Source organism: Octopus bimaculoides, chromosome 30 (genome assembly GCF_046866305.1).
Source record: "Octopus bimaculoides isolate indiv1 chromosome 30, ASM4686630v1, whole genome shotgun sequence".
Taxonomy (NCBI): domain Eukaryota; kingdom Metazoa; phylum Mollusca; class Cephalopoda; order Octopoda; family Octopodidae; genus Octopus; species Octopus bimaculoides.
The window spans coordinates 3,726,155-3,798,243 of NC_142957.1; the positions used below are offsets into that span (position 1 = coordinate 3,726,155).

Consider the following 72,089-nt stretch of genomic DNA (forward strand, 5'->3'; position numbering starts at 1 on the left):
AGTAGACATTCTAGTATGTCTCTTTATTCCAAAGTTATTAGAAGAATACATACACATGTAATAACCATTGTATTACATACACGTGTACTAATATTACAGAAAAGAGTAAAAGATCAGGTTGTTAGTAGGTACTAGTTCCTTATGGCCATTTCTGCCAAGAGACAACGAAATCCTCCATGCCATGTCCATCTTCTCAGTGTTCTGCAGGGATGGGCAGATAACGTTTGGATGATGAATGTGCCTCTAGGCTTCTTCAGAGGGTCTAAGTGGTTGAGAGGGTTAATACATATAAGAAAATGTTAACAACAAGTACAAAGTGCTTGTATTTTTGAAAGGGCAGTAAAAAGAATCGGAGCAAACATGAGGATGTTAGTGAAGCACAACTTATTAAAATTATTTGGGTATAAGAAGAGGAATAAGCCACTTGTGGATAGGTGAATATAGTCGTTCTCAGGAGGAGTTATTTCAGGAAGGATGAATTTAGGCAGTACTTCTTTCCCTAGACCTGAAATGAGTACCATTCTAATGCGGAATTAATTAGCTAGAAATACTCTCTATCTCCAGCCCCTTGTAAAATAGAAATGAAAGGGATCCATAGGTAAAATATGATTGCGAAACCCTGCTATAGTAGAAGACACATGCAGTGGGACTGAACCTCAAGACTTCATCATCATTTAGCGTCTGTTGTCCATGCTGGTGTGGGTTGGATGGTTTGACCAGAGCTGGGATGCTGAGGGGCTGCACCAAACTCTAGTTTGATTTGGCATGGTTTCTACAGCTGGATGCCCTCCCTGATGCCAACCACTCCAAGAGTGTAACGGGTGCTTTTACGTTCCACTGGCACGAATGCCAGTTGCATTACACCAGTATCTGCTACAGCTATGATTTCACTTGGCTTGATGGGTCTTCTTCTCAATCACAGCATATAACTAAAGGTCTCGCTCATTTGCCATTGTCTGTGTGACACCCAACACTCAATAGCTGCTTTTTTTACATACCACTGGCATCGGTCACATTGCCTCCAGAAGGCCCAATACTCAAAATGTGCTTTTTTACATGCCACTGGCACATGTGCCAGTTACGTGACACCAGCATCCGCTATGATTATGTTTACACCTGGCTTGACAGGTCCAAACAGCTTCACCTGTGTTATTATTTATATAATCATTACATCTGAGTCTACATCTAATTAATTCTTATGGTAGTTAAAGTCACTGTTTTATTAACAAAATCTGCTTGTCTCAACCTTGAGTTCTTATCTAAAACCCATTTTATTTATTAATTTTTTTTCTGCAGTCCTGCAATTATACACTGACCGAGAAAGATGATCCTCCGTCCATCCTACCAACTACTCTCTGCTCTACGTCACATACCCAGCTACCCAACAGTCTTACCCAGAGTGCTAGTTTCAACCCGCTGCCCAGTTTCGGTAACAGTGAATCCAGAAAATGGTTTGGTTGATGAGCAATTGTCTGTGAGTGTTTCTGGTTTGAAACCTGAAGAAAATGTCACAGTCAGTGCCACAATGGAACAGAGCTCAAAGAAAAGAGAATCCATTTTCAGGTCTTTCGGACATTTCAATGCTTCAGTTGACGAATGTGTTAATCTGGTCACTGATCCATGTTTAGCGGGAACTTACACTGGAATTGATCCCATGGGATTATTTTGGAGTATGACTCAAGTAGTTGGAAAACATGGTAGAATTAGGACTCATGACGCCACCAAAACTTTGGATTGCACTGTGATGGTCCACCCTGGTCATATCTCACAGCATTCTGAGTTTACTTCTGATATAAAACCATTAGCAACCAAGTTGGTTCGACGATCGTTTTTGAGATCTGGTGTCCGCAAAATCACAGTTAACCACGGAAGACTTCGGGGTAGTTTATTCATACCAAGTGATGAAACAACCAACAGACAACGACGACGATATCCTGCTGTGATAGATCTGTTTGGTAGCACTGGTTCTTTGATAGAATCCAGAGGTGCTTTGTTAGCATCCCATGGATTTATTACTTTAAGTTTGGCCTATTTTGCTTATAAAGACTTACCTTCAGTCGTCACTGAGGTTGATTTTGAATATTTCGAAGAGGCTATTGAGTGGCTTATTAACCATGAGCAAGTTTCCAGTGAGAATGGTATAGGTGTTTTAGGGACATCTCTAGGAGGAATAATAGCTCTATACATAGCGAAACAGTGTCCACAAGTAAGCGCTGTTATAAGTATTAACGCTTCGCCAGCCTTCTTTGTTTTTAGCATCCGCCATAATGGTAAACAGCTTCCAAGCTCTTCTCTGGACTATGGCAGTTTTAAAGTGAAAGATGATGGGAGTTTATTGGCATTGTGGAAAGTAGATGAATCTAAACTGTTTTATTTCGATGAGACTTGTCATAGCAAAGTATTGTTTCTTATTAGCGGTGATGACCAGGTGGTTTATACAAGTGACTATTACCTCTGGTTTGACAAGTTAACACCAACCAAGAGAAAAGATGTTGAATTTATTATGTATGAGGGTGCGGGTCACCTTTTGGAACCCCCATACACCCCTCTGTTTCACACTTGTTATACTGCTTTGTATGGCCGTCCAACTGTATTTGGGGGTTATCCTCGACCACATGCTGAAGCACAAGAAAAGTCCTGGTTAAAGATCAGGGAATTTTTTGCTGAAAATCTATAAAAATTTCAACAGTGATTTGATAGTGTAGTTTATATTTGTGATAACGAGATCAATAATGGTTATAAGGCAGCAAGCTGCCAGAACTGGTGGTGCTCGGGGCAAAATGCTTGACAGCATTTTGTCTGTCAGTATGTTCTGAGTTCAAATTCCATCAAGGTTGGCTTTACGTCTCTTCCTTTTGGGATTGCTAAAATAAGTACCAGTTGAACACGGATCAGTGTAATTGACTCATCCCCTCCTCTCATCGTCTGATATTGCTGGCCTTGTACCAAAGATTGAAATCGATATTAATGATTGCAATGAGGATGAGAATCAGATGATGACTATTTTACAACAATTATAATGTTTTTAATTATGAAATAAAGACACATTTATATTGTTGACTCTTTTCTTACCAAATTTTTTTTGTAATTAACTGCCTTTCATTTTATTTCTCTTTTTTTTTATTTTGAAAATGAAGAATTTAGTAAAATAACATTGTCATCATCAGACGGATGTTTGGAACTTTGTATTGTAGAAGTAGATGTGGTTTCTGACAGCTTGGCATCAAACTGGTTAGATGGAAAGTTCTGGAAATTAAAACATATGACTAAGATATTTCTATTGAAATATGCTGTCTTTGTTTCAATTAATTTTAAAAATAACGAAGAATTTAGTAAAATAGCCTTGTCATTATTAAGCTGGTGTTTGGAAGTTTGTATCATAGAATAATGACAAATTAGTTTGTCATTATTAATTAATCAGGTTCTTGGAACATAAATGAAGATGAAACTTTGATGGAAGATTTTAAATTTAGATAATTTTCAAATGGGAAATTTGTTTCATACAACCACAGGTGGTCCCGGGTGAGTTGGCATGAAAAGGGTTAAGGATATTTCTGTTGAAATGTTCCGAGTTTGTTTCAAGTGATTTTGAAGATATTGAAAAATATAGTAAAATAACTTTGTCATTAATTATTCTGGTACTTGGAACATAAATGAACATGAAATTTTAATGTAAGATTTTAATTTAGATCACTTTAAATCAAGAAGTTTGTATCACAGAACCAAGGGTGGTTTTAGGTAGGTTGCTATCAAAAGGGTTAGGACAGACATGATGGAAAGATCTGGGAGCTAAATCATATTCTTTTACTTGTTTCAGTCATTTTGTCTGTGGCCATGATGGAGCACTACCTTTAGCCGAACAATTTGACCCCAAGACTTATTGTTTGTGAGTCTAGCACTTATTCTATCAGTTCTTTTTTGCCAAACCACTAAGAAGTGGTACATTCTACACCAAAATGACTTTTCTTTTTTTTATAATCTTTGAGTTCTCATCTTTTATAACTCCTGGTACAAAAACTTTCTTCACCAGATTTTCTATCAGCATCAATTTCCTCGACAAAGACCCTTCAACACAGGATGATCCTGGTTACAAAAGTGGACATGAAAATCTTGAGAAGACAGTTGTTGTGAATGATGTTGCAGAAAGAGGTGTCAAACTCATTCAAGAGTACAATAAGATTCTCACATAAGAGGAAACTGAGAAACAATTTGTTTTACAGATCGTTAGCGAAAACTGTACAACATAACCAACTGCCACTAAATCCTCTCTTATGCAAAAATAAGGTTCAATATTCAGTGTTCACATTATGTTTTTGATTCTATAGAAATTATTGTTGTAAATATAACTCTCTTTTTCACTTGTTTCAGTCATTTGACTGTGGCCATGCTGGAGCACCGCCTTTAGTCGAGCAAATCGACCCCAGGATTTATTCTTTGTAAACCTAGTTACTTATTCTTTCGGTCTCTTTTGCCGAACCACTAAGTTATGGGGACGTAAACACACAAGCATCGGTTGTCAAGCGATGTTGGGGGGACAAACACTGACGCACAAATATATACACACACACATACATACATACATACATATATATACGTATATATATATATATATATATATATATATATATATATATATAGGACGGGCTTCTTTCATTTTCTGTCTACCAAATGTACTCACAAGGTTTTGGTCAGCCCGAGGCTATGGTAGAAGACACTTGCCCAAAGTGCCACGCAGTGGGACTGAACCAGGAACCATGTGGTTCGGAAGCAAGCTACTTTATTTCATAACGATTTGCCATGAAGGCATTACAAAGAGGGGACAAACAAGGACAGATAAACATAAAGGGTGTAGTAGCTGCTATTTAGCAATTAAATATAAAAATATCCGACCACTAGGGTAGACCCCTTGCTTGTTCCTCCCTTTTCTGGCTTTCACTTACCTGGTGTCAAACACTCCCAGCTTTAGACACTCCTTTGCATTTCTCTTATAGAAGTTGTGTGCTTTATTAAGAAAAGCTAAAATTTCTTAAGTTTAATATCTGATGGTTTTCAGTATCTTATTCAATTTATGAAGTTGAATAAACAGAGTTGTCCCCCCTTGGACTATTAGAATAATATTATAAAAATTAAAATTGTGAAATATAAACATTCTACTATTAGCTGGGACCCCCACTTAAATAAAATAGTAAAATTGAAATTAAATAACTAAATAAATGGATGGTCTTAAAAAATAAATGATTAGATGATTAATTGAACAACTGAACACTATTGCATAGTGCCTTGCACTTAATGTATTGTGTCTGATGAAATATATTATACTATAAACATATTTTAACGATGAATAACAACTTGGAAAAATAACTTATCCAGTCCTTTCTAATATCTTATCCGTTGATTTATATATGGCAAGAAGAAAATGGAGGGAATCCACAGGTAGTATTTACCAGCTGTTAGACATTATATCATGGCTATTTATTTAGTTTAAACAGTTCAGATAATATATAAATACATGTGTAATTTCTAGAATAGAGAAAGAAGAGCAGTTTCTTACAGCTGTTTCAGGCAAGAGGTCACTATTCCCCATATGTTATTTCCATCTTTTCAGTGTATTGTAAATCTGTAGATAAAATTAGGGTACTTGAGTATGCCTCTGGGCATCGTCAGAGTTTTATAAGATAGTCCAAGAAGTTTATAGGGTTAATTTATGCATATATTATTTCTCTACTTATATTTGAAAAGGTTCTAGCATGACTACGAACAGGTATAAAAACCATAACCCCGCCATTATGTTATACAAATGTTATATTTTCCCACGCTCATATTGATGATAATAATCATTATAATAAAATACACACAAACATGGTTAAAGCAATGGCATTAGTAACTCATCTATTAATATACCTTAAACAAATACGCATAGACGAACTCATCTTTAATAATAAAATTAAATAATCAAATTATAACCTACAAATATGCACAATAATAACATTATTTAGTACTATCCCCAAGGCTGAATCATAAATTTGTATGTGCATATATATCTGTATGTATATGTATGTGTGTATCATACGTATATTTGTATATATATATGTGTGTGTGTGTGTATATAGGGAAAAAAGCATATTTACACAACTAATTAATTGAGTAATTATTAAATTAAATTAATTAATTGATTCATTAACTAATTAGCTGATTAGTGTAATATCTGATGGTTTTCAGTAACTTATTCAATTTATAAAGTTGAATAAACAGAGTTGTCCCCCTTGGACTATTAAAATAACATTATTAACTAAAAATGGTGAAATATAAACATTCTACTATTTGCTGGTACCCCCACTCAAATAAAACAGTAAAATTGAAATTAAATAACTAAATAAATGGATGGTCTTAAAAAATAAATGATTAGATGATTAATTGAACAACTGAACACTATTGCATAGCGCCTTGCACTTAATGTATTGTGTCTGATGAAATATATTATACTATAAACATATTTTAACGATGAATAACAAGTTGGGAAAATAACTTATCCAGTCCTTTCTAATATCTTATCCATTGATAAAAAACATTTGTAATTATTATTTCCATCATAGAATTTCCCCCCCCCCCCCTGTATTGCTCATATATGTTGGTAAATGCACATTTAATCACCCTAATTAGACGGATACACATTTTAAATTTTTATAATAATATACGGTTTCATACATTTGTAATACCTTATTTCTCGTAAATGATCTAAAAACCACATCCCCTAGTCGTATCGCTATAACCTATTATATTATATCCACTAACATATACACTCTCATCAACTTTTTACTTATATAATCCTTAATTTAATCTAATCGAATCAAGTCTCAATATCAATTTTTTACTCTCATATTTGTTTCTATGTTTTCATCCATATATAGACGCAGGAGTGGCTCTGTGGTAAGTAGCTTACTTACAAACCGCATGGCTCCGGGTTCAGTCCCAATTTGGAAACGACATGTTGTACTGCTTAGTAATCAAACCGGAAGCTCCAATACGAACATTTCAGAGCGCTTAAGTATCAGCTTGAGGACAGTGCAGAGGACATAGAAAGAGATGGATGAGTCTAATGGCGATTACAAAGGTACGGCAGCTCAGAAAACCCACTCTGATTGTTCTGATAAGAAAAGAACTCCTGAATTTGTTGGTGAGATCCAGGCCATGATTAACAACGTTCCCTCCAAGTTAATCAGGTCCATCACCAGGGATATGGGAGTGTCTGAGTTTCTTATAAGGCAGACAGTGCATGAAGAGATTCGACATTCCTCATAGAAGTTGAGAAAGGGCCAATTTTTATCTCAAGCCATCAAGCACAAGAGGAAAGACCACTTGAACACACTCAAGCAACTTCTCCAACCGAATATGCTTTGGCATTTTTTCAGACGACAAAAATTTCTTCTAGGATCAGATGGTGAACACAGAGAACAACCGTTGGCTTGCCGTGTCCCCAAAACATGTATCGAGTGAGATAAAAATCAAACATCCAGTCAACATCATGGTGTCTGGAGTGATCACTAGTGATGGCGATGTTATGCCTCCATTCATCTTCCTACATGGCCTCAGATTTAATACGAAGGAGGAGGTAGTGCTGTGCTGGGTGAAGAGGTAACTTCTGGAATAACCTATGTCTGACAATAGGACTCTGTACCAGGCCACACAAGCAGAAGAACCCAGTCATGGCTGTCAGACAGTTGTGGTGACCACATCATCTCTAACATCTGCCACCTAACTCCCCAGACTACAACTTCCTTCGTTATCATGTGTGGGTGCAGCTGAGCGAGAGACAAATAAATCTCCTTGTAATACCAAAGATGAACTGAAGACAAGGATTATGGCAGCATTCTCTAATTTAAACTTGGAGATCATCCAGAACAGGGATCTTTTCAATCTGACCAACAGATTTTTAATTAATTTTTTTTAACTAAACTCTTTGAAACTTCGGATAGTGGTAGAATGTGTCATATAGAACAGGGTTTACTCTTAACGTTTTTGATAAAATTTTGTATTTTAGAAGTTATTTCGTGTTAAAGTTATCATATTTTGGTAATTTTAACCAATCAATGACGTGTATTCAGCTGAAGAAAATTACTGCTGCTGTTTGCGAACAACAACTTCCGGATCCACTCCCCTAACAAAACCCTTCTTTAATAAACAGAGATGTTTTTATAGCAACATAAATTTCAGGGTTGATTTGAGGTTAGAATAACAACAAAATTATTACTGAGGCAGACCAACGACGGAACCTGTATGTGGTTGCATGACCTGCTAGAAAAAGTAGCCAAACTTTCTTTTATATACAGAATAGAAAAGCCTCTATCCTGTGATATATACGTAGAGTCCATTATGTCTGGGAAAAAAGACGAGATGGTCACAGTTGGGACGTCATTGATCATATCTGTTCAATCAGATCCAAATCGGGACTAAACAACAAGTGACGAAGGGAACGAGAGAGCCTTTACCTGGTCGCTCGAGTTGCTAGAAAGAGCAACTAAATCTTCCTGACAAAAAGAAAAATGAAATTTCTGCCTTCAAGAAAATAATAATAATGCAAGTTTATATTATTTTATAATGTTCCCTTAGGAATTCATTACTTCTAGAAAAAAATATGACAAAATAGTCATGGCTGGAACGTCTTTTCTCACAGATCCATTACAATCAGAGCAATCCTATGGTAAAAACAATATTCTTCACTGGATGTTGAAGAGAGCAAGTATCCATATTCCAAATATTGGGATTCCCTTATAAAATAATATAATTAATTCACCACACCCGGTAAATAAATAAATATATATATATATGTGTGTGTGTATATATATATATATATATATATATATATATATATGTATATATATATATGTATATATATATATATATATATATATATATATATATATATATATATATATATATATATATATATATATATATATATGTATGTATATATATATAAGCAGTAAAGCCAGTCGCCACACCAGTGGCTCTTGAATGTCACTACTAGTTTAACCCCAGGCAGTTTCTCGTCAATTGGTTATCGATGCAACTTGCTGCACCTTTTATATGCGATATATCGCTGAGGTGGGGGTGGGGCGAAATTTTTCTACCCTCTAGCAGCTATCGGGATCGTGAGACTGACTCAGTTTCGAGCGATTTGGCTCATCTTCAGTTGCAAGCCCCAGCATGCCAAAGCAATAGCCAGAATCCGCTACCATTAACAATATATCATGAAGAAAGTGACCATCGGCCACTGATTTGCAACAAGCAAAATAGGTGGTTATAAAGTCTTCAGAAGAGATAGAGTAGTAACATATACTGCACTGTAAAGCCAGTCGCCACATCAGACTAGCTGTTGAATGTGACTACTAGTTTAACCTCTGGTCCCGAGTTTCTAAATGCCCTCTTAAGAAAGCTGTAGGCCCTTTTCCAAAATGTTGCACATAGCGCTGTCTCCACCCTTAATGATTGGTCTAAGGGATATGACTAAATAAAACTTCGAGGAAAACTTCAAACATCTACTATAATTTATTGAACTTAAGTATTATGTTGTGGAAGGATTCCACTCTCTCCATGTGACTAAAAATTGACTGACACATTTCTATTACATAGACAATTGTTGAGTCGTCAGCAATTGTAGTAAGCAGTTCACTGTGAGACATTGATTGAGAGCGTTGTAATTGACTCATCCCCTCCTCTCACCCCCTGATATTGCTGGCCTTGTACCAAAGATTGAAATCAATATTAATGATTGCAATGATAATGAGAATGAGATGATGACTATTTTACAACAATTATAATGTTTTTAATTATGAAATAAAGACACATTTATATTGTTGACTCTTTTCTTACCAAATTTTTTTTGTAATTAACTGCCTTTTATTTTATTTCTCTCTTTTTTTTTATTTTGAAAATGAAGAATTTAGTAAAATAACATTGTCATCATCAGACGGATGTTTGGAACTTTGTATTGTAGAAGTAGATGTGGTTTCTGACAGCTTGGCATCAAACTGGTTAGATGGAAAGTTCTGGAAATTAAAACATATGACTAAGATATTTCTATTGAAATATGCTGTCTTTGTTTCAATTAATTTTAAAAATAACGAAGAATTTAGTAAAATAGCCTTGTCATTATTAAGCTGGTGTTTGGAAGTTTGTATCATAGAATAATGACAAATAAGTTTGTCATTATTAATTAATCAGGTTCTTGGAACATAAATGAAGATGAAACTTTGATGGAAGATTTTAAATTTAGATAATTTTCAAATGGGAAATTTGTGTCATACAACCACAGGTGGTCTCGGGTGAGTTGGCATGAAAAGGGTTAAGGATATTTCTGTTGAAATGTTCCGAGTTTGTTTCAAGTGATTTTGAAGATATTGAAAAATATAGTAAAATAACTTTGTCATTAATTATTCTGGTATTTGGAACATAAATGAACATGAAATTTTAATGTAAGATTTTAATTTAGATCACTTTAAATCAAGAAGTTTGTATCACAGAACCAAGGGTGGTTTTAGGCAGGTTACTATCAAAAGGGTTAGGACAGACATGATGGAAAGATCTGGGAGCTAGATCATATTCTTTTACTTGTTTCAGTCATTTTGTCTGTGGCCATGATGGAGCACTACCTTTAGCCGAACAATTCAACCCCAGGAGTTATTGTTTGTGAGTCTAGTACTTATTCTATCAATTCTTTTTCGCCAAACCACTAAGTTACAGGGACATAAACACACCAACATCAGTTGTCAAGTGATGGAGGAGAGGAGAAACACAGACACACAAGCACACACATACATATATATGACTGGCTTCTTTCAGTTTCTGTCTCCCAAATCCACTCACAATGGCTCTTCTCAGCCCGAGGCCATAGTAGAAGACATTAGCCCAAGGTGCCATGCAGTGGGACTGAACCCGGATCCATGTCATTGGGAAGCAAGCTTCTTATCACACAGCCATGCCATATGACTAAGATATTTCTATTGAAATACACTGCCGTTGTTTCAATTAATTGTAAAAATGATAAAGAATTTAATAAAACAACTTTGTTATTATTCAGATGATGTTTAGAACATAAATTTTCAATGGAAGATTTTAAATTTTGATCGTTTTTAAAACAGGATGTTTTTATCGTAGGACCAGGAGTGGTCTCACTGGGTTAGTATCAAAAGGGTTGAGACGAATTCCATGGAAAGATCTGGAATCTAAAGCATACGACTAGGAGATTTCTGCTGAAATACACTGGTTTTGTTTGAATCAATTTTGAAAATTATGAAGAATTTAATAAAATAAATTTGTCATTATCAAGTTTGTGTTTGAAAGAGAAATTAACACGAGATTTTGATGGAAGATTTGAAATTCAGATCATTTAAAATGAGAAGTTTGTGTCATAGAACCAAATGACAGGCTCAGGTAGGTTGGTATCAAAAGGGTTAGGACAGACATGATGGAAAGTTCTAGAAATAAGTCATAGGGCTAGAATAATTCTGGTGAAATACATTGCTGCTGGTTTAATTCATTTTCAAAATGATGAAAAATTTAGTAAAATAACTTCATTATTATTAAACTGGTGTTCAGAACATGAAACTTTGATGGAAGATTTTAATTTAGATCATATAAAAATGCAAAGTTCATATCAAAGAAACAGAGGTGGTCATAGGTGGATTGGTATCAAAAGTATTTAATTTGATTGGTGTTTTATAGCACCCAGAGATCACTGACAATTTTTGTTTCTGATAAATATAATGCTTTCTACCATTGGTACAAGGCCTGAAATTTTGAGGGAGGTGGGGTAAGTTCATCTCATTGACCCCAGTATGCAGCTGGTACTTAATTTATCAACCCCGAAAAGATGAAAGGCAAAGTCAACTTCAGCATAATTTGAACTTAGATGAAATACAGCAGATGAAATACTGCCAAGCCTTTTGCCTGGCATGCTAATGGTTCTGCCAGCTCCTTGCATTAAATATAATGGTGCAGTTATTTTGGTGTTCCAGTGGTCCTGTCACCTCATCCAACACAACCAGGAAATACCTTCTAAACCCAGCAAAAAATCCCTGCTGTTTTGTTAGTCTCTCTTCTATTGACAATAGATACACTTAGGAAGTTTGGGTGTCTCTTGAGCTCGCCACATGCTTTGTAAGGGTCTTTTGTCTTTGTGGCCCTGATGAAAATTTTATACCTTTTCACGATTACAGATGCAGAAGTGACTGTGTGGTAAAAAATTTGCTTCCAAACCACATGGTTCTGGGTTCAGTCACACTGCAGGGCAAGTATCTTCTACTACAGCATTGTCTCGGGTCATAGTAATCATATTGCGTCCTGTAAATATTTCTTTCTTCCTGCTTCATTAAATTATACACCCAACACCAGGATATAAAATATTATAACAAAAATCCAAATAGCTTTTCTTAGATGAATACAGTATGATATTGGCAATATCAGTTCAAAGTTATAATTCATCCTGCAAATGTTAGTTTGTTGATATCATGTTAAAAACTTTCTTATAAACAACGTTTTACCAGGAGGGTAAAATAATGCTTGTGCAAAAGAGCAATCATAACACCAGTGAACATTAGTGTGAATAAGTTAAATGAAAAACTTGAAAAAGTTTTACCTGGAAATAACTATACTTACAAATCTATAAACTCTGTTGTGGATGACTCAGAAATAGTCTATTACCTGGCTGAGTTCTTAAACTCACTGGCAAGTTATGGTTGCTTAATAGGAGGCAAGGTTCTGGATATCGGTTGAATATCGCCTTTCTTCCATTAATTTCTTATTCTTCGTGTTGCTAACGCTCCAGCAGTCGAGTAAAGAAGTATTAGGCAAAACACAGGTTCTCCATTAGTTTTTATTTACAATATATACACAGGTGTGGTATGTTGGTCTTTTGCAGCCATCTCATGTGGTATAAATTCATCGTTCTCCATTACGCGGGCCATAGCCTCAGGAGATGCGACAAGCAGACTAGCCTAGAGTCTTAGCCAGTGAAGATGGCTCTCTGGTGGTCGCAGCAGGAAAAGTGAGGAAAAGAGCTCAAACCTCGAGGTTTCTTTCCTTTTGTAGTTTTGCCATCGCAAGCCTCATTGTGAGCTTGCGCATGGCAAATGGATGTAGGTGAGGTCTTGCTCCAGTCTCAGAGATGGCAATGGCTGCCACGAGAATTCATTCAATATGGCACTGACTGCTTGTGCCGCTACAGTTGCATAACAAAATACCACGTGCCTACAGATCATTGCTATTTGCGTACCAGTCCCAGGAAGGCATTTAATATGTAAATTGATATATCCGATAACTTAACACCGCTGTATGTGGTGGTTCTATAACCAATGGGTTAGATGGTTGTTGATGAAGGGGAAAATCCCCCGAAATATGGCACATACACCTGTTACCCATTTTTATCTTCGATCTCATTGTTAGTTTACATCTAACATCTCGATAGGCAACATTGTAGCAAAAATCATTGCTGGTTAAAATTTCTATAGAATATCTGTAAATATTATAATGTCAAAAGTGCTGCTAACACAGTAGAACGTCGTATTGACTTATAAAAACATTCAATATACTTTATAGTATATTATGGTTGCTTAACGAAATACCACATACTTCCAAAATTATTACTATATATATGTGTGTGTGTATTTCTTTAATTTCTTTTAATTGTTTCAGCTTTAAATCTACGGACATGCTGGGGCATCACTGTTGGCTATGCTACACCATCATTTGAAACCTCCTCTGATATGTGGCATTTGGTGAATGAGTGAGTTTGATGCTGCTGCCCTCATCTGTGTTTCCTGCTGTGGGACAGGCTCATCTGTAACCCTTGACAGGAGGAGATCCAGTTTTGTTTTGAAGACACCTACATCCAAACCGTGCAGGTCTCTCATGTATTTTGGAAGGTTATTGAAAATATCTGTCATCCACATGAAAGTTGACAGTCATTTGTTATATGTTGGCCAGAAGCATACAGTTCTATCATTTACATGAAAGTTAACAGCCATTTCTTAACACATCTTAGTGAATAAATTTCACTACGCATAGTACAATTTTAGCAGCTTTTCAATCCGACAGGTGTTTCTGCTAGTACACACACACACACACACACACACACACACACAAGCACACACACACACACAAGCACACACACACACACACACTCATATATACCCAGCCAACATAAGTGTATCGAGGGCCAGTCAGGTGGTACTGGCAACGGCCATGCTCAAACGGTGTTTTTTATGTGTCACCTGCACAGGAGCCAGTCCAGTGGCACTGGCAACAACCTCGCTTGAATGTTGTCTTTCACGTGCCACTGGCACAAGTGTTAGTAAGACGACGCTTGTAACGATCATGCCCAAATGGTACTTTTTATGTGCCACTGGCATGGGGGCCAGTCAGCGCTCCTGGCAATGATCACACTCGGATGGTGCTCTTAGCTCTCCACTAGCACGGACGCCAGTCATGCAGTGCTGTCATCAAATTTGATTTCAATTTCATTTGCCTCAACAGGTCTTTGCAAGCAGAGTTTAGTGCCCAATGAAGGAAAGGTATGCATAAGTGGGCTGGTTACACCACTGGCATAGGCCACAGGTTATGGTCTCACTTGGCTTGCTGGGTTTTCTCAAGCACTGCATATTTCCAAAGGTCTCGGTGAGGCCTAAAGTTTGAAGGTCGTGCTTCACCACCTCATCCCAGGTCTTCCACAGGTTCCCTCAACTGCTAGGGTGTGACACTTTTTCACACAGCTATCCTCATCCATTCGCACCACATGTCCATACCAGCACAGTCGTCTCTCTTGCACACCACATCTGATGCTTCTTAGGTCCAACTTTTCTCTCAAGGTACTTACAGTCTGTTGAATATGCACACTGACATTACACATCCAGTGGAGCATACTGATATGAATGATTGTTAAACTTTGTCACAAATAGACACAGCTGTATAAGTGACCTTAACACCATTTAAATAAATATCTTAGCTTTACAGTGTATTTTGGCCAGTATATTTTGTCGTCATTTTTATTAACTTTTGTATGTTCTGATTTACTTTTGTTGGATTGTAAATAGCCATTTTTCAAAGTTATAGTTTATAAAATAAATGGCGTTTGCAAAGAAAAATGAGTTTTTCTCTTTCTCTTTTACTTGTTTCAGTCATTTGACTGCGGCTATGCTGGAGCACCACCTTTAGTCGAGCAAATTGATCCCAGAACTTATTCTTTCAAAGCCTAGTACTTATTCTATCAGTCTCTTTTGCTGAACTGCTAAGTTACGGGGACGTAAACACACAACCATCAGTTGTCAAGCGATGTTGTGGGGACAAACATATATACACACATGTATATATACATATATATAATGGGCTTCTTTCAGTTTCCGTCTACCAAATCCACTCACAAGACATTGGTCGGCCCAAGGCTATAGTAGAAGACACTTGCCCAAGGTTCCACGCCTATGTGTATGGGAATATCTGAAAAATCATGAAGAAAAAATGAAAAATGAACAACAGGCGCAGAACAATAGGCGCAGGATTGGCTGTGTGGTAAGTAGCTTGCTTACCAACGACATGGTTCCAGGTTCATTCCCACTGCGTGGTACCTTGGGCAAGTGTCATCTACTATAGCCTTGGGCCGACCAATGTCTTGTGAGTGGATTTGGTAGACGGAAACTGAAAGAAGCCCGTTGTATATATGTATATATATATATATATATATATATATATATATATATATATATATATATATATATATGTGTGTGTGTGTGTGTGTGTGTGTTTGTGTGTCTGTGCTTGACAACCGATGCTGGTGTGTTTACGTCCCCGTAACTTAGCAGTTCGGCAAAAGAGACCGATAGAATAAGTACTAGGCTTACAAAGAATAAGTCCTGGAGTCGATTTGCTCGACTAAAGGTGGTGCTCCAGCATGGCCACAGTCAAATAACTAAAACAAGTAAAAGAGTAAAGAGTACACACATGCCATGTAAACTGATATTCATACACTTACATCTTCAAAATAAATTTAATATTGTTTCTGTTTAGAAGTAGGTGGTCCTCATTGACTGTAAATTGAAGCAATATCACATTTCTATTTTTAAATGCTGGGTGGATGAGGCTGGAATCAAAGCAATTCATGCCAGGGATCTGGTGTAATGCTATGGAAAAGATAAAGTGTGGCTAATATCGAACCGCTATAAATGTTTAATCATACATTAATTAACCCATCCTTGAATGTATTTCAGAGCCAGATCAGGCATTTGGCAAAATCGGCTCAGCCCTACATTGAGACTTCTCAAGTTGAACAACCATACATCAGCCCAACCTCATCTTCATATCAAACCGATGTCACCTTTAGCTGAATATGATATTGGGCCGATGTCAACCCAACGTAAGAGACCAAAATCTCACATCAGCCCAACCTCAAATTCAAATCGGCCCAACATCAGAGATTAGAGAAAATTGGTAACATATTTTACATCCTTATATAGAAGAATGTCAGGTAGAAGAAGATAAGAGGCAGAGTGAAAAGGTAAAAGAAAAGCAGGAAGGATCCAGGATGAGATTTAAAAATGAATCCAACCTGTGAATCTTTTAAACTAATGAGTCATTGTACTCATTGATCTGTTCCAATATGTAACTTATAGGAATGGAATAAATACTATGTTCACATCCATCTGAAAAGTTTTCAGCATAATCAGGCATTTCATTTAAAGACTCCATTTTCTTAGGGCAAATATATTTGTCTTCAAACCAATAGGAACTATTTTCTTCAAAGTTGGTAGCATTCTTAATAGTGTTTGTCAAAGAGTTATGATTGAGCTTGTTATTTTTGTCAAGAACAGCAAGCTCATGATCCACTCCTCTTCCATGGATTTGTTGAATAAGCAAGTTCAACTCTTTTGTTAGAGTGTAACACTTGACTGAAAGAAATTCACTGCTCACACTGGATTTTGGTACCTGAGGAAACTTACAAATGATAAGTTTATTGCTTTCTTTAAGTTCCCCGAGAAGGGAAGCTGTTAAAAGTGCTGAGTTATCCTCTTTTAAAAAATTTATGTAATCTTGGTTGCTTTTCCAAGCCTGGATTCTTTTGTGAAGAGCTTTCGAGTAAACAAGAATTATAAAATAGGACTCTTGAATTTCTAAACTCAGTCTTGATGGATCACTACCTTTCACTAAACGAGCAGCAACTTCTAGTTTGCACTTGCTCATATTCAGGAAAGATATAAACTGATCAATGGCTTCACAGTGGTAAGAATGGTCCTCTGTATAAAATAACAGTCCTCTTTTCTCTTGAATTGTTCCTGGAAATATAAATTGACACAATCAATAATAAAATATCAAGAATATATTAGAATTAAAGGATTGAATTTCTTTAACTAAATACTACAAGGTCAATAGAATTAGTCACAATTTGCATGGCTCCAGAAAAATAAAATTTGCAAACCAGACACATTTAAAACTTCACTTGAGAAAAGTGAGATTTCAAAATAGATATAATCATCCAGAGAGGAAGGGAAGTAGCTATGTGGTCACTTGACACAAAGCACTTTTAAACGTGACCTTAAAAAGCAAGCCTGGCTAATTTTAATTTGATATCGGTGACTGAAACAAAAGGTTGCTGAGTTTCTAAAGAGAAATAGTTCATTCCTAATAATAATGTTTAAAGACACTTCATTTGACTAACGTAGTCACTTATTTCTTAGTTTGATCTTTTTTATGTGTTTCAGTTATTTTTAAAGTCTTGTACTTATTCTTTTAGCCTCTTTTGCCACACTGCTAAACTGCAGGGATATAGACAAACCAACACAAGTTCTCAAGAGATGGAGAGAACAAACACAAAGACACACTTACACAGTCAACTTCTTATAGTTTCCATCTTCTAAATGTACTCAGAAGGCTTTGGCTGGCCAAAGGCTACAGGCGAACAGGATGTCACGCAGTAGGACTGAACCCAAGATCACGTTGTTTGAAAGCAAGCTCATATATCAATAAAAATATTCTTTTCTACTCTAGGCACAAGGCCTGAAATTTTGTGGGAGGGGGCCATTCGATTAGATCGACCCCAGTATGCAACTGATACTTAATTTATCAACCCTCAAAGGATGAAAGGCAAAGTCAACCTCAGTGGAATTTGAACTCAGAGCATAAAGACAGACGAAATACCGCTAAACATTTCGCCTGGTGTGCTAACGTTTCTGCCAGCTCGCTACCTTAGATGAATAAAAACATTCTCACATTCACACACATATGTAAATAATGATAAAACAGACTATAAACTTTCATTCATCAGAAAATTTAGGCTTTTATTTCCCTGAACATTTATGTGAATCTGTTGTAGTCCAACTAGATCTAATAAGTGTTTAATAAACTGATATTACAATTAGTTATAGTAGTATTACTATTACTGTCATGATGATTACAATCTCTGTTGATATATAATCATTATTTTGTTACCCATTATTACTAATATAATCCTATTGCTGTTATAACTACTACCACCAATTTATGGAATTTTCTTACCACAAATATGATGGCTAATGCTTTTTCTCTTTGATTGTAACTTTTCTCAGCCAGTAATAATGACTGCAAAGCTTGAGCTATTGCTTTCAGGCTACCATCTTCATATTTGTGTAAAATCACAGCTCCAATACTACTTTCACTAGCATCTACTACCACTTCTATTTCTAAATTCAGGTCAAAATGTGATAACAACAATTCTGACGTGAAGATGTTTTTAATTTCTTCAAAAGCTCTTTGGCATTGGACTGACCAGTTCCACTTAACGTCTTTTTTTAACAAATTATTCAGGGGTGCTCTTAAATCGTACATATTCAGTATGTATACCTGGTAGTAATTTCCAAGCTCCCAAAATGCTTGTAACGTTGTAATGTTTGTCGGGGGAAGCATATTTTTTATTGCACTCGCCCTAGACGGGTCTTGTCTGTGTCCATTTTCATCAATAATCTGCCCTAGATATTTTATTCTTGGCATAAAAAATTCATTTTTCCTCACTGAGCTTAAAACCCTCATCTTTTATTCTTTCAAAGACCTTTTTAACATGCTCAACATGCTGACCCCGACTTTCACTTTTTATGGGTATGTCATCAAGGTAAATCCGAACCTGCGAGCATAATGTCCACAACTTGTTGGGAAATTCCAGGTGCTACCTCTATACCAAAAAGGTGTCGATTAAATATATACAACCCTTTATAGGTATTTATTGTCAATAATTTTGAATATTCCTCATTGACTTTTACTTGCAAATATGCTTCAGATAGGTCCAACTTTGAAAAAAAATTTCTTCCATTCAACTTTGCAAAACTTTCCTCTGGATTTGGTAACGGGTAATTGTATGGCATCAAACATTCATTTAATCCTGTTGAAAAATCAGTGCATACTTGAATTTTATTATCTTTTTCTTGACATAAACTGTTGCGGACACCCATTTTGTGTAATCAATGTTTTCAATAATGCCAAGCTTTTCAAGTCTATCCAATTCTTCGTTGACTTGTTTCAATGCTACGAAAGGTACCATTCATTTTGGTTTAAATACCGGTATAGCGTTTTCTTTCACTTGAAACTTCACCTCTGTTCTGGTTCAAAGATCCAATTCATAAGATAAAAAACCTCAGGAAAATGTTTTAATTCTTTTTTTGAATCCTCCAACGCTTTATTTGTACTGGTGGAAGAACCATTCACATTTTTACAAAAAATATTTTATGGGGAGGTCCCATAAGTTAAAGTTTCATCCAGTCTGTTCCAAATAAAGTTTTTTTTTTATTTTTCAACACAAAAACTTTGGCCTTCAAGATTTTTCCACAATATGTAACATTTCACCAATAAAATGCAATTTTTTTCTTGAAACAACTCGTGCAATTTTCAAAGTTTCCTTTACTCTAGGTTTCGCTATTTTTCTCCATGTATCTATATTAATTATCATGATACCACTGTCCTTGTCCAATTGTGACTTGATATTCACATTATTCATTTTCATAGACAGAAATTTTCTGCTCTGAACCTCGTTTAGGATTTTTGTTAGCAATACATTTTTTCTACAATTTAAAAAAATTTTTTTTCTTGTTTTGCTATACAGCGTGAGCTTTTATGTCCGATTTTTCCACGCTCAAAACATTTACAATTTTAAAAAGGACATTTACTCCTAAAATGTAAACCTCTGCATCCATAGCATGGATTTGGTCTTTGCGTTTTTTTTTTTTTTCCTTTTTCTTATCCATTTCAAGTTGACACGCATGTATCTGAGAGCAATCTTTTTCTTCAATTTTATCTGCATCATGTCTTAAATTTATAATTCTCTGGCATTCTTCAGTCACTGCATGTAGAGTTAATTTTTGGTCCTGTTCTAATTTTGTTAATATACGGAACATATATCAGCATCTTTTCTTGCAGTTAACCCTTGAACAAAAATTAGACATTTGAACAAATCCAGGGTTAATTCATTTAATTTGAATTTTTCACATTGTCTGTTAACGACCCCACCATAGGTGACGAACCCTTCATCTTTTTCAACTAAATTTCAACATTGCTGACAAGTATTGGACAGGGAACTTCTTTCACTGAAACTTTTCGATAACAAATTAATTGTTTCATCGAAATAAATCTCACCTGGTTTCTTCAACAGAATATTATTACAGTATTTTTTCATGTCCGGCAGGGGATAATTGATGAAGGCTACATGCACTGCCCCTTCCTCAACGTCCACTTTCTCTCAGCAACATATTTGAGAATGAGGAAAATAATCCAAGAAACAAACATCAAATATTTAATGGATTATTATTTATGAACAGTATTAACAATTTCCTTCATCAAACACACATCAAAACATCTACATATAAAGAATGGCTCCCGTAAATATCCACATTTCAACATATTACAAAGGTGAAAGAGTTAAGTAGGAAATACATTTGTAAATCTTGAATCCTCATCAACATGGCCTCAGGTTTTCAATCTGTGATAAAATAGAAACTACATCTACAAGAGATATTTCCTGACATAGATTCGTGTCCTATGTGTGAGATTTAACTCATCCGCTTATGACTATGTAATCAGAACCAAGACACCAGTGATACAAATACAGATAATTTTGGCGATCCTGCTTGTGCATAAGTCTGAACAAAGCTTGTATACTCACGCTTGAAACAGTAAAAACTGAGAACCAAAAGTAGCAGACCGATCATTGCACCAAAAATAGCAAGGAATATGGTTAGTTTAAAATCGCTCTTAGATTCTGTTGTATAACCTGTATTAGGTGCAGTGACATCTGTTGATGATGGTGTTGTACATGATAAACCATAAACTAGAAAATAAAATATGAGTCAAAGACAAAATTGGAAATAACTTTAAAATGTCAATTTAACTTCAATAAACAAGAGTATTGTTAAATTGGTTCAATAAATGTTTATATATATATATAAGGGCATTACTATACATGAATGCCTCACGCTATGAGGGACTCTAAGGTCAAACTACCATAATAAACACATTATTACCGAATGCAAGGAAATGCAACTCTCACCGCTGGCCTCTTAAAAACAGACTGAACTATATATCAACGATTTCGCAGTTATTACAACAATAGGTAACTTCTGCTCATCAGTATAGTATGGTCAAATACATAAAAATAAACAAAAAATTCAACATACCAAACGAACACCTCATGTATCCGGCATAGTACATAGAAAATTGTTTATCTCTATATATCTATGTAAAAGGCGGGCTTTTTTTTAATTGCATCTCGGTACATGTGTTTTTTTTTTTTTCCAGAATAAAATTCAGCACTGAATATATTCCGGTTATATATTTAATTAATTCAATAATAGGATAAAAATGTGTTTATTTTGGTAGTTTGACCTTAGAGTCCCTCATAGCGTGAGGCATTCATGTATAGTAATGCCCTTATATAAATAAATATATTTTGGGGATTAAATGATTTTTCCCTTATGAGGTTTTTTCACACTAGCTACTTGATAAATTCTTATAAAAGATTTTATCCTATTATTGAATTAATTATATATATAAATTTTATTATGATATTTACTTTGCATTATATTATACTTATTTATTGTACTTTTAATTATAAATTTTTTCTATATGTGACAGTGGATTTTCATCGATGAGTTCATAGAGCTTGGTTCTTTTCCCTAAAACTATATATTAATATATATATATAAAGATAGATGGATAGATAGATAGATAACGGATAGAATCAATGACTATTGGAAAGGTTGTAAGATGCAATGAAAATTTTTAAAAGAATAAATAAGTAAATGAGTGGAAATCAAACTAGTGTTTTAAGTAATAAGGCACTAAAAGAGAGTGAACCACCAGGGTATTTGAGAGAATCAATTTCCCAAGTCTCTAAAGTTTTTATGGCTACCGTGCATCTTCCACATCCATAAGCTATCTTCTCTGATAATCTTCCTATTAATCCAATGCACCACTTGTGTGCCCAAAGCTTACACTGGGTACACCATATGGAGTTCCTACCTACACTTTTCCTACAAATCAAATAGGGGGCCAACTACCTGAGTGGGGCAGAGTCCTGTCAGTTTTCTTGCTTATAAGGACCTTAGGCTTTGCTATGTTAACTTTAAGGCCCCTAAACTCCAGGTTTTGCTTCCACACCTGGAATTTCTCATCTAGCTTTGATATGGAATCTGCTAAGAGGCTAAGACCATCAGCATATATTTGCTGGGGGCTGATGATCTTGAATTCCGCTGTTATGGCCTGGGGGACAATGATGAAAAGGAGACGACTAAGGATTAGGCCTTGATGAACTGCTACGTGTACACCAAATTCTTTGCTGTATTCATAGTTAACTCTTACTTCACTGACAACTTCTTTGTACATTGCCTGTACAGCTTTCACCAACCCTTCATCTATCTGTAGCCTCCTCAGAGTCCACCATATCGCACTAGATCAACAAATTCCAAGTATAATGGCTTATTCTTAGCTAAGTACTTCTCTTGTAGTTGTCTGACTATGAAAATAGCATCAGTTGTGCTTCTTTCTCAGGCAAAGCCAAACTGCATTTCATGTAGCCTAATTCTGCTCCTAATTAACTGGGTTATAACCCTCTCCATAATTTTCATCTCCTGGTCCAGGACTTTGAACCCTCTATAATTGCTTCTATCTAATACATCATACTCACCCTTGTTGCAGCGAACAATCATGCTGCTATGCCAGCCACTGGGTATTACACCTTCCTGAATGATAGGATTAACTCTGTGAGTGTTACCAGCCCATATATTACCTTATTGGATATTTTAAGCATCTCAACAGTGATTCCAGATGAACCAGGGGCTTTCCTGGTTTTCAGGTTTTTAAATGCCTTATCTACTACACTGCTGTCCACTAGGATAGCTGGTCCCTCTGATGGGTTCAAACAAGGGAGACTCCCTTTATCCCATTCATTCTCTACATTCAACAGCCTTGCATAGTAACTTTTCCATGCTTCTTTCTTGTCCACATCATTAAGAGCAAGCATATCATTATCCATCTGCACACACTTTTCACCTACAATATCTCTATTCTCACTGACACACTGTCTGGCAATCCAGAGCACTTAAGTCTCTGATCTTCATGCTGTAGGACTTTGGCAAACCTCTTCTTTTACGTTGGATAAACCTGGTGTTTAGCCTCCCTTTTAGCCTTCTAAGATTCTTTGATACAACCCGCACACTTTCGAGACCCCTCTTTTCTCTTTTATCACCATGTCAACCTCACTGTTTCCCACCACATCACCTTTGGTCAAGCAGGGTCTTTGCTCCAACCACAAATTTGGTCTGTTGCCCTTAGTAGATTGTCCTATAGGAACTTCCAGTTGCCCTCTACATCATATGTCTCTATCTCTCTATCCTTTGCATCATAGGCCTCATTGAGGACATCTTTAAATCTCTGCTCACTTGACAGATCCTTCAGCTTCCACAGCCACCTTTTCCATATTGGATTGCATCTCAGGATCTTTCTGGCTCTAAGCCTGAGGTCACTAATCACTAGTTTATCTTCAGTTGTACATTCTTCTCCTTGTGAAGGATTTTGCATTTATAAGCATATATCTATCCATGTTTTTGGTGAGGATGTAGTCTATCTGGCTGGTGTGTCCCCCCTCATAAAAGCAACCCTTTATTCAAAATAGCATTTAATCATTCACCTGTTTTTATATACCACTGTCTGTATTATATACCACTAGAATCTGCTGCTCATCAGAACTGGCTGGCTACCAATCACCCTAATTCCTTCCATTATATATATTCTGTCTTATTCCCCATGTGTCCGTCAAACACCTTACCCGTTACTTCCACCATCATACAGCTATATTACTCTGAAACTGCCACAGATCCGATATGCATATCCCATCAACCTTTGTTGCTGATTTCCAAACATGGACACACAAACACACACACACACACACACACGCACACACACATACACACACACACACACATACACACATATATATATATATATACATATATATATATATATATATATATATATACGACGGGCTTCTTTCAGTTTCCATCTACCAAATCCACTCACAAGGCTTTGGCCAGCCTGAGGCTATAGTAGAAGACACTTGCCAAAGGTGCCAAACAGTAGGACTGAACCTGGAACCATGTGGTTGGTTACCAAGCTACTTACTACACAGCCACTCCTGCACCTATTTTGGTAAAGAACTGATAGCAGTAGATGTGCAAGTGTGTGTAGAAGTGTTTGTCATGAAAGAAACAAATTATTCTTTTAAATTACATAACTGGTGAAAAGTCCTGAGAATCTAAACATGTGGAAGAAGTGGAAAATCCCCCATCTTCAGATTAACAGATTTCTTTTTAAATGTAATAATTTAACAAAATGTTGTAAGCAAATACCAATATATGAAGAATAACTTACAGTTGTGTAGTATTTTCCAGAACATATTCTATGAAATTCATGGGTTAATTTTGAGGTTGTCTGAAAATGACAAAATGACAAAAAAAAAAACGATTTGTAAAGTTGGCCTATAAATAGAATCTCTGAACATTTTTTCAAAGTAAATCTATAATTTTCAGGGACATCTTTGAAACCTAGTGTAATATAAAATAAAATTTATAGATATTCCAATTATTCTGGTGCAATTAAATTTGTTGAAATGATTTGTCTTACTGAATTCAATGATTAAAATTAAGTTTTTGTCAAGACAAAAATCAATACTAGTTTAATAGTTGAAAAAAGAAAAAGAAATTGTTTTTATTTAGCAATAGAAATGATGTTTAAAAGAATCATTCTTTATATAATTACATCATGTAAAACAAGACTGCTACAGACTAATTTTCTTCATTTTGTTTTAAAGCCAAAAGTAGAACTGATAGAGAAATAGAAAGACAATTTAAATACTTAGTTTTATGGCTTTACTGAAAATAACAAGACTGTGTAGTGTACAAGACAATGGAGTGTATTGAAGCAAAATTACCTTTATTACAGTTATTACAAAATCGTTAACATCAATATAGTCAAAAATAATTTACCAGGACACCGCCTGACTGGCCTTCGTAGGATTTTCGAGCGAGATCGTTGCCAGTGCCCCTGGACTAGCTCTTGTGCAGGTGGCACATAAAATGCACCATTTTGAGCGTGGCCATTGCCAGTACCGCCTGACTGGCCTTCATGCGGGTGACATGTAAAAGCACCCACTACACACTCTGAGTGGTTAGCAATTGGAAGGGCATCCAGCTGTAGAAACTCTGCCAAATCAGATTGGAGCCTGTTGCAGCCATCTGGTTTCACCAGTCCTCAGTCAAATCGTCCAACCCATGCTAGCATGGAAAGCGGACGTTAAACGATGATGATGATGATGATGATGATGATGATGATGAAATCAGTAAAACAATGCAAGGGAATGAGTTTTATGTAATTGAGCTTTACTTAAAACTAATTAATCGATAATATGAACGACGATAGGGAAATAAAGACTTGGAAAAGAAACATTTTCTCTTTTTATTATTGAGGATTAGAGAAATATTAAAAACACAGAAATGGTGAAATTTGACAAACCTGGGAAGAATTGATAAGGGCACTTTTTAAAATGGTTGAATTTGTATGATGAAGTGATACAGTATACTTTTTTATATCACACTTTGACGGTCCTTGTTCAAAATGCACAATTAACTTGTTTTCTTCTAATTTATAATCAATTGGAGTTACCCATTCACGGCACACTGCAAACGTAAAGGGAAGCCATTTATGTGAACATTACACAGATAGTAAATGTTGTTAAAATAGCCCAAAGTGAATTGAATTTAAACAAGAAAGAAAATATTTAAGATGATAATTTTCATGCCAATATTTGAATAATTGTACTTCCCACAATATTACAAGAGACATTCCCACCAACAAGTTTCAATATCTTTATTACTGAATCTCACCTTTAACATTAGATATTACCATGTTCTCTCAAATGCCAGAAACTTGCAGCAGAAATCTTCATGAATGTTTAGAATCATTAACAGCAGAAAGAAGTCATTCTTCCTATTAATAGAATTTCTGTGCAATTAGATAGCATTTAAGAAATCACTTTCAATGCCCTTCCATAGAATATATATCAATTTTAGTAAATACGTGTGAATACTAATATTATTGGCTACATAAGGTGGTGAGCTGGCAGAATTCTGATAAAAAAATAAGGTACCAGTTGAGCACTGGAGTCAAAGTAATTGACCTACTACTTCTCCCAAACTTACTCTTTTACTTGTTTCAGTCATTTGACTGCGGCCATGCTGGAGCACCGCCTTCAGTCGAGAAAATCGACCCCAGGACTTATTCTTTGGAAGCCTAGTACTTATTCTATCGGTCTCTTTTGCCAAACCACTAAATTACGGGGACCTAAACACACCAGCATTGGTTGTCAAGCGATGTTGGGGGGACAAACACAGACACACAAACATATACATACACATATATATATATATATATATATATATATATATATATATATCTATATATATATATATATATATGTATATATATACATATATATATATATATTACGGGCTTCTTTTCAGTTTCCGTCTACCAAATCCACTCACAAGGCTTAGGTCGACCTTAGGCTATAGAAGAAGACACTTGCCCAGGGTCCCATGCAGTGGGACTGAACCTGGTTGGTAAGCAAGCTACTTACCACACAGCCACTCCTATGCCTTGCAAACTTTATGGCAAAATTTGAATACTGGCTACATATGTAGTCAAATTACAAATCAATATTAAAACACAGAAATAACAAATAGTTTTTAACCTTCCATTTCAACATTATCATCAATGACAACGTTTACCACCTTATTCTTCCTACAGCTTCTATGCTTTTGGAACACTCACACAGTAAATTAGCTCAACCAGGTAACAATAACTATCAACTAAGAGGTTTTCTGAGCATTTAAAAGACATTATTTTACATAAGTTCTAACTGCCGACTTCTCCTGTGCAAACCAAATCTACCTTTTCTGCAAGCCAGTAACCACACTACACCTGTTTTATGTCCGTAATTTACATTGAGTGTGTTATATGAAATTTCTACTGATTCCTTTTTTGTATATCAAATACAGTCATTTTCCTGATGGTATCAGAGTCTGTCTTTCCTACTTGCTAAAACTTTAGTCTTTTACCAAGCTTACTTTCAAACTTTTCAATATTAGATGTTTCCTTCTCTTCCTGGAAATCTTTTGTATATCTTCAACTGATAAAAACCAAAAGAACTAACACAATATACACCACCACCACTAGTTTCCTCCAAGATTTTAAATAAATAATAATTTCAGGTTCCTTACTGAATGTATCAACTTTAGCAGTTAGATAACTGTTTCCAGATTCCGGCAACGGATAAAGATGAACCAATATTTCTTTATTTTTTCTTACAGGATGTATATTAAATTCAAAGTGATGCTGCAAATAAATTTTTAAAATTCTACTAATATAATAACATATTCAAAATATTGATCAGTTCAATCAAATTTTGTGATAATTTTAATCATATTTAAAAAATAAAAAACATTCAGCTATTTTACTCTGTTATTATTTTCATATATTTTTCATTATGTAAACAACTCTTTATTGGCCCATTTATATTAACTTAGATATCATTTGAAGTAACTACACATATTTTGCATGTATTTTAATATCTTATACCATAACTTCTTGCACCTCTCACCTTCACTGATGTTCACCATTGTCAACAGCATTTGGTTTTTTTTTTACCTGTGTATATTAGAACCTCGCTGATCCTCTTTGCTTCTGTTTCAATTAATTTTTTCATCAAAAATATTAACCCATTACCTACCAGTGATCTCATATGAGATCACTTAAAAATTACAAATTTCATAATTATCTGTCAATATTTACACATATCTAACCTTTTTGCTATATCTACTAGGTATATTTCTCTGATATTCAAATGAGGTTTGCTAATTTTTCATCCAATATCTCGCTTATTTCTATTTAAAATGTTATTTTGAAATGTTATTTTGATCATTCGAGCGTGTTTCTAAGGCTGTTTTATGCTAGAAATCAAAGTTTCATAAAAAAAATTCCAGTTAATAGAATTATGGGAGGTAATGGGTTAAAGTGACAATCACCTTTTCTCAATATCTCTGACGCTACCATTTATATAGCTAGGAATGCCTACTCTCTTAGATACAAGGGAATGTGATAATTCTTCTTTACACATACTTACTTTAAATCTGTTATTCTTCACTAAGTCAAAGCTAAGAAGCAGAGCCATTACATACATATTAACACATGCAAACTTGATGAGGAACTTTTCTTCTTCATTTGCTCTTTTATAACCTTCATTACTCAACAACTTCTACTTTCTACAGTCCAAGCTAAAAAGCATTCACATCTTCCTCTAATCTTCCAATTTTTTCCTTCAAAAGGAACAAATATTTACCAAACTATTTCGTCAGAACTCTCTTCCTCCAGCAACATTCAAAATAGAACTTTCACTCCTAAAGTCCACATGGATCCCTTTGTCTCTAACATCATCTTTATAATCCATCTTAAAATTTAGTTCAATGTCACCATTTACTTCAACTTCACCAAACCAATGAGAGAACTTCTATATGGTTGCTTTACCTACTAAATATAACAGTTAAATCCCCCTCAAATCACTTCCTATGCTGTTTCTAAAATGAGGGTGTTTGTTAATGTATCCCTAGAAGCACTCTGTCAGAATAAAATACAAAGTGGTCAACACTGAAGTACATCTGATCAAAAGTGAGTTTGATCAGGGCTAAAAAATAACTTCACCTCCAGCAAATCAACAATACAACATGCAGGGTCTGTAATATATTCCATATAGATGACCACATTCTTGGAGTTTAGGACAGACTCTTTAAAGACAGAAATTGTACTCACATTACTAATGGATTTTTTCTTTAGAAATGCAGTAACGTCCAAAATTCTACAGATTTTGTCATCAAAATCATATTCAATTTTAAATCCTTTTAAATGGGTTAAACCTATTAAAACAAAATAATCTAGATGTATACATACATACATACATACATACATACATATATATATATATATATATATATATATATGCACACACACACATACACACACATATATTTACTCTTGCAATGATTTCAAAAATATACATATCTACTGGCTTGAAGGTTTTATCAGAACTAACTTGTACAATCACATATAGTGGCATAGTTAACTTTATAACTATTTTTAATATTGTTTGTGTGTTTTGCTGCTATATGGAATATCATACTCATTATATATTTCTTTATTTTTCTACTTTTGGTCTTCTTTTACATATTTATAACAAGAAGCAGCATGAATTTGTACCATTCCTGCCTTTTACAAAAGTCTTTGTCCCCAGAAAAATAAATTTCATTGAGAATCAAAACCAGACTTCAGACTCAGCTTGCAAAAAGATTATCTCTTATTATTCAGGTCTTGGAATATGGTGGAGAATATTAAAATTAAATCAAACGTTATACAATAATAACTGATAAAACATCACAATATTCACATCTTAAGAACTAGATCTGACATAAAATTTAGTACAGAATTTATATAAAAACTAAATTTTTTAATTTGCTTTAAGAAATGGAATCTTTGTCTATGCAGTAAACATTTTTTAATGTATTTGCACCATTTGATTATAACATAATAGCTTATAGAATTTAAGACAAATTTTCTTACTTGCATTCCACACAGCCTTTATTCCTTTTGCTTTGTTTTGCAGGAAATCTGTTAGTTGAAAAGACTTTGGCTTTTCTGGGTACTTTCCGTTAGGAAAAGGCTTGAAGACATCCAAACTCGCATTACAACCTGAAACATGGAAAAGATTTCTTTGAAATCTATTGACATTATAGAAAACTAATTTTTACATCATCAGTAGCTCTTCGATATGCATGGATATTCTTGTTGTAGATGACACGTGAGGGTTCAGCAATTTCTACACGGATGATTTGTTTGTAAGGATCAAATGTTTGAGCTGTACAGTAGCTCGCTCCCTCCATCAAATCAATATTGCATGTACCCGTGCACACTGTGCCACACATCAGATGTCAAAGTAATTGCAGAGTAATGTGCATATGCTCCATGGTGACAGTGTTGATGTGATTTCTGTATGTGTCTGGATGGGTGAATCTGTGTGCCCTGAGGGATGTGTCCGTGTATGAAGGTGTGTTTCTGATGATGTGTTTTTCTCAAGATCACAATGTGCAACTTGGTTTGGGAATCAAATCAACAGTCTTGCAATTATAAGGGCAACACCCTTACCACTCGGCCATATGGAATGTGGGGCTAAAGCACTTAGTTGAGATAATAAACCATTCTTATCATTATTTTCTAATTTAGTTGATCAATATTTCTAACAATTCTTAGATATTCAAAGTGAAGATTATGAAATAGATAAACCTTGTTTAAAAGTGTTTATCTGAATCATCAACATAAATTTTGAGCTCATAAATTATAGAAACAGGTGGTTGTGGTGGTGGTGGTGGCGGTGGCAGTGGCGGTAGCAGTGGCAGTTGTTGTTGTTGTTATGGTTGTGGTTGTTGTTGTTGTTGGATTGCTGATGTAAAATAATTGAAAAATGCTAAATGATAAATTTTACATTACTTTCAAGTTTCTAAAAGAAATAAGGTGTATTAACATGGATAAATATGATTCTAATATAGTTTTTCAATCTGAAAGATAGTTTAATTAAAATACTTACATTTTGTGCCATAAAGATAATAAGATTCCTGAAAAGATAAAAGAGAGAGATTTTTTTTAAAAAAATTATTTCTATTGAATTTAAATTTAGTTAAAACAATTTAGAAACTAACAATGAAAATATATTGTGGTTGTAAACAAGCCTTGAATCATAAAGAAGTCAACTTATAAACAGAGGTAGAGCTTATGTCCATCTCGACTTTTAATTAGTATCTTTGATTTTAGGGAGATTTGGTTGTTATTTTTAAAAGTTTGAACAACCTTATAGACTTTTTCTGTTAGCTTCATGAAAATGAAATATATAGCTACAAACCATATCACATAAATCCCTTATCATAAAGTATTGTGCATGCATGCATGCATATACGTTCATACCTATATATGTATGTATGTCAGCAGTGTATATTCTGGGTGTGCTAGGTGTTGGCTGCACATCCATTGCAAATGGCAAATTCATTATAAATATTAATCTTATTCATTAATTTAATCCCAAATCTTAATGGAAAACTCTTGTTATACCTCTGCTTGAAATTTGGTGGCATTGGGTGTGGCAGTATACCCAATGACTACAACCACGATATGCCATTGATATATGTATGTATTTATGTATATATATGTATATTTATGTATGTATGTATGAGGAAGAAAAAATGCAGTTTAAAAGAGGAGATGTAGATTGGTTTCTTGGGGTAGGATGCAGGAAAAGTTTGTTGCTACATACATACATACACACATGTATATATAGGATGTGTAAAAAGTTTATCGCTATATATACAGGCGCAGGAGTGGCTGTGTGGTAAGTAGCTTCCTTACCAACCACATGGTTCCGGGTTCAGTCCCACTTCGTGGCATCTTGGGCAAGTGTCTTCTACTATAGCCTCGGGCCAACCAAAGCCTTGTGAGTGGATTTGGTAGACGGAAACTGAAACAAGCCCATCGTATATATATATATATATATATATATATATATATATATATATATATATATGTATGTATGTATGTATATGTTTGTGTGTCTGTGTTTGTACCCCCAGCATCGCTTGACAACCAATGCTGGTGTGTTTACAACCCCGTAACTTAGCGGTTCGGCAAGACAGACCGATAGAATAAGTACTAGGCTTACAAAGAATAAGTCCTGGGGTTGATTTGCTCGACTAAAGGTGGTGCTCCAGCATGGCCGCAGTCAAATGACTGAAACAAATAAAAGAAAAGAAAAAAAAAGAAAAAATATAGATATACATATTATATCATCATCATCATCGTCGTTTAACATCCGCTTTCCATGCTGGCATGGGTTGGACGGTTTGACTGAGGACTAATGAGTGAGAAGGATGCACTAGGCTCAATCTGATCTGGCAAAGTTTCTACAGCTATAGTTTCTATATATATATATATATATATATGTATGTATATATATATATATATATATATATATATGTATGTATGTATATATATATATATATATATATATATATATATATATATATATATATATATATATATATATATATATGTATGTATATATATATAAATATATATATATATATATATATATTTATATATATATATATATATAAATATATATATATATATATATATATGTATGTATATATATATGTATATATATATATGTATATATATATATATATATATATATATATATATATATATATATATATATATATATATATATATATATATATATATATATATATATATATTTATATATATATTTATATATATATATATATATAAATATATGTACTTCCGGTTTCGTAGTGTTAAGACGTGTTTTTCCCTGTCTCTCGAAGCAATCAACAGGTATCTTTCCATATCGAAGATAAATATTCGCTGAAACCGACACAAAACTCGGTACCTGTTTGTTTAACGACGGTCCTGCATTATAACCGTTGAAAAAGAAACTAAATAGTATATATACAACGCACATTAATGTGAGTGAACCAAAGCGAACAACCATCTTCGAAGAAACCACGCACGTGGTGAGAGGTTATAAAGATAGAAATCTGAGCTAAGTTTTATTCTTTATTTCTAAGTTTTATTCAATATTCTATTCTCTTTCCAAAAACAATTTACGACAAAATAATTTATTTCTTAACATACTGTAATTTGTCTCACAGAATAGTTTAGTTTTGTTTTTGTTTATTTACGATAAAATTTACTTACGATAAAATCGTTTCTTCTTAGTTTATTTACATACTAAGTTTGTTTGTTAACATACTGTAATCTCTCTCACGGAATAGGTCTTGTTTATTTACGATAAAATTTATTTACGATAAAATCGTTCTTCTTAGTTTATTTAAAGTATTAAAAGTTTTCACTCAATTTCCCTTATAGTCACCTCGTTTTAACACTCTTAATCAAAATCTCTATTCTACTCTTATCCCATCTTCTCTCCCCCACTTTTTCTCTCTTAGTTTCTCTGTTTCTCACCCTCTCTCTCTGTTCTCCGTGATATATATATATTTCCCGTTTTTCATTTTCTTCTCATTTTCATTTTGTCTTGTTTGTTTCTCTCTCTCGAGTTATCTTCTCTCCCTCATATATACGTGCATACATATATATATATATATATATATATATATATATATATATATATATATATATATATATATGTGTGTGTGTGTGTATGTGTATGTGTGTATATATTTTCATTATTCTTTTGATTTTCATTTTGTCTTGCCTCGTTTTGTTTGTTTCTCTCTTGAGTTATCTTCTCTCTCTCTCTCTCATACATCTCTATTCCTATCACATCCTCTCTTTCTCTCTCTCTATCTATCTCGTACTCTGTACGCACTCTCTACTCGCTCTACTTCGTATTCTCCCTTCTCTCTTTATACTCTTCTTTCTTTCTAGTACTATTTCTATATTCTTTAAGATAACCTCTCTCTCTCAAATATCGTGCACCATGGATACCAGAGGACGAGACTTTGTACAGCGCCAAGTTGAGGCCAACAAGAAGATGAAGATGCGCCGAAACTGGCAGCTGGAAGAAGTTCGTCTTCTTGTTCACGCATGGAACCTGGCCAAAGGATCACCAGCAAATGATCTAATAGCCGAAAGCCTGGATAGGTACAATTTCCACAGGTCAATGGCTCAAATTGATCGAAAGAAACTGGAGCTCATTCGCTCCTACGAGCTCGTGAAACCGCACCTTGACCTCCTAGAAGGCATTATGAGAAACACGGACACAAAAATGGACAGTGAAGACCCTGCACACTGTGCTCAGGCTCAGGAGGACCAAACGGATCACCACGACAAGGCAGATGCCACCAGTGCTGTAGCCACTGACGAGGGATGCAATGACCATGGTGAATACAGTCAACGCTGCACCACAAACGACAAAGACAGGAGAACAGACAAGAAGACGGTAAACATAAACACAAACAGGCTTCAAGCCCAAACACGTCACACAGAGAAAAAGAAAAAGAAACAGATCTGTAAATTCTACCTAAATGGTACCTGCTGGCACGGGGAAAAGGGACGAAACTGCAAATTTGCCCATCCCAAACACCACCAGCTAAACAAGGTAGATAACCACTTACAACAAAATAAGCAGGAGCGCAGAAAAGGGAGACCAGAAAGCTTAAATCTACGTACACATAATCCACCGAATACCAACAGGACTCACAAAGAGAGAAGTCCGTATATTCCTTCTGCTCCCAAAAAAAGGCTATATGCAGAGGCTGTACGAACTGCAGTAGCTGAGCAGCAAGCTTTTTTAAGCTTGGCCCAGAAAATGGTACAACAGTTAACGTGGATGCAGAGGGTACAGAGTCAACGCCACACGAACCATTGTCCAAGACCACCACAGATGATGGATCAGGGATGGCCACCGCTAACACCAGGAACCCCTGCACAGATATCACACCCATATTCCTACTGAATATCCGGGGCCTATTACGAACAGGCGGCAAAGACAAGTTCTTATACTTGAAAGACCTAGTAACATGCAATCAAGCAATATGCATGGTGCTTACCGAAACGCATCTAACACCTAATATAGCAGATGCGGAGATAAATATACCAGAGTATGCCGTACTCCGAACAGACAGAAGGGATAGAAGTCATGGGGGAGTTGCAATGTACATCCGAGAAGATGTCACACCCCTACTACTACTATCACACTCAAACTCTGTATGTGATACTTTAATAGTACACATAAAACAAATTGATGTAGTTGTATGCTCAACATACCGTCCACCAAATACCGCAAAGCAGGAAGGTAAATTTGAGGACAGCCTCAGACGCATAGAAGAGGTCCTGACAAATCTGGACCAACACATCAATATACTTTTCCTAGGCGACTTTAACCTCCCAAATGTTAAATGGCCTGAAGGTCACATCCTCTCTGGGATGTCACTGCATGAACAAAGCCAGGCAAAATCATTGTTAGAACTATCCGACATGCTGTTCATGGAACAAGTGATACTCCAACCAACCAGGGGAAGCAATATTTTGGATCTCTGCTTCACAAACAATGTGAGCCTAATCCATAATGTGAAAATAACGCCCACATCTCTCTCAGATCATAACATTATAGAATTAACTATGTATGGTCCTAGACAACCCACTGACACCCACCCCACCAGGAGGACTCAAGCAATATCCAACCTGAATTTCCACAGGGCGGACTGGAAGTCAATTCGCAGAGAGTTTCGAAATCAAAACTGGCATGACAGCCTTTCTATACAAGACAATGACCTCAAACTAAGTCATTTTATGTCAACCATACAAGACATATGCACCAAATACGTGCCATATAGAAAGACCAGCAAACATGCCAATAGAATTCCTAGAGACAGGAAAATCCTTATGAGACACAGAACAAAGGTCTCAAACCAGTTAAATAGAGAACTGGAGGATAGGAAAAGGGCTAAATTAAAACTAACACTATTAGAAATAGAAAACAAAATTAAACTCTCCCATGAAAAGGAGAGAGCAGAGAAGGAGAAGAGAGCAGTAGAAAGCATAAAAACAAACCCCAAGGCTTTCTATAGATTTGCAAAGGAGACTGCTACGGTACAGTATAAGATAGGACCCCTATTCCTGCCTAATGGCTCACTGACTGCAGATCCCACATGGATAAGTGAAGTGCTCAGTACGCAATTCAAGAGTGTCTTCACTTCTCCTCTGAGTCACATGCAGATAAAGAACCCAGCTGATTTCTTTGACAATAGCACTCAGCAGAAAAAGACTGCATCCATTACCTACATCGACATTGAGGAGGAAGATGTGATAGCTGCCATAAATGAAATGTGCTCAAATTCGGCAACTGGCCCCGATGGTTTCCCAGCTGTCCTCTTAAAGTCCTGTAAACAAGAATTAGCAGGACCACTCCGGATACTCTTCCAGCGTTTCCTTGCAAATGGTAAACTTCCCAAAAAGCTGAAGGAAGGCACCATATGTCCTATCCATAAAGGTGGAAGCAGAGCAGAGGCTGGGAACTACAGGCCCATCTCTCTGACTTCACATATTAGCAAAGTCATGGAACGAATTGTCAGAAAGAGATTGATTGCGTTCCTAGAAGAAAATGACTTGCTGAATGAGACCCAGCATGGTTTCCGTCCAGGTAGAAGCTGCCTCACGCAGCTCTTGCAGCATTATGACTGGGTCCTGAAGCAGCTACTTGACCATTCAAATGTTGATGTGATATATCTCGACTTTGCAAAAGCCTTTGACAAAGTTGATCATGGCTTGATATGTCACAAGCTGCGAAACCTTGGCATAGCTGGTAAATTAGGAGAGTGGCTGCATGACTTCCTGAATGGTAGAAGTCAGACAGTTGCAGCCAATGGAGAACTATCTAGGGAAACACAAATATTGAGCGGTGTTCCACAAGGAACTGTTCTGGGACCACTACTGTTCATAGTGGCCCTTCTGGACATGCCCACGGTCACTCGGAGAGCCACTGTCACTAGCTATGCTGATGACACAAAGATATCTCAGGCAATAAAGAATCCTGATGATATTGTAAGCCTGCAGAATGACCTAAATGCAATATATGAGTGGGCAGAGCGAAATAATATGCAGTTCAATGCAAAAAAATTTCAAGTACTGCGCTACAAGATCACAAGCACCTCCCAACTGGCATACACAGGGCCTGGAGGTACTGCAGTCCCAGAACCACAAACAGTAAGAGATCTGGGTATCAACATGTGTAGTGATGCATCATTTCACATGCACATTGTCAAGTTGACAGCAAAGTGCAGACAACTGGTAGGGTGGATACTGAGGACATTCCGTACAAGGGATCAAAAAGTCATGTTGACTCTATGGAAGACATTTGTTCTGAGCCGCCTAGACTATTGCTCTCAGTTGTGGTCACCACACAGTGTTAAGCGGACAGCAGAACTCGAGGCAATTCAGCGGCACTATACAAAAAAGATCGCCACAGTCCAACAGATGAACTACAGGGAGCGACTGAAGGCACTAGGTCTCTACTCCCTGGAGCGCAGGCGGGAGAGATATGTAATAATATACATATGGAAAATACTGGAAGGACTGGTGCCAAACTTTGGCATCAAGTACTACAGGAATGCTCGCACGGGTCGCCACTGCATGGTGCCAAAGGTACCGTCCACTGCATCTCACATAAGAACGAGATACTGCAGCAGCCTCGGTTTCAGAGGACCTCAGCTCTTCAATGCCCTGCCAAAACATTTGAGAGACATGTAAGACATGGATACGGAGGTCTTCAAGACAAAACTTGACACGTTCCTCTCCACGGTACCAGACGAACCAATGGCTCGTAATGAGACGCAGTTTAGGGCAGCTATGTCAAATTCTCTTATACAGCAGATGTGCCATCAAAACTCTTGATTGGACCATGTCAGGTTGGGGAGAAGAGCCATGCGAGGAATGTGAAAATCACGGTGGTGCACCAGCATGACCGCAGCCACTTGGCTGAAACACATAAATAAATAAATAAATAAATATATGTATTTATATATATATATATATAAATATATATATATATGTATATATATGTATATATATATATATATATATGTATATATATATATATATATATATATATATATATATATATATATTTATATATATATATATGTATGTATATATATATATATATATATATATATATATATATATATATATGTATGTATATATATATATATATATATATATATATATATATATATATATATATATATATATATATATATATATATTTATATATATATATATAAATATATATATATATGTATGTGTATATATATATATATATATATATATATATATATATATATATATATATATATATACATATACATATATATATATATATATATATATATATATATATATATATATATATATATATACATATGTATGTGTGTGTATGCATCCATACTCTCTTTTACTCTCTCTTTTACTCTTTTACTTGTTTCAGTCATTTGACTGCAGCCATGCTGGAGCACCGCCTTTAGTCGAGCAAATCGACCCCAGGACTTATTCTTTGGAAGCCTAGTACTCATTCTATCGGTCTCTTTTGCTGAACCGCTAAGTTACGGGGACGTAAGCACACCAGCATCGGTTGTCAAGTGATGTTGGGGGGGGGCAAACGCAGGCACACAAACATATACATATATATATATATATATATATATATATATATATATATATATATATATATATACGACGAGCTTCTTTCAGTTTCCATCTACCAAATCCACTCACAAGGCTTTGGTCAGACCGAGGCTATAGTATAAGACACTTGCCCAAGGTGCCAAGCAGTGGGACTGAACCCGGAACCATGTGGTTGGTAAGCAAGCTACTTACCACACAGCCACTCCTGCACCTATTGTATGTATATAATATTTTTTTTTTCTACATATAGCAATAAACTTTTCACACATCCTACCTCCAAGAAACCAAACTACATCTCTTTTAAACTGCATCTTTCCCTTCGTCACATTTCCTCTTCAATATTTCCCATCCTTGCTCTCACTGCCTTTCTCACTGTATCGTTGCTTTCCCCCACCACATCTTTATACCCAGGTTTTCACCAGTCACTTCAATCTCCACTCTCTAATCGTGGCTTCTTGGCAATACCTGGACATGTATATTATGACCTCCGTCCCTTGAGGGCAAGCCCTAGCAATTGCCACCGTTTATCTCTCTCTTCCTTACTCTACCGTTCCATCTATGCTCTGATCACTGTTACTTGTGAGTATACCCTGGCACTTCACCATCATCTCTCTCCTGCTCTCCCTTGCTCTTTTGTTGTTTCCCATTCTCTCTCTCTCTCTCTCTCTCTCTCTATCTCTCTCTCTCTCTCTCCTCTCGAAATCGAACCGAATCCGATGACTGGCACCCATGCCAACCTCTCCTTCATTGGACACTAAACTCTGCTTGTGAAGACCTGTTGGGGCAAGTGAAATCGAAATCGTAATTGAACCATATTCGATGACCGGCACCTGTGCCAGTGGAGCACTAACAGCACCGTCCGAGCGTGATTATTGCCAGAGCAGCTGTCTGGCTTCTGTGCTGGTGGCATGTAAACAGCACCAGCGTCATTGTTACCAACGTCACCTTCCTGGCACTTGTGCCAGTGGCCTGTGAAAAGACATTCGAGCGGATCGTTGCCAGTGCCGATGGACTGGCTCCTGTGAAGGTGACATGTAAATTACACCATTTCGAGCGTGGCCATCGCCAGTACCCGCCTGACTGGCTCTTGTGCCGGTGGCACGTAAAAGCACCCACTACACTCTCGGAGTGGTTGGCGTTAGGAAGGGCATCCAGCTGTAGAAACTCTGCCAAATCAGATTGGGGCCTGGTGTCGCCTCCTGGTCCACCAGTCCTCAGTCAAATCGTCCAACTCATGCTAGTATGGAAAGCAGACATTAAACGACGTTAGTGATGATGATGATGATGAGGTATATATAGTAGTAAATCTACCCATCTACGAAGGAGGCATAAAATGAGGGTGGGAATTGCAAAATATGTAAATGGACTTGAAAGATTACTGGGTGTGGTCTTGGAGAAATGACATTATTGTTAGTGATACAGCATTTTATTGCAGCTATATGACATGTGTTTGTGACTGAGTGACATGTGATGATGATTCACTTCTGAACCGAAATAGCTTCCCAGCCTCTGTATCATGAATGGTTATGTGAACTACTCCTAACGAAAACCAGACCTTCTTTTGACTACTACATATTAAGTATTCTTTTCTACTCTAGGCACAAGGCCCAAAATTTGTGGGGGTGGGGACCAGTCGATTAGATCGACTCCAGTATGCAACTGGTACTTAATTTATTGACTCCAAAAGGACGAAAAGCAAAGTCGACCTCGGCAGAATTTGAACTCAGAACGTAAAGACAGACGAAATACAGCTAAGCATTTCACCCGGCACACTGACAACCCAGCCAGCTCGTCGCCTAATTACAGAATATTATTAAGAAAGGAATGTTAATTAGATATACTTTTATTTTAGTTGTTTACACTATTTTACGCTTGTTTATAATCTTATACATCCAAAGTTTACAAATTTCTTTATGTAAGTTATGAATCACATTGCTTTTGATAATATCAATGATTACAAAACTTCTAGATGTATTTATCTCTCGTTTGTATGTTATTTGCACCGTTGGTGACGTCCTCTGCCCATATATGCATGTTTATGTATATATATAATATAATATTATTTATTTATTTAATTGAACACGACACATCTATTTCCAAGTAAGTTTATCTTCACCTATATATATATATATATATATATATATATATATATATATAGACACCCCTTACAACCTATGTGGCTGTAGAGACAGGAATAAATGTAATTTCTCCAATAGATGCAAGACAGATAATATAGTTTACCAATGTGACGTACAAACAGCCACATTAAATCCTACATTGGGTCCACGAAAAACCATATACGTCTTAGATATAATGAGCACCTATCAAGTTTTAAAAACAGAAATAAGGCAAATTCAACAGGGCTTAGTAGGTATATCTGGGAACTAAACGACAATAAGATAGAATATAAACTAAAGTGGCACATACTAAAAGTAGCTAATTCCTATACCCAACTAACAGACGCTGTCAGCTCTGTTTAACCGAGTGCCTTGAGATCCTAACGGCTAAGAATGACCTATTAAACAGGAGATATGAATCTAGTCTAATCTGCCTTCACGCTACTAAATACTCATTCTCCAAGTATAATTAAATATATAATACATTACACCTCCTAAGCTAAACTAAATAAGCATAAAAGAACTTTCCCTCTAAGTATTATTAATTATAAGTAGATACGAATAAGACCAGAGTTAGCTCCCTTGCTCCCTTTTCATCTAAATTTAAGGTTGCTTCCCTGCACTAACACCGCCGGTGCTATAAATATACGACGGATCCCTCAATCATAAAATCACGTGGAGATGCATTTGATTAAAACCGGAATAATGAACTTAAATAGCACCCATCCTACATCCCCTTACAGGAAGACCAACACAACTTCAACTAAAACATAAGGCTTTCTTTACCTATCGATATTATTACACCACCATATACATTAATATACCCACCAATCACTTCTCCTACATCCCTCGCACAACGAACTCTTAACATACTCCTCAACATTCTGATGAGATCTGCCAAACCATTGGCTAGATTGAAACGTACGTAAATGACTATTACATAACATTCACAATGACTCACTACATAACCCCAACCTCCACAATGACTCATTACATAACCTCCACGCAATAAAACAACGGCTAACTAGCCCAACAGAATTGCTTCTTCTTGTATTTGTTGCTCCTTTCTCCACATAAATATATATATATATACATATCATCATCATCTTTTAACATCCGTTGTCCATGCTGGCATGGGTTGGATGATTTGACCAGCTAAGGGGCTGCACCAGATTCCAGTCTGATTTGGTATGGTTTCTACAGCTAGATGCCCTTCCTAACATCAACCGCTCTGAACAAAACTGGTCTACCAATCTCTTTATGCAAGATATTGATATAAAGTTGCAGCGCTTTATGATAGTCATGCACAACATATACAGTAAGTTTGCTCCAGAGAGATTGCCAAACCAACAGGAAAATATAACTCCCATGGTCAGAAGTATTCTAATGAGACGACAAGCAAAAATCTCAAATTGTCTAAATGGGTCACCAAAGGATAATAAACGATCCCATCTCAAAAAGACATTGCTTGAAGTTGAAAATGAACTCAACAGTCCCATGAAAAGGAGAGGACAGAAAAAAAGGCTGGGCCATCAAAAATATTAAATCAAACCAGGATCAACCAGGTATCGTCGTCGCCTTTTCGTTGTTGATCGGTGAGCGGAATGAGGGACACGGTCACAAGGGCGGAACGCCGCGACGTCGCCCACCACCGTCACTGCGCGAGAAAAACGAGATATGCAAAAGAGTCTGCTTCAGTATGGTACAAGATAGGGCTGTTGTCCAATGAAAATGGCTCCCCAACTACATCTCAAACCAGAGGATCAGTGAAATACTGAATATGTAATACAAGAGTATTTCCACCACTCCATTGAGGCACTTGCAAGTTGCTACGCCTGATGAGTTCTCTGGTACCATAGCTCTACACAAAGAAATGGCAATTATTGCTATATATCTTGGTGTTGGATATATATTTTAACGAAGCCAGGGAAAAGAAAGTTTTCACGTAACACACTACGATTACTGTTACATGAGGTTGTAGCATGGCGTCAAATTCATAACAGCCAGCAATATGATGTAATGTCGTATTGCCGAGGAAATATGATTGTCGTTTTCCCATTGGTTGAAATAACTGTTCATATTTGAATTCTGAGAATTAGTAAAAGAATATTTTTATGAAATATTCTTGAAAGTCAAGTTGAGCAGTTATAAAAACCCTGGATTTTGGGGAAAACTTTAGTGTCTGTGGTTGTCTAAATTAATCCACGTCATTCAAATCCAGAGTAATGGTTGTTACCATGAGAAATATTCTTTAAAAGTCCGACACCTATTTTGCTTGTCATGTTTCAATAGTTAAGCCTAGAATTAGTTAGAAAAACTATATATGTAATAATGTATATAAATAAAATATATAAAATGATATTTCATCTTTCTTCAATTCTTCCCAACCTGTTTAACATATTTAATTCTGTTTAATAATCTGTAACGTTTTTTTTTATAGCGGTACGTAATAAGGACACGATCTTCAACATACATTTTCATAAGACATATAGGTGTACATTAGCGTCTGTACAAGACTTACACTAACATGACGTACATTTTAACTTGAGAGATAATACTTATTGATATCCTTTACAAGTTAAGCGACGGCTTTATCAATATCAACTTTCACTCAAGACAATTAAAATATACACTCATAAGTGTGTGTAAAATAAGCAGTCTTAAAATAACAATTATTTCAACTACTATAAATGTTGTAGAAAAACTGGTGACTACTAATAAAAACCATTATAAGGTTAAACACTCTCTGCCAACGGCTCGTAGTGAACTGCTTACCCCTTATTGCTCACAGTTCTGTTTTATAGCAATGTGTCAGTTCACTTTTAGTCACATGGGGGTGGTTGGAATCCTTCCACAACATATTCATAGCATCAAAATAGAGGAAACAGATGTAATATTAGCCGTTGATGAAATGAGCTCAAGCTCAGCCACAGGCCCTGATAGATTTCCAGCAATCCTCTTAAAGAAAAGCAAAGGGGCTTTAGCAAGTCCACTTCAGATTCTCTTCCAGAGCTTCCTCGAAACTGAGAGACTTCTCAAAAAGTTAAAGGCGTAGGAGTGGCTGTGTGGTAAGTAGCTTGCTTACCAGCCACATGGTCCCGAGTTCAGTCCCACTGCATGGCATCTTGAGCAAGTGTCTTCTACTATAGCCTCGGACCGACCAAAGCCTTGTGAGTGGATTTGGTAGACGGAAACTGAAAAAAGCCCATCGTATATATGTATATATATATGTATGTATGTATGTGTTTGTGTGTCTGTGTTTGTCCCCCCCAACATCGCTTGACAACTGATGCTGGTGTGTTTACGTCCCCGTAACTTAGCAGTTCGGCAAAAGAGACTGATAGAATAAGTACTAGGCTTCTAAAGAATAAGTCCTGGGGTCGATTTGCTCGACTAAAGGTGGTGCTCCAGCATGGCCACAGTCAAAAGACTGAAACAAGTAAAAGAGTAAAAGAGTAAAGAGAATGCCTAATATGCCCTATCGATAAGGGAGGTAACAGAGCAGTTGCTAAAAATTATAGACCTGTCTCTCTAATCTCATATCAGCAGTCATGGAACGCATTGTCAGGAAGAGACTCACTGCATTCCTCGAAGATAATGACTCACTTCCTGGCACTCATCAGGAAGAAGCTGCCTTACATAGGTTTTGCAGCGCTCTGACTGAGTATTGAAGCAATTAATGAATCACTCAAATGTGGATGTGATATATTTTGACTTTGTAAAGACCTTTGATAAGGTTCATCATGGGATGATATGTCACAAACTATAGAGAGTCAGTATAGCTGGGAAACTTGGAGAGTGGTTGCATGACTTCTTAAAAGACTGAAGCCAGGCTGTGGCAGCCAATGGGGCCCTCTCCAGGAAGGCAGTAATAGAGAGTTGGGGCCGCTGCTGCTCATGGTGGCTCTTTCAGGCATGCCATCAGTTACGCACAACGCCATACTTACTAGCTATGCTGATGACACAAAAGTAGTACAAGCAGTCAAGGAACCTTCTGAAGCTTATCTTCTACAGAAAGACCTAGATGCCATATATAAATGGCCTGAGGAAAACAACATGCAATTCAATGCTGGCAAATTCCAAGCCCTCCCCTACCAGTTAATTGGTGCTTAGAAACCGCAACGATACTTTGAAGGAAAAGGAGTGGCAATCCTAGAATCACATACTGTGTGTCATCTCAGGATTGACATGAGCAATGATGCCTCATTTCATATGCATATCACCAAGTGATATGCATGTGCGCATGCGAATGATTGGGTGTATTTTGGGAACGTACAGAACAAAAGACTAGAAACTATGCTGGTTCTATGGAGGACATTTGTCCTTAGCCGTCTGGACTATTGCTCTCAACTGTGGTCACCCTACAGTGTCAGGTTAATAACAAAACTTGAGGCAATTCAGCGATGTTACACATGGAAGATTGCATCAATGGAACAGCTGAACTACTAGGAGAGACTGAAAGAGCTACAACTCTACTCCTTGGAGCAAAGACGGGAGAGGTGTGCAGGGATATATGTACAGAAGATCTTGGAGGGGCTGGCACAGAACTTCGGAACTGATAGCTATACCAGACACCAAACTGGACGTCTCTGCACTGTTCCCAGCTATCTCATTTAGAGTCAGGACCATGTACTGTAACAGCATAAGATCCAAGGGTCTGCAGCTATTTAATACTTTGCCAAAACATCCGAGGGATTTTCATGGAGTGGGTGGGGAGTAGATATTTTCAAGAAACAACTAGACCTCCCGCAATCCAAGGTCCCAGATAAACCAATATCAAAGCAGGAGACTCAAAAGAGGGTAGCAGTGTTGAACTCCCTCCATCTCCAAAAGTTAATCACATAAGATTGTCTATTGAAAAGCTGATTATATAGGTGGTGCCCCAGCATGGCCACAGCCTTAGGGCTGAAATGTATATCCAATTAAATATAATTGATAATGTAGAATTGAACAAAAATTCAACTAGAAATAGAGGAAATATAGCATCATATGAAAGAGTAAATAGTAATAAAAAAACTCAGTAGAAACTAATTTGATTTTAATTTGTTGTTGTTTGTTCCTTCTCAAGTCACGCCTGGCTCATAAGGGCCGGTTTCATTGGCATATAATTTCCCCACCTGGACGGGACGCCGATCCATCACAAGTGAGCTGCTAGATGCAGGAGGAAAGAGTGAGAGAAAGTTGTGGCAAAAGAGTCAGCAGAAGTTCAAGCCACGTGGAACTTAGGTGTTTCGCTCATATACACACACATCGCTCGGTCTGAGATTCGAACCCGTGATCCCTCGCCCGTGAGTCCACTGCTTTAACCACTAGACCATGTGCCTCCACGATTTTACCATGAATGACCAAAATAATACTCAGTCCGACAACAATATAAAAAATTATCTCTGCAATTATTCTAAACGGAACTTATGTTATGTGAATAGTGAATCATCATCATCGTTTAACATCCGCTTTCCATGCTAGCATGGGTTGGACGATTTGACTGAGGACTGGTGAACCAAATGGCTACACCAGGTTCCAATCTGATTTGGCAGAGTTTCTACAGCTGGATGCCCTTCCTAACGCCAACCACTCCGAGAGTGTAGTGGGTGCTTTTAACATGCCACCGGCACGAAGGCCACTCAGGCGGTACTGGCAACAGCCACACTCAAATGATGTCTTTTACGTGCCACCTGCACAGGAGCCTGTCCAGCAGCACTGGCGATGATCTCGCTCAAATGTTTTTTCACGTGCCACCGGCACAAGTGCCAGTAAGGCGACGCTGGTAACGATCATGCTCAAATGGTGCTCTTTACATGCCACTGGCACGGAAGCCAGACATGAAACTAAAAATCTAATACAGTTCTATATTCAAGAGATGAGGAATTACATGCATTATTTACATTTGACAGATATTTGTCCTCATCTTGTTTGTTGCTAACACAATGTTTTGGCTGATATACCCTCCAGCCTTCATCAGATGTCTTGGGGAAATTTTGAACCTGAGTTCTCATTCCTAAGGTATTTTTCGATGTTGTTGTTATTATTATTATTATTATTATTATTATTATTATTATTATTATTATTATTATTATTATTATTATTGAGTGAGAGAGCAGTACATGCCATCAAAGTGACACTGGGGTAAAATATACGAAGCCCAATATACCCATCATGACTACCCATCTGATAAGGGTACACCAGGCACATGCATCATAACCATATGTGCGTGACATGGTGATCTCATATCAAGAGAAACAGCGCATGACCTCGCAGGTGGGGGGCCCAGTTAGAATTTTTTTCAGGTCGAGTAGCCCATCCCGCTCAAAAGGTCCCTGAATAAGGTTTGTTTAAGGATGTCGAGCAAAACACCCATGTTTCCAAAGGTGAATTATTCAAACCCCAAAGAACTCCTCTCAACACATGGCTATGATGCTCTCCCACTACTTCTGCTCATGATCAGAGATGCACATATCATCAGCCACCAAGGGACATGCTCAACTGGTTAAGGTCAAACAACTGACAAGCAAATCTGTGGTATTAAGCAGAATATTTGCTGTAGCCCATCTTTTATACCCAGACAAAACAATGTACCTGATAACACTTCCAATCAATTAAGATCAGAAGCCATGAGAGCCACTGCCTGGTAGTGCATCAGGGCATTTATTATTATTATTATTATTATTATTATTATTATTATTATTTTATGTTTGACTTTTGTTTTGCATTTGTACAAGTTGGATCCAAGTCTCACCCAGAGACCTCAAGAGAAAACAAGTTAGAAGTTTATCTAGGTGTTATGCCTAGGGTACCATATATTTGGATTTGTACAGTTTTGTTCAAGTGAATGTTTAAGAAACCATAAGAAAATTATGTGTTTGCTTTAAAATTTGAGATCACATAGACAGTATTTTACGTAGGATATGGGCAGTTCCCATGAGCACTAACTTTTGAACTTCAGCCATTTTGGGGTTTCCTGGTATCTGAGCTAGATAGTAATCAGCCCGTTTCGCTGTCATTCCCAGGGCACCTATGACAATAGGTATTGTTTTCGTCTTCAGATTCCACATTTTGCTAATTTCTATTTCAAGATCTTTATATTTGATCAGTTTTTGGTAGGTCTTGACAGATACGTTTATATTGATTGGGACAGTCATATCAATGAGGAGGCATGATTTTTGTCTGAAGTCTTTCAGTATGATGTCTGGCCTATTTGCGTCTATCTTTCTGTCAGTTTGAATGGTGAAGTTCCAGAGGAGTGCAATGTGATCATTTTCAAGTACTGGGGGTGGTTTGTGTTCCCACCAGTTTTTATCATGGGGCAAGTCCAGGTTTTTGCATATTACCCAGTGAATATATTGTGCAGCTCTATCATGCCTGTTGAGATACTCTGTAGGCGCAAGCAGACTGCACATGGAGACAACATGATCGATGGTCTCATTTTGTTGTTGGCATATACGACATAATGGGGAGCTGCCGTTCTTTAATATATTGGCCTGGTAGTTCTTTGTAGGTAGGCATTGATCTTGGGCTGCTATGATAAACCCCTCTGTTTCTGATTTCAAGCCAGAGGCCATTAACCATTGGTGGGTAAGGGCTTTGTCAATATCTGCATTATTCACTCTCTTTGGGTATTTGCCATTGAGAGGTTTTCCATGCCATTTTTCAGTCATAATATCTAAGGCAGCAATTTTTGCACGGGTTTTCAAGCGCTTAGCTTTTTCTGCAGGTGTTTCTAGTTCGTCTAATTCTTGAATTTGTTGCAATTGGAATTCACTTAGATAGTCCTTTGCCTGTTTTGTTACTGAGTAAGATGCTTTCTTGCTTTCATGTTTTAAGACAAGTTTTAGCATCCAGCTCTCAGAGTTTTTCAGATAGGTGTCCAGGCCAATTGTGGCTACCTTCATTGATAATGCCAGCTGTAGAAATCCTCGGCCTCCCTCTTTTCTTGGCAGATAAAGACGTTCTATATCTGCCTTAGGGTGGTGCATTCTATGCATTGTCAACAGTTTTCGTATTTTTCTCTCAACATTACATATTTCAGTAATTGACCAGTTAACGATATTGAAACTGTAAGTCACGACTGGTATGGCTAGAGCATTGATCGCTTCGATCCTGTTTCTCGCGTTCAGCTCTGTCTTCAGTATTGCTCTCACCCTGCGATAACATTCTCTTCTGATCCTTTCCCTCATCACTGAGTGCTTGATATTGTCCCCTTCAATTACCCCTAGGTATTTATTATTATTATTATTGTTATTATTATTATTATTATTATTATTATTATTATTATTATTATTATTATTATTATTATTATTATTATCATTATTATTATTATTCAGGTCACTGCCTGGAATCAAACTCAGAATCTTGGAGTTAGTAGCCCGAGCTCTTAATCACTACGCTATATGCCCGAGGGCAGATGAAGGCTGGAGGGGATATCAGCCAAAACGTTGTGTTAAGAACAAACAAGATGAGGACAAATGTCCATCAAATGTAAATAATATAAAAATCTAATATATAAATGTAAAACTACATCTGTGGGAAATGAATACTTTTACATTAGTGTGAATGCATTAATTTCTAAAGTGAGATTAGCTGATCACTTAAATTCATTTAGAGATAAAAATAAAATATTCCAAACAAGTCTAAGTAAATTAATCTGGTCTATTAAAGACAGAAACAAAGATAGTACGATCAATTGGGAATTCATACAACAAAAACATACAGACCAGGAACTAATAAATGTGACATGTCTATAGAAGAATTTTATCAAATTTTTACACGGCTAATATACTAAATTCTAGGCAGGAACAAGGTTTAAGATACTTTGAATATGAGAAAATTTACCTTTGATCAATATAAATGAGTTATAAACATTTAAACAAAGAAATGTTTTGAAATAACTGGCGATGAGGAATGGAAGTCTGATAATCCCCTCAATACTTGAATTAATTATAGGCTGCGTCTAAATTGATATACAACACCACATCATAGGATGCAAAGAAAATCAGCAAAAAACTTTAAACCGTTAAATCAAAGGATACTGAAGTGAAGACCCTGAAGAAACTGCACCAGTATTATAGTTGGGTTGCCATTGCAATGGTTACTAATCGATGCAGTTGAAACATGTGTAGGTTTCTATTGTATTGATTAATATATTTATATATATATATATATATATATATATATATATATAATAAATTAACTACCAACAAAAATAATTGGTAAGCTAACTCAAAAAACATCACCAAAATAGCAGAAAAAAACGACAGTGAAGATATGTAGGCTCTTCAAGAATCGATCCTTTTGGTTATATTAATAATAATAAAGGAGTTACGACGCAAAAACGTATATATTCAAATGAACATATTTATCTTCTTCAATATATATTTCAGTATAAAGAATTCATTAAGTGACTTAATAAATCAAAATTTCTTTACACATCTTCAGGTATAAATATAACACCAGAAAAACTACATTGTGAAATTTTTTCGCCATGAACGGTTTGTATTTTTAAACCGAATGTAGTTTTTCTGGTGTTATATTTATTCCTGAAGATGTGTAAAGAAATTTTGATTTATTAAGTCGCTTAATGAATTCTTTATACTGAAATATATATTGAAGAAGATAAATATGTTCATTTGAATATATACGTTTTTGCGTCGTAACTCCTTTATTATATATATATATATATATATATATATATATATATATATATATATATATATATATATATATATATATATATATATATATATATATAAATATTAGTTATAGAATATAAAGACTGGGTTAACGACTCAACATATCACACACCCTCAATGACCATATAAATATGTTGTATTTCTTATATAGGTTCATTGAGGGGATGTGATATGTTGAGTCGTTAACCCAGTCTTTTTATTCTATAACTAATATTTTTACTCTTGTCTCAATTATTCTGAGCACTTCTCCTTGCAGCCCTGTATAAAATCTATTGGTTTCCTAATAAGAAGCCATTAATATTATATATATAAATAATACAGAATGGGACAAGAATGCAAAACATCCAGAGAGATAGGTGATACAAGAAAGGGACAAAACATCCAGATAGACAATACAAAGAAAACATGGACAGGTTATTCGGAGTTTTCTTTCCTCAGTCGAGATCCAGATTATCCTTGCAATTTCGTCTGGTTATTCTCGATATTGCTCCAATCTGGCCAGCCCCAAGGAAAAACTAAGCTAAGAGCATTAGATTCCTTGGAAGGAAGCAGCAAATGTATACAAAAACAAGGATGGAAAAAAATCAAACAATGTTACACAAATAGAGTAGGAATAATAACAGGACATAACAACAGATGTCTTTCGACTAAGGATGAATAAAATTAAGCTGGCGTATATGGAAATAAGGCCTTACAGCCAGGATACAAGATTTCACAGGCACAGGGAGGAATAACGATGTTGCAGGCACAACAGCCACCCAAGAAAGAAAGGTCAGAAATTAAAGGTAATGCTAATGCTGCTTCGTAATAACCCTTATTACTATATATATATATATATATATATATATATATATATATATATTGAAGTATTGGGTTATCCCATAAATAATGTGGATTTTTATACCTCTTTTATTTAACAAAATTAATAGAAACAAATTTTGGGGGAGGGGGCCAGTCGATTAGATTGATCCCCAGTACGCAACTGGTACTTTAATTTATTGACCCCAAAAGGATGAAAGGCAAAGTCGACCTCGGCAGAATTTGAACTCAGAACACAAAGACAGACAAAATACCGCTAATCATTTCACCCGGTGTGCTAACGTTTCTTATTTTTTTATTGCCCACAAGGGACTAAACATAGAGGGGACAAAGAAGGACAGACAAAGAGACTAAGTCAATTACATTGACCCCAGTGCATAACTGGTACTTATTTAATCGACCCTGAAAGGATGAAAGGCAAAGTCGACCTTGGCAGAATTTGAACTCAGAACATAACGGCAGACGAAATACTGATAAACATTTCGCATGGCACGCTAACGTTTCTGCCAGCTCGCCACCCTTGTGTGTGTAAATATTGTAAAACTAAAACCACAGTTCATTTTATTTGTTTACTTTAGTGTTTCACAAACCAACGAAAGGGCCCCTCTCTGCATAAGCACTCGACATGCTAGAAATAGCATCCAATTTTCTTCAAATCACTCCAAACCGTCTTGGAAAAGGACATGTGGAGAACATGGTTTTGGGCTCCCTGTTCAGAGGTAAAACACGGGGTGACAATCTTGGGATGCATTTAGTTAGTTATAGGTCTAGTTTAGTTAGTACTAGGCGAAGTAGACTTGTTGTGGCTGTTAAGATAACATGCTTTGATAATCCAACAGGTGTCAATACAAGATAAGTGATGCTTGTTTGAACTCGTATTAACAAAAGAATGCCTAAAATTGTACGGTACATTGATTAATTTAATTATAGAATAATTAAATATTAATTGCTTATAGACCATTGTTTACTGTATTATTAGTGGAGGCGCAATGGCCCAGTGGTTAGGGCAGCGGACTCGCGGTCATAGGATCGCGGTTTCAATTCCCAGACCAGGCGTTGTGAGTGTTTATTGAGCGAAAACACTTAAAGCTCCATGAGGCTCCGGCAGGGGATGGTGGCGAACCCTGCTGTACTCTTTCACCACAACTTTCTCTCACTCTTACTTCCTGTTTCTGTTGTGCCTGTAATTCAAAGGGGTCAGCCTTGTCACACTCTGTGTCACGCTGAATATCCCCGAGAACTACGTTAAGGGTACACGTGTCTGTGGAATGCTCAGCCACTTGCACGTTAATTTCACAAGCAGGCTGTTCCGTTGATCGGATCAAATGGAACCCTCGACGTCGTAAGTGACGGAGTGCCAACATACTGTATTATTACTAACTGTATATAGATTAATATAGAATGATTAAACATGTTGAATTCGTAGAAATAATTCACAGCTAATTCGTTTCAAGACTGTCAAATTTTTAGCATTGATGACAAAGTACGTGAAGATTTGAAAAGTAAAAACAACTTGAGAAGACAAATGTCATAAAAAGAAGTTATTTCAAAAAATGGATCAGAAGCACTCGGATAGCGAGATAAAAATACAGTAATAGCTAAAGTGAAATTATTGCATTAATTGTCATACTTACAAAATATTTAGGTTCAGGACACTTGGCAAAATTGTGAATAAACAGCAGTGTCAGGATAAATGCCATTAAGAATTGTTCCATAGTGACTTTTGGTAATAAATTTAGTCGAGATTGAAATATCGATACTGTAGATAAGAATAACTTCAGTCAGATGATGGTTGAGATAATAACAACATCAGCAACAGTATCATTAAAAGATTATAATTTCCAAATTTTTCTCTGTGCAAACATACCGGATACACAGGGAGTGACAATACATTACATTTGAGAGAATAATTAGTAATTAGTGTTAAATAATTAAAGTTGATAAGAAACAATTAATGTTAGTAGGCGTCATGCTGATGGGATTGTTAGCCTGTCATACTTCAGGAGGCATATATTCCAACTCATTCTGCGTTCAAATCCCGCCCAGATCAATTTTACCTTTCATCGTTTTGTGGTTGATAAAAAAAAATAAATAAACTCCAGCCATGAACTGGAGTCAGTGTAGTTGACTAACTCCTTCCCTTTGAAATTACTGGTCTTCAGTCAAAAGTGGAAGCAATTATTTTGGTATGTATAGGAAACAGTTTGGGTCATGTTTCGGCTTAATTCTGACCTTAGCATCAAAACAGATCTCGTATTTGCTGAAGTAGTGTGGGTGTCAAAAATTAGAACACATTAGAAAGTAAATAACACATGAAAAGCAACAATCAAATTGGTGTTAACTTATTTGATGTAGGGACCATTAAAATAAAACTAGAAATAATTATAATATTTCAATTATAATTTATAAATGCAGGAGACAACAAGTTTCTTTCCTGGTAAAAATATACACTTGTATGTATACGTCTGTTATTTCTGTTTATGAATGACGATGATAAGTTAAATATGATCCTATACTGCCAGCCCCTACCACTAAACTTGGATGAATAAAATCCCATGTTAGTTTTTTATTTTTTTGTAAATGTGAGCTAAAACAACAATTCATACTTTTTTATAATTGTGAAATAAGATTACAATTATTTGAATATATACTTACAAATCTCCTCACTTTTATTATTGTCCCTGTCCATGCTACTTCCACCAATCACGATCCCACCTTTCTGTGCCTTTTGTAATCTCCACCCCATATCTGAGCTAAACCTTAAGTCTTTCATATCTCATCTTTAACACCTCTCCTATCTGCTATAATCTTCAACACCTCATCTCTGCTATTGATGATCCTTCCACCTTTGTTACCCTCACTTACTTTAGCCACCCTTGTGTACCTCTGACCTCCATCTCAGCCACAGTTTATTACCCTTTTTCTCTATTCTCACATCCTGCACACCCTCTCCCTAATTTTTTTATCTATCCACAGATATATGCTACTGTTGCCCTCCACCCTTTATGTGCTGATAATTGTCACCTCCTCCTCCCTCAAACACTTCTATCTCTTCCACCTCCTCCCTTCCATTCTGATATTTACCATCAACTACACCTCCACCCTTCTTCATCACTCAATACATCCACCTCTACCCTCATCTTTAAACATTTGTTACTTTCCTCCCACACCCTTATGAAATTACCCACTCCACTGTCCATATTCTTTCTTATACTCACTTTCATGTACCTTGAGAGTTTGCTCTGACACCTTGTCAACACAATCTCTATCTTCCTTCCAGCTACCTGCACAAAATGTGGGGTAGTCATGTATCTCTTCTATAGCAAGACACCTGTGCTTCATCCTCTATCCTACTTTAGACTCTCTGCATGTAGTAGAAACCTACCCCCCTCTCTACTATGATTCCTTTAAGTCAAGAGTATTTTCTTTGTTACATTGTAACCTCACTTGATCCGATCAACGGAACAGCCTGCTTGTGAAATTAACAGGCAAGTGGCTGAATACTCCACAGACACGTGTTCCCTTAACGTAGTTCTCGGGGGATATTCAGCGTGACACAGAGTGTGGCAAGGCTGACCCTTTGAATTACAGGTACAACAGAAACAGGAAGTAAGAGTGAGAGAAAGTTGTGGTGAAAGAGTACAGCAGGGTTCGCTACCATCCCCTGCCAGAGCCTCGTGGAGCTTTTAGGTGTTTTCGCTCAATAAACACTCACAACGCCCAGTCTGGGAATCGAAACCGCGATCCTATGACCGCGAGTCCGCTGCCCTAACTACTGGGCCATTGTGCTTCCACTAGTAACTTCACTAGTTGTCATGAAAAAAGCAGCCGGGACACATTGCAAAGGGGTTGGCATTATGAAAGGCAGCCAGATGTAAAAACCATGCCAAGGGTAAGATTGGGTGTGATGCAGCTCTACAGCTTGTTGGCCCCTGTCAAACCAGCTAGCCATTGCCAGCATTGGAAAACAGACATTAAATGATGACGGTGACGACGACGGCGACCATGACCACGACCACGACGGAATAAAGATAAAATGGCCCAAAGAAGAATTTCCATTACATGTTTAACAAACAAGAATCATTGTCGACATTGTTGTTGTCGTTTCATGTTCATTTTGCATGCTGACATGAGTTGGACAGTTTCACAGGAGCTGAAAAGCCTGATGATTGCACCAAGCCCCACTTGATACATTGATATGATTTCTACAGCTGGATGCCCTTCCTAATGCCGGTCACTTTACAGAATGTAGTGGGTGCCTCTTACATTACATCAACACTAGTGAGGTTACCAAAGATTAAAGAATAAAGTTCTGAGAAAATGGTAACATCAGTGTTTTGGACGGCAGTGGTTGATACCTGGGTTGTTAGTTGAAAGAAACAGTGACTAATGTATTGGCGAGCTAATGCTTGTAGCATATTAGAAGATGGACGCTTGTGGCTGTAGATCAGAACTATTAGATCTTTGCAAGATGTTCCCAAGGTCTTAATTCATAGAAATTCTCTCGCAAGCAGTGTCTAGGTTATGTGTGCTTCTCATTGTCTTTTCAAATCCAATAACCATTCTGCATTATGCTGTTGACACATTATTAGGAGCCATCACAGCTTGACAGATCTTTCATTTATAAGACATAAATTAGTTATTAGCTATCGTGAATGCATTCATCAATCAGATCTCTAAATTAACAATGTGTTAAGTGTCTCCATTTTATCAACAGAAGTAATAAAATAATAGATTGTTATTTCAGATATTGCGAAGACTTATTGGGGCAAGCGAAAGCGAAATCGGGATGGCACCTGTGCCCAGCGTCGCCTTTCTGGCACCTGTGCCCGTGACATGTGTAAGGACTTTCGAGCGAGATCGTTGCCAGTGCCCCTGGACTGGCTCTTGTGTGGGTGGCACATAAAATATACCATTTTGAGCGTGGCCGTTGCCAGTACCGCCTGACTGGCCTTCGTGCCGGTGGCACGTAAAAGCACCCACTACACTCTCGGAGTGGTTGGCATTAGGAAGGGCATCCAGCTGTAGAAACTCTGCCAAATCAGATTGGAGCCTGGTGTAGCCATCGGGTTTCACCAGTCCTCAGTCAAATCGTCCAACCCATGCTAACATGGAAAGCGGACGTTAAACGATGATGATGATGATGATGATGATGATGATGATGATGATGTAAATAAATAATCTTCATGTACTTTATAAATGAAATAACTAGTACATTCATTGACACCAAACTCGTTGCCCACAGTTGGCAAACTTTCACTGTCTTGCATTTTTTCGATCATCTCTACCTTTTCCCGTAGAGTGTACATTCATCTGCATCATTTGTTAGGATCAGGAAGGTGCTTTCGTATTTTTCCTGTTTGCTGATCCTATGTTGATGTCCTATGAAAATGTAAATCCGTAGAAAAATATACATCCTCATAGTACAGTCATCTAAGCACAAGTGATAGTCAGTACATTCTGGGTAACTGAGAACTGTGTGTGATTGCTGGGGTGCATTTTTATGGTCCAAACTGAATCTTTGACTAACCACCAACCTGTGTTATCACAAATTAATCAATAATAAACATTATACGGTTCACAATGAACTGTACCATATTATTCTAGATCAGTGATAAATGAATCAGGGGTAAACAAGGATAAATGTTCTAAACTCAATGTGCTGGAATAACAGAATGTTGGCAGTAGTAAAGGACCCAGCAATGTAGACCCTTGTTCTAGCAAATAAGAAATGCCCCTCTTACAAATATGGAGAAGAAAATGTATGCAAGGCATTAAATAAATAAACAAAAAAAAAGATTACCCTGTTGTTACAAAATGGACGTTTATTAATTATAAAAGGACAATAATATTTAGACAGGGTGTATAAAGTTGACAGCTAATGACTGTGATGATGATCTCACCAAAATGTAACAACAATGATTTAAATGAAAATGAAGGGATCTTTCTGATTTGACGGACACCACTTGTTTTCTTAACGAAACACTTTCAAACTTGGGATACTGGTAGAATGTGTCATATAAAACATCTTTTTCTCTTAGCCTTCTTAACAAAAATTTCTTCTTAATAAGTTATTTCATGTTAAAGTTGTCGTATTTCTGTAATTTCAACCAATCACTGACGTCTATTCAGCTGAATACAGTTACTGCTGTTTTTATAAACAATAATTTTTGCCGGTGTCAAGAGTGTTATTCCCTGTTTAATTATATCATTATTCCCTAGTAAGGGTTTAGGGTTTTAGGGTTAGGGTTCAGGTTTTAGAGTTTTGGTTAGGGTTTTAGGGTTACGGTTGGGGTTATGAGTTATAGGGTTTTAGGGTTAGGGTTAGGGTTATGAGTGAGGTTATGGCAAAAATAATCATAACCCTAACCGTAACCCTAAAATTAACCCTAACTCTAAAACCCAAACCATAACCCTAAAACCCTAAGGCTAAAACCAGTACAAATGCACGAACGATGTCATAAATAACAGTACCACGGATAGTTGCTGTTGACAAACAACGGCACTAATTTTATTCAAGGGAAAAGATCCCATGACACCATTAGAATATGTTGTTTACAATCCACGGCAGTAACTGTTTTCACCTCAATAGACGTCAGTGATTGGTTGAAATTACCGAAATACGACAATTTTTTACATGAAATAATTTTGAATATAAACATTTTTCTGTTCTTTTAGACAAAATATACAAGTATACGAAGTTTGAAAGTGTTTCGGTACCAAAAACACTACATAAAACATAAATGAAAAGTGTTGCCCGTCAAATCAGAAAGATCCAAATGATGTACCTGAGAAATGATTAAAGAACAAAACAATATTAATTATGAAGATGGCCATTTATCAAACAGATTGCAATATTGGTTGTTATAATATAAAAATTAACGATGTCATCGCATCGCTGTATGTACGCATTTTTACAGTAAAATATACTCCATGGATCTGTGGTCCATTTTGACTGATAGTCTGTTACTACTACAGAAAGGCAGAATAAAAGGAATATAGGAAGATTCAGATGATAAGAAGCCTATGTTCACTTGCATTGTAAGGAGGTTCATTCCTTAACCAGGATGCAGCCAGCCAAAAGGAGAGAGATGGCTAAATTGATTGTGTTTTGGGGTTTACTAATTAAGATATTTCATCATCATCATCATCATCGTTTAACGTCTGCTTTCCATGCTGGCATGGGTTGGACGATTTGACTGAGGACTGGTGAAACCCGATGGCTACACCAGGCTCCAGTCTGATTTGGCAGAGTTTCTACGGCTGGATGCCCTTCCTAACACCAACCACACTGAGAGTGTAGTGGGTGCTTTTACGTGCCACCGGCATGAGGGCCAGTCAGGCGATACTGGCAACAGCCACGCTCAAATGGTGTATTCTATGTACCACCTGCACAAGAGCCAGTCCAGGGGCACTGGCAACAACCTCGCTCAAAAGTCCTTACACATGCCACAGGCACAAGTGCCAGAAAGGCGATGCTGGGCACAGGTGCCATCCCAATTTCTTCAACTGAGAACAATCAATTTTACCAGAATTATTTGTCTTGACCCTTCTGCAACCAGAGAAAGATCAAGGGGGTAACTCATTCTCATTAATCTCCAATTGCAGAGAGGAGAAAACAATAGACCAGAAATTTGTTTGACAATTAATCAAAATGTGGATTCAAGACTCCACTAGGCTATACTGTTGGCACTCCGTCGCTTACAACGTCGAGGGTTCCAGTTGATCTGATCAACGGAACAGCCTGCTCGTGAAATTAACGTGCAAGTCGCTGAGCACTCCACAGACACGTGTACCCTTAACGTAGTTCTCGAGGATATTCAGCGTGACACAGTGTGACAAGGCTGACCCTTTGAATTACAGGCACAACAGAAACAGGAAGTAAGAGTGAGAGAAAGTTGTGGTGGAAGAGTACAGCAGAGTTCGCCACCATCCCCTGCCGGAGCCTCGTGGAGCTTTAGGTGTTTTCGCTCAATTAACACTCACAACGCCCAGTCTGGGAATCGAAACCGCGATCCTACGACCGCGAGTTTGCTGCCCTAACCCCTGGGCCATTGCGCCTCCACAGGCTATACTGTAGCTAGTTGCTAAATCATTCTCCTCCCACATAATTTGTTAAAGACAAAGGATCAATAGTGGGAAGAATTGCAGGAATGTGCACTATGCGAAAATTAAAGAATATTCGGAATTATGAGGTTACAGATTGATGTGATGCCAGGTTGAGAAATGACCCAGATATATAAAAGAATATTTAAAAAACTGTGAATATGTCAAAAATATTGTTATATATATAATATAACAAACACGAAAAACTAATAGAATTTCCAAATTATTCCTGTATAAACATACCGGATAGACAAGGAGTGGGAATTAACGCATTACGTGTAAGAGAGTAATTAATAATTAAAGTTAAATAATTAAGGTTCGTATAAGTTAGTAGTAATCAAGCAGGAAGGATGATAAACATGTGCAATACGAAGAATTTATTCCGGCTCATTCTGCACTCAAAGCCAAGCAAGCAATAAGCAAGATTCCGCTCTCAAATAATACAATCCATAGGAGAATTATGGATTTATCGGATCTTTTTGGTTTGACGGGCAACATTTTTCATTTATGTTTTATGTAGTGTTTTTGGTACCGTAACACTTTCAAACTTCGTATACTTGTGTATTTTGTGTTATAGAACAGATAAAATTTTTGTATTCGAAGTTATTTCATGTAAAAAATTGTCGTATTTCGGTAATTTCAACCAATCACTGACGTTTATTGAGGTGAAAACAATTACTGCCGTAGAATGTAAACAACATATTCTAACGGTGTTATGGGATCTTTTCCCTTGAATAAAATTAGTGTTGATGTTTGTCAACAACAACTATCGGCAGTACTGTTATTTATAGACAACGTTCGTGCGTTTGTACTGGTTTTAGCTTTAGGGTTTTAGGGTTAGGGTTCCGGTTTTAGAGTTAAAGTTAGTTTTAGGGTTTCGGTTAGGGTTATGATTATTTTTGCCATAACCTCACTCATAACCCTAACCCTAAAACCCTATAACTCATAACCATAACCCTAACCCTAACCCCAACTCTAACCCTAAAACCCTAACCCTAACTCTAAAACCCGAACCCTAACCCAAACGCACGAACGACGTTATAAATAACTACCGCCGAGAGTTGTTGTTGACAAACAACGGCACTAATTTTATTCAAGGGAAAAGATCCCATTACACCGCTAGAACCTGTTGTTTACATTCCACAGCAGTAATTGTTTTCACCTCAATAGACGTCAGTGATTGGTTGAAATTACAGAAATACGACAACTTTAACATGAAATAACTTATTAAGAACTAATTTTTGTTAAGAAGGCTAAGAGAAAAAGATGTTTTATATGACACATTCTACCAGTATCCCAAGTTTGAAAGTGTTTTGTTAAGAAAACAAATGTTGCCCGTCAAACCAAAAAGATCCGATTTATCAGTTGATATAGAGGAAAATGTACAGAACAAACTTTAGAACACAGAATTTGCTTCACAGGCTGGCGAATCAACTGACATTAGCAACAAAGTACAACTACTTACATTTATTCGCTTTATTGATGGTAACCAAATCATAAATCAGTTCTTTTGTTGTGAAGAAATACTACTCATAACAAACGGTCAAGGTATTTTCGACATTTTATCTGCCCACTTTGAAAGTCTCTTTCTATATAAGCAAAGTACGGTCCAGATGGAGTATATTTAATCTGAACCTATCCCCCCACCCTTTTTTTTTTTACGGAATCCCACGTTTTAGGCTATGGAGATTTTGATTCACGATTTCTCGTGAATGCTTAGTGGTATTTCGTCTGCTGTTATGTTCTGAGTTCAAATTCCGCCCAGGTCGACTTTCCCTTCATCCTTTCAGGTTCGATTAAATAAGTACCAGTTACGAACTGAGTTTGATATAATCCGCTTAATCCCTGTATATGTACTTGTTTGTCCCCTCTTTGTTTAACCCCCTGTGGGAAATAAAAAAAGAAATGAATATGATAGGCGCAGGAGTGGCTGTGTGGTAAGTAGCTTGCTTACCAACCACATGGTTCCGGGTTCAGTCCCACTGCGTGGCACCTTGGGCAAGTGTTTTCTGTTATAGCCTCGGGCCGACCAAAGCCTTGTGAGTGGATTTGGTAAACGGAAACTGAAAGAAGCCAGTCATATATATGTATATACATATGTATGTGTGTGTGTGTGTGTATTTGTGTGTCTGTGTTTGTCCCCCCAACATTGGTTGACAACCGATGCTGGTGTTTACATCCCCGTAACTTAGCAGTTCGGCAAAAGACACCGATAGAATAAGTACTAGGCTTACAACGAATAAGTCCTGGGGTCGATTTGCTCGACTAAAGGCGGTGCTCCAGCATGGCCGCAGCCAAATGACTGAAACAAGTAAAAGAGTAATGTTACAAAGAATAAAAAGTTTAGAATGGTACAACAATGCACTATAATACCAAAAAATGGACTATATACCTGTTGTAATTTAGTTATCCATAGTCCGTTGATATTTCGGGATACAATTCCTTCTTCAGATATTTTTAGATGGAGTCACTGCTATAATCTGTTTTCCAGTGGCTTTTCTTTTTCTCTTTTTTTTTTTCTTTTTAAAACCGTTAGAAAACAGATTATATCTGAAGAAGGAATTGTATTCCAAAATATCATCAAGTAAAACAGAGTAGTTTCCCTTAGATATGAATAAATAAATCAAAACGAGTGGAATATATAGTGCATTGTTGTACCATTCAAAACTTTTTATTCTTTACAAACAATACACAATGCTTCAAGCGAACTACAATGCTCTCCTATAATGTTACAGTATTTCTCGTGCCCTGTCGTCGCCACTTTCCTCAGAATTAGACGCGTTTTTATTTCGTCCGCCAAATTTTAGCATTCTTTTTTTAAAATTTGTTCAAATCTTCGGTAATATGCCTTGAAGATGGCTCCTTCGGTCCAGATGTAATCTGAACCTTTCCTCCCTTATTTATTTATTTTTTTTTTACGGAATCCCACGTTTTAGGCTATGGAGATTCCGATTCTCAAAAAAAAATTTTCAAAAATCTCAAATTCAAAATTTCGATTCCCCCCCCGCCGCCATTTCCTCATTTTAGGGTTAGGTTTTGAGTTAGGGTTAGGGTAAACCTAACCCTAACCCTAACCCTGACCCTAACCCTAACCCTAACCAGATTTGGCTGTTATTTCTAGCATGTAAATAGCCTGCTTGGTGGTGGTGGTGGTGGTGGGGGAATTAAAATTTTTCAAACAATTTTTTTTCAAAATCATAATCTCCGTATTTTTTTTACGCATTTCTAAAAAAAAAAAATTTCCGGGAAATATTTTTAAATGGGGAAATAAGGGGGGGGGGGCGAAATTTTGAATTTTAGATTTTTGAAAATTTTTTTTCAGAATCGGAATCTCCATAGCCTAAAACGTGGGATTACGTAAAAAAAAAAAATAATAATAAATAAGGTGGGGAAAGGTTCAGATTACATATAGTCCATCTTCCTGATCATATTTCGATTCATTTATTGAATTTGCTAAATGGTCTGGCGAAAACGTATTTTCCGGGTTTGTTATCAACTTCATTAGGGGTGTCATTGCTACAACATTTGTTGTTGTTGTTGTTGTTGTTACTATTTTTGCTACTCAACTAAACCTTCTAACAAGTTTTCCATAATTTTACGGATTTTTCACAAAATATATACAAGAGGCGCAGGAGTGGCTGTGTGGTAAGTAGCTTGCTTACCAACCACATGGTTCCGGGTTCAGTCCCACCGCGTGGCACCTTGGGCAAGGGTCTTCTACTATAGCCGCGGGCCGACCAAAGCCTTGTCAGTGGATTTGGTAGACAGAAACTGGAAGAAGCCCATCGTATATGTATGTATATATATATATATATATATATATATATATATATATATATATATATGTGTGTGTGTGTGTATGTTTGTGTATCTGTTCCCCCCCCCCCCCGGCTCAGCATCGCTTGACAACCGATGCTGGTGTGTTTGCGTCCCCCGTAACTTGGCAGTTCGGCAAAAGAGACCGATGGAATAAGTACTAGGCTTACAAAGAATAAGCTCTGGGCTTGATTTGCTCGACTATAAAAGCGGTGCTCCAGCATGGCCACAGTCAAATGACTGAGACAAGTAGAAGAGAGAGTAAAGAGAGTAACGAAAATGTTTGTTACTCCTTTGTCGAGTTTTCAATTTCTTCACGTGAAAAAATTTTCAACGTTGATCTTTTTATATATATATGTATATATATATGTGTGTGTGTGAACGTATGTATATGTATAAATGTATGTGCGGTGGATGGAGTTTGCAGGCGCTGTTTGAGTGTGTGGAGCTGGGGAGATGTGTCAGTAAGTAATGTATTTCGATACATAGAGTGCGGGAAATTTTAAATGGATAACGTTGTAGGGAGTATGGCCCAGTGGTTAAGGTGTTACCCTCACAATTGCAACATCGTGGGTTTGATTCCAAGATCGAGCGTTGCGTTGCTTTTTTTTTTTAGCAAAGCACTTCTTTCACGTTGCTCTGGATTGAATTACAGTGGAGGCGCAATGGCCCAGTGGTTAGGGCAGCGGACACACGGTCGTAGGATCGTGGTTTCGATTCCCAGACTGGGCGTTGTGAGTGTTTATTGAGCGAAAACACCTAAAGCTCCACGAGGCTCCGGCAGGGGATGGTGGCGAACCCTGCTGTACTCTTCCACCACAACTTTCTCTCACTCTTTCTCCCTGTTTCTGTTGTGCTTGTAATTCAAAGGGTTAGCCTTGTCACACTCTGTGTCACACTGAATATCCCCGAGAACTACGTTAAGGGTACACGTGTCTGTGGAGTGCTCAGCCACTTACACGTTAATTTCACGAGCAGGCTGTTCCGTTGATCGGATCAACTGGAACCCTCGACGTCGTAAGCGACGGAGTGCCATCAACAACAACTGGATTGAATTACATGCAGAGAAATCTCTATGCCACTATAGGCTGGTGTTTATTACCTTCCATATTTAAATTCATTTATATCCATCACCTATGTATCCTCTTTTATGTGACATTTCTGTTTGGAAATATTTTGTTACTCTTTACTCTTTTACTCTTTTACTTGTTTCAGTCATTTGTCTGTGGCCATGCTGGAGCACCGCCTTTAGTCGAGCAGAGTCGACCCCAGGACTTATTCTATGTAAGCCTAGTAGTTATTCTATCGGTCTCTTTTGCCGAACCGCTAAGTTACGGGGACGTAAACACACCAGCATCGGTTGTCAAGCAATGTTGGGGGAACAAATATAGACACACAAACATATATATATATATATATATATATATATATATATATATATATATACATATATGTGATGGGCTTCTTTCAGTTTCCGTCTACCAAATCCACTCACAAGGTTTTGGTCGGCCCGAGGCTATAGTAGAAGACACTTACCCAACGTGCCATGCAGTGGGACTGAACCTGGAACCTTGTGGTTCGTAAGCAAGCTACTTACCACACAGCCACTCAAAAATATTGTTATATCACCATGGCTCCATGGTTAAGAAATTTGCTTCCCAACCACATAGCTTTGGGTTCAAAATATATATATACATATATATAAAAGAAGTAAGGACAAAGATCCTTCAAAGGGGTGTTAAGCATAGAATATATAAAAGCTATTTATTCAGTATTGGTATAATCAATAAATATAGGCGTAGACGATCTTTTTATTCAAAATTGGTACAAATAGGCGCAGGAGTGGCTGTGTGGTAAGTAGCTTGCTTACCAATCACATGGTTCCGGGTTCAGTCCCACTGCGTGGCACCTTGGGCAAATGTCTTCTGCTATAGCCTCGGGCCGACCAAAGCTTTGTGAGTGCATTTGGTAGACGGAAACTGAAAGAAGCCTGCCATATATATGTATATATATATATATATATATATATATATATATATATGTATGTGTGTTTGCGTGTCTGTGTTTGTCCCCCAACCATTGCTTGACAACCGATGGTGGTGTGTTTACGTCCCCGTAACTTAGCAGTTCGGCAAAAGAGACCGATAGAATAAGTACTAGGCTTACAACGAATAAGTCCTGGGGTCGATTTGCTCGACTAAAGGCGGTGCTCCAGCATGGCCGCAGTCAAATGACTGAAAGAAGTAAAAGAGTAAAAAGAGAATAAATCCAATAAAGAAATATGGTAACCGAAGAGTAAAAAGGACTTGAGTTTAAAATCTTCTTTGCAAATTTCATGTTAATTTCTGTTCCCAACTCCATCTTATGATGACAATGTTATTTTACTAAATTCCTCGTTATTTTCAAAATTAATTGAAACAAAGAAAATGTATTTCAATAGAAATATCTTAGTCATATGTTCTAGCTTCCAGAACTTTCCATCTAACCATTTTGTTGCCAATCTGTCAGGAACCACATCTACTTCTACAATACAAACTTCCAAGCATCAGTTTAATAACAACAGACTTATTTCATGAAATTCTTCATCATTTTTCAAAAGACATGAAAAAAGAAAGGCAGTACATTTCAATAAAAATTTGGTAACAAAAGGTTAATAACATAAACATCTTTTTATTTCAATGCCAACATTACAAATATTATCATCCTCAGAAACATTATTAGCATATTTATCACACCATCATCATCAGCATCATCACAAACATTACCATTATCACAACTATAGACATTAACTCTTTTTAGCATTCAGATTATTGCTAAATGTGATGCTTATTAATTCACATTCTTTTGAGTCAATGATGCATTATCTCATGGCTTTTAGATTTCAATAACGTGATTGTTTAGTTTTAGAATGTCATTGTAGGGTAGGTATGAGAGGCTGGATCTGGCCTTGTTTTCAATTAATCATGCATTATCTCATAGCTTTCAGATTTCAAAAATGTGATTGTTTTAATTTAGAATGACATTGTAGGGCAGGTGTGAGAAGCTAAACGTGACAGTTTGAATATAAAACATGTAGAATATTTTGGTCAGATATCACCAATTTAAAGGCTAATGGGTTAACCCGACTGATACCGACTCATCTGTGGCCACCCCTACTTTTATAATGCAAACAACCATCATTAGTATTCTTGTCTCTTATATATTGGTAGTGTTTCCGGTCTGAGAAGGACGCTTCTGCAATTTCTTGCTGGTCAACCTGCACAAATAATTCATTTATGGTGATCAAATGATTACCTCATTCCCTGCAACAAGCTGACAGGTGCAATCAGTAAATATTTGATGCATTGCACACTGATATAACAATCACAGTCAAAATTTTTATAGATTTTCGGTAAAAAATTCCTTAATCTTTAACCAGGACTTTTCTTGTGCCTCAGCATGTTGTTGAGGGTAACCACCATAAATAAATGTCTGCCCCATTTTCGGATGATAAATACTGTTAAACAATGGCGTGTATGGAGGTTCCAAGACGTGACCAGCACCTTCGTATATAATTAATTCAACATCTTTTCTTTTCGCTGGAGTTAAGTTGTTGTGCCAGAGGTAATAGTCACGAGTGTGATATAAGTTGTCATCACCACCAACTAAAAGCAATACTTTACTACGGGAACTCTCGTCTAAATAAAACGACTTAGATTCCTCTATTTTCCAATTTGTACTTATAAATCCATCATCCTTCATTACAGTAAGGCCATAGACCATTGAAGAGTGATATGGCACCTGTTTACCGTTATGGCGGATGCCAAATATAAAGAAGTTTGGGAGGCCATTAATACTTATAACAGCGCTTACTTGCGGACACTCTTTGGCCATGTATACAGCTATTACCCCTCCTAGAGATAGCCCTAAAACACCTATACCATTCTCACTGGAAACTTGCTCATGGTTAATAAGCCATTCAATAGCCTCTTCGAAATATTCAAAATCAACTTCTGTGACGACTGAAGGTAAGTCTTTATAAGCAAAATAGGCCAAACTTAAAGCTATAAATCCATGGGACGCTAACAAAGCACCTCTGGATTCTATCAAAGAACCAGTGCTACCAAACAGATCTATCACAGCAGGATATCGTCGTCGTTGTCTGTTGGATGTTTCATCACTTGGTATGAATAAACTACCCCGAAGTCTTCCATGGTTAACTGTGATTTTGCGGACACCAGATCTCATAAACGATCGTTGAACTAATTTGGTTGCTAATGGTTTTATATCAGAAGTAAACTCAGAATGCTGCGAGATATGACCAGGGTGGACCATCACAGTGCAATCCAAAGATTTGGTGGCATCATCAGTATTAATTCTACCATGTTTTCCAACTACTTGAGTCATACTCCAAAATAATCCCATGGGATCAATTCCAGTGTAAGTTCCCGCTAAACATGGATCAGTGACCAGATTAACACATCCGTCAACTGAAGTTTTGAAATGTCCGAAAGACCTGAAAACGGATTCTCTTTTCTTTGAGCTCTGTTCCATTGTGGCACTGACTGTGACATTTTCTTCAGGTTTCAAACCAGAAACACTCACAGACAATTGCTCATCAACCAAACCATTTTCTGGATTCACTGTTACCGAAACTGGGCAGCGGGTTGAAACTAGCACTCTGGGTAAGACTGTTGGGTAGCTGGGTGTGTGACGTAGAGCAGAGAGTAGTTGGTAGGATGGATGGAGGATCATCTTTCTCGGTCAGTGTATACTTGCAGGACTGCAGAAAAAAAAATTAATAAATAAAATGGGTTGTTTTAGATAAAAATTCAAGATTGAGACAAGCAGGTTTTGTTATTAAAACAGTGACTTTAATTACTTATTAACATAGGAATTAAATAGAAACAGGATCAAATGTAATATTTATCGAAACATCAAAGATTTTCCCATTCATCCTCAGCGTCAAACTAATACGATTGCATGTTGTTCCCCTTTCTTCCTCGTTTGGTTCCTGTAAGTTTGAACTCTATATATATAAATATGTAGAAATCAAAGAGACAACACTGGAAAAAGCTAGATGTTATATAATGAAAATCATTAGCTTACAGCTGTTCTTCCAATATGATGTTGTGGACTCTTAGTTGAGTACCAGGATAACATCTTATAGCTTCATCAGAGCCTTGAATATGAAGTGCCCTTCGTATGGGAAATTTACATTTTCAGAACATGCAGGTGCTATGAGTGAGAAAGTTTGTGTTGTTACTGGAAGTTCTATCCCAAGGTAGAACAATGTATATCTACATACATACACTCTCTCACACACACACACACACACACTCTCTCTCTCTCTCTCTCTTTCTCTGTCTCTCTCTCTTTCTGTCTCATGCCCACACACAAAGTCACACACATGTATGCATAGAAATATATCGGACAAAAAGACGTGGACAAAGTGACATCGGAGGCAAAATCTGGTCACGAATCCTATCAGTAGGTCACGACTTCAGTTCTCAGTCCAGGTGTTGCATCATATCCTTCAGCAAGGGACTGCCCTTTAAGTTTCACTAGTCAGCTCAGCTGAAAACAAGTACTAGCCATGCGCTGGGGGCTAATTCTGCCATAAAGAGAGGTCTTGATAAAGCAGGCTTATCACCAGAGACATTCCAACTGTGACCATAGAGCATATGATCAGTGATGATCCAACCACAGCCATTGTATCCTCTTGGCATTGTGTATCTAGGACTAGATTATCAAATGTGTCACTCTTTTTCATGGGAGTAGGGTGTAATTTAAGGGCGATTTGGCTGCTATTTCTTGCAACTTGAAGCTCCACATAACTCTCCTACATTGGCTAGTAGCATTTTACAAATCACTTTTGCCCCAGGTCACCCCCTCAGCCATCAAGCTTATAACCAAAGACACCCCAACTATGACCATTCCATCCTTCTCTCAGGCACTATCTAAGATTACATTATCCAATGTGTCAAATCCTTTAACAAGACAGTAGTGTAATTAAAAGGAGAGTTGACTGCTATTTCTAGCAAAGTGAGGGTACACACAGAGCTCTCCCACGGCCACTCTTGAAAAAAGCAGGCCTATGATCAAAGATACCTAAGCCAAGATTATTTGACCTTTCTGTCTCGCAATGTGTATCTAGTACTACAATATCCAATGTGTCCTTTATTTTCAAAGATTGTAGGATGTAATTTAAGTGTGATTTGGCTGTGATTTCTAGCAAACTGGGGGTACACATGAGCTCTCCTACATTATCACCTTAGCCACAGGTCTTTCCTGGTCCAGAAAGTTTATGATCGAAATAAATTCGCCATAACCATCCAGTCCTTTTTCCAAAGTGTCCCTTAAAAATTTCAAGTATTTTGGTTGAGTGTCACGATCACATGGTCCTGGGTTCAGTCACAAAAGACTGCACTGCCATCAGCAGCTAAGATTTCTTCAGGTGTAGAGCCATGGCCTCTGGAGACCCACGGATGCCTACTGCGAATATATAAATAATAATAATAATAATAATAGTAATGATGACGATGATTTCAAAATTTTGCCACAAGGGCAGTTCGGGGGAGGGGATTAAGTCGATTATATCGACGCAAGTACGTAACTGGTACTTAATTAATCAACCCCAAAAGAATGAATGGCAATGTTGACTTCGGCGGAATTTGAACTCAGAACACGAAGACAGACGAAATACCTCCAAGCATTTCGGCCGGCATGCTAACGATTCTGCTAGCTCAGCGCCTTATAATAGTAATAACGATAGTAATGATAATAATAATAATAATAATAATGATAATCCTTTCTACTATTGGAACAAGGACTGAAATTTGGGGTGAAAAGACCGATCGATTACGTCGACCCTAATGTTTCACTGGTACTGAGTTTATCGACCCTGAAAGGATGAAAGGTAAAGTCGACCTCGGTGAAATTTGAACTCAGAAAGTGGTGACAGACGAAATACATCTATGCATTTCGATCGGTATGCTAACGATTCTGTTAGCTTGCTGCCATATTATTATTATTATTATTATTATTATTATTATTATTATTATTATTATTCATGTTGTTGTTGTTGTTGTTGTTGTTGTTGTTGTTGTTGTTGTTGTTGTTGTAGTAGTAGTAGTAGTAGTAGTAGTAGTAGTAGTAGTAGTAGTAGTAGTAGTGGTAGTAATAATAATAATAATAATAATAATAATAATAATAATAATAATAATAATAAACCTTGGCTGGGAGGAATATTTAATAATAATAATCCATCCAAGGATTATTGTATTATTAAATTTATAAAAATTATAATTATTATTATATTTATCTTACATTAGATTGGCACAGCTTGATGCAACCCCCCCAAAATTGGTTTGCATCATTAGAAAGTGTCCGGCATAGTGGAATAGAAGGTTATTTGCACATTCACAACATTTCCTGTAAACAAATTTAAAAGAAATTCTCCAGTATATATATATATATATATATATATATATATACACGGTGGTGCACCAGCATGACCGCAGCCACTTGGCTGAAACACATAAATAAATAAATAAATAAATATATATATATATATACATATATATATATATATATATATATATATATATATATACGGGAGAATTTACGAAAAAAACAACAACAGACGAGGACAGGGGGTGTAAACAACAAAAGGATGTATTAGTTTAACGCTCGGGAATAGAGAAAGTCTTTAACGTTTCGAGCTACGCTCTTCAACAGAAAGAATACGGAGAAAACAAGGAGAAAAACAGGGAGAAAAAAAATTGAATGTTTTGGTCAGCGATCAATCATGGCGATGTATATATGATTCGATTTTGTATCTCGTTTGCAAGATTCTTTATGTGAATTCGTGAATTGAAACAAATTTTCTTGTGCCTGAGTAGAGCCACACTGCATTAATACCTAACACACTCACCAGTTCAGTTTCCAATCATTTATTATTTATATTCTTTTTTAATATATTTTCTTCATATAAATAATAAATGAGTAGAAATTGAAGCGGAGAGTGTGTTAGATATTAAGGCAGTATGATCCCCCCACCACCAGACAACACAATATACGTGAGTATAAAAAAGCAGCGAGCTACCAGAAACATTAGGACACCGGGCGAAATGCTTAGCGGCATTTTGTCTGTCTTTACGTTCTGAGTTCAAATTCCAACGAGATTGACTTTGCCTTTCGTCATTTCGGGGTCGAAAAATTAAGTACCAGTTACGTACTAATGTCGGTCTAATCGACTGGCCCCTCCCCCAATATTTCAGGCCTTGTGCCGAGAGTAGAAAAAACATGTGTGTGTATATATACGTGTGTGTGTGCGTTCGTGCGTGTTCCCCACTACTGCTTGACAACTGGTACCGTAACTTGGCTGCTTATTGAAGGAAACCTACAGAATAGATACCGATATTAAAGAAGAAAAACAAAGTACCAGGATCGATTTCATTCGATTAAAGATTTCTAAGGTAGTGCCCCAGCATGGTCGCAGTCTAATGACTAAAACAAGTATGAGACAAAAGAGAGACCCCTCTTGGGGGTCAATTAAACAAGTACCAGTTGAGCACTGGGTGTGATGCAATCGACTAGCCCTCTCCCATAACATCTCAGGTTTTGTGCCTATAACAAAAAGAATCGTTATTAATAGCACCACAATCAAACAGGACAGCATGTATATGGTCCTTAG

The 72,089-nt window shown here is 36.8% G+C and overlaps 3 protein-coding genes across 7 annotated transcripts in view; 1 reads left to right on the forward strand and 2 right to left on the reverse strand.

The window, feature by feature from the left end:
• LOC106867080 (acyl-coenzyme A amino acid N-acyltransferase 1) overlaps positions 1–3,058 on the forward strand; it is a 224,087-nt gene extending 221,029 nt beyond the window's left edge. For all 4 annotated transcript variants that reach the window (XM_089346181.1, XM_089346183.1, XM_089346180.1 and 1 more), the window contains one exon: positions 1,297–3,058. In XM_089346181.1, coding sequence (XP_089202307.1) covers positions 1,325–2,677 — 1,353 coding nt within the window. In that variant the 5' untranslated portion in view covers positions 1,297–1,324 and the 3' untranslated portion in view covers positions 2,678–3,058. The remainder of the gene's footprint in view (positions 1–1,296) is intronic.
• A 13,131-nt stretch (positions 3,059–16,189) lies between these two features.
• On the reverse strand, positions 16,190–53,651 carry LOC149130137 (uncharacterized). The gene is given in 10 exon segments (XM_089345903.1): positions 16,190–17,315; positions 21,164–21,257; positions 21,260–21,328; positions 24,925–24,984; positions 26,065–26,228; positions 27,831–27,945; positions 29,416–29,519; positions 30,220–30,348; positions 31,241–31,268; positions 53,125–53,651. Coding segments are annotated over 10 exon segments (1,557 nt in total). The 5' UTR covers positions 53,206–53,651; the 3' UTR covers positions 16,190–16,602.
• Positions 53,652–66,062: 12,411 nt separating this feature from the next.
• LOC106873588 (acyl-coenzyme A amino acid N-acyltransferase 1) overlaps positions 66,063–72,089 on the reverse strand; it is a 13,256-nt gene continuing 7,229 nt past the window's right edge. The window contains exons 2-3 of one of the 2 annotated variants that reach the window (XM_089345908.1): positions 70,721–70,825; positions 66,063–68,174 (exon numbers count right to left, since the gene is read on the reverse strand). In XM_089345908.1, the coding sequence (XP_089202034.1) occupies positions 66,791–68,146 (1,356 nt within the window). In that variant the 5' untranslated portion in view covers positions 68,147–68,174; positions 70,721–70,825 and the 3' untranslated portion in view covers positions 66,063–66,790. The remainder of the gene's footprint in view (positions 68,175–70,720; positions 70,826–72,089) is intronic. The other variant, XM_089345907.1, reaches the window with a different exon arrangement.